The 72,089-nt window shown below is 37.2% G+C and overlaps 1 protein-coding gene across 2 annotated transcripts; it reads right to left on the reverse strand.

Annotated features, from left to right (window-relative positions):
* Window positions 1–18,221: 18,221 nt before the first annotated feature.
* LOC149790745 (tubulin polyglutamylase complex subunit 1-like) lies at window positions 18,222–52,726 on the reverse strand. 2 transcript variants are annotated; one of them, XM_089972796.1, is made up of 9 exons: window positions 52,597–52,726; window positions 50,530–50,620; window positions 48,503–48,633; window positions 45,610–45,636; window positions 40,790–40,853; window positions 34,354–34,469; window positions 28,834–28,969; window positions 23,525–23,582; window positions 18,222–22,003 (listed from the first exon to the last, which is right to left on the reverse strand). In XM_089972796.1, exons 1-9 carry the CDS (start codon window positions 52,661–52,663, stop codon window positions 21,902–21,904), a joined length of 792 nt encoding a protein of 263 aa, XP_089828922.1. In that variant the 5' UTR covers window positions 52,664–52,726; the 3' UTR covers window positions 18,222–21,901. The 2 variants fall into 2 exon arrangements, with proteins under 2 accessions (XP_089828922.1, XP_089828924.1); XM_089972798.1 differs by lacking the exon at window positions 45,610–45,636.
* Window positions 52,727–72,089: the final 19,363 nt, after the last annotated feature.

Here is a 72,089-nt window from a genome sequence, read left to right on the forward strand (position 1 = left end):
ACCAATGCAAACATGCTTATTGAACCAATGCAAACATGCTTATTGAGTCAATGCAAACATGCGTATTGAACCAATTCAAACATGCTTATTGAACCAATGTAAACATGCTTACTGAACCAATGCATACATGCTTATTGAACGAATGTAAACATGCTTATTGAACCAATGCAACCATTCTTATTGAACCAATTCAAACATGCGTATTGAACCAATTCAAACATGCTTATTGAACCAATTCAAACATGCTTATTGAACCAATGCAAACATGCTTATTGAGTCAATGCAAACATGCGTATTGAACCAATTCAAACATGCTTATTGAACCAATGTAAACATGCTTATTGAACCAATGCAAACATGCTTATTGAGTCAATGCAAACATGCTTATTGAACGAATGTAAACATGCTTATTGAACCAATGCAACCATTCTTATTGAACCAATTCAAACATGCGTATTGAACGAATGTAAACATGCTTATTGAACCAATGCAAACACGCTTATTGAGTCAATGCAAACATGCTTATTGAACCAATGTAACCATGCTTACTGTGCCAATGTAAACATGCTTATTGAACCAATGCAACCATTCTTATTGAACCAATTCAAACATGCTAATTGAACCAATGTAAAGATGCTTATTGAACCAATGCAAACACGCTTATTAAGTCAATGCAAACATGCTTATTGAACCAATTCAAGCATGCTTATTGAACCAATTCAAACATGCTTATTGAACCAATGTAAACATGCTTACTGAACCAATGCAAACATGCTTATTGAACCAATGTAAACATGCTTATTGAACCAATGCAAACACGCTTATTAAGTCAATGCAAACATGCTTATTGAACCAATTCAAGCATGCTTATTGAACCAATGTAAACATGCTTATTGAACCAATGCAAACATGCTTATTGAGTCAATGCAAACATGCGTATTGAACCAATTCAAACATGCTTATTGAACCAATGTAAACATGCTTATTGAACCAATGCAAACATGCTTATTGAGTCAATGCAAACATGCTTATTGAACGAATGTAAACATGCTTATTGAACCAATGCAACCATTCTTATTGAACCAATTCAAACATGCGTATTGAACGAATGTAAACATGCTTATTGAACCAATGCAAACACGCTTATTGAGTCAATGCAAACATGCTTATTGAACCAATGTAACCATGCTTACTGAGCCAATGTAAACATGCTTATTGAACCAATGCAACCATTCTTATTGAACCAATTCAAACATGCTTATTGAACCAATGTAAACATGCTTATTGAACCAATGCAAACACGCTTATTAAGTCAATGCAAACATGCTTATTGAACCAATTCAAGCATGCTTATTGAACCAATTCAAACATGCTTATTAAACCAATGTAAACATGCTTATTGAACCAATGCAAACATGCTTATTGAACCAATGTAAACATGCTTATTGAACCAATGCAAACACGCTTATTAAGTCAATGCAAACATGCTTATTGAACCAATTCAAGCATGCTTATTGAACCAATTCAAACATGCTTATTGAAGCAATTCAAACATGCTTATTGAACCAATGCAAACATGCTTATTGAGTCAATGCAAACATGCGTATTGAACCAATTCAAACATGATTATTGAACCAATTCAAACATGCTTATTGAACCAATGTAAACATGCTTATTGAACCAATGCAAACATGCTTATTGAACCAATGCAAACATGCTTATTGAGTCAATGCAAACATGCGTATTGAACCAATTCAAACATGCTTATTGAACCAATGTAAACATGCTTATTGAACCAATGCAAACATGCTTATTGAGTCAATGCAAACATGCTTATTGAACGAATGTAAACATGCTTATTGAACCAATGCAACCATTCTTATTGAACCAATTCAAACATGCGTATTGAACCAATTCAAACATGCTTATTGAACCAATTCAAACATGCTTATTGAACCAATGCAAACACGCTTATTGAGTCAATGCAAACATGCTTATTGAACCAATGTAACCATGCTTACTGAGCCAATGTAAACATGCTTATTGAACCAATGCAACCATTCTTATTGAACCAATTCAAACATGCTTATTGAACCAATGTAAACATGCTTATTGAACCAATGCAAACACGCTTATTAAGTCAATGCAAACATGCTTATTGAACCAATTCAAGCATGCTTATTGAACCAATTCAAACATGCTTATTAAACCAATGTAAACATGCTTATTGAACCAATGCAAACATGCTTATTGAACCAATGTAAACATGCTTATTGAACCAATGCAAACACGCTTATTAAGTCAATGCAAACATGCTTATTGAACCAATTCAAGCATGCTTATTGAACCAATTCAAACATGCTTATTGAACCAATGCAAACACGCTTATTGAGTCAATGCAAACATGCTTATTGAACCAATGTAACCATGCTTACTGAGCCAATGTAAACATGCTTATTGAACCAATGCAACCATTCTTATTGAACCAATTCAAACATGCTTATTGAACCAATGTAAACATGCTTATTGAACCAATGCAAACACGCTTATTGAGTCAATGCAAACATGCTTATTGAACGAATGTAAACATGCTTATTGAACCAATGAAAACATGCTTATTGAACCAATTCAAACATGCTTATTGAACCAATGCAAACATGCTTATTGAACCAATGCAAACATGCTTATTGAACCAATGTAAACATGCGTATTGAACCAATGTAAACACGCTTATTGAACCAATGTAAACATGCTTATTGAACCAATGCAAACATGCTTATTGAACCAATGAAAACATGCTTATTGAACCAATTCAGACATGCTTATTGAACCAATGCAAACATGCTTATTGAACCAATGCAAACATGCTTATTGAACCAATGTAAACATGCGTATTGAACCAATGTAAACACGCTTATTGAACCAATGTAAATATGCTTATTGAACCAATGCAAACATGCTTATTGAGTCAATGCAAACATGCTTATTGAACGAATGTAAACATGCTTATTGAACCAATGCAACCATTCTTATTGAACCAATTCAAACATGCGTATTGAACCAATTCAAACATGCTTATTGAACCAATTCAAACATGCTTATTGAACCAATGCAAACACGCTTATTGAATCAATGCAAACATGCTTATTGAGTCAATGCAAACATGCTTATTGAACGAATGTAAACATGCTTATTGAACCAATGGAAACATGCTTATTGAACCAATGTAAACATGCTTATTGAACCAATGCAAACATGCTTATTGAACCAATGTAAACATGCTTATTGAACCAATTCAAACATGCTTATTGAACCAATTCAAACATGCTTATTGAAGCAATGCAAAAAAGCTTATTTAACCAATACAAACACGCTTATTGAACCAATGCAAACATGCTTATTAAACCAGTGTAACCATGCTTACTGAGCCAATGCAAACATGCTTATTGAATCAATCCATACATGCGTATTGAACCAATTTAAACTTGCTTATTGAACCAATGCAAACATGCTTATTGAACTAATGCAAACATCCTTATTGAATCAATGCAAGCATGCTTATTGAACCAGTGCAAACACTCTTACTGGATCAATGCAAGCACGGTTATTGAACCAATGTAAATATGCTTATTGAACTGATGCGAAAAGGCTTGTTGAACCAATGCAAACATGCTTATTGAACCAATGCAAACATGCTTTTTGAGCCATCGTAACCATGCTTATTGAATCAATGCAGACATGCTTATTGAACCAATGTAACCATGCTTATTGAACCAATGCAAATATGCTAGTTGAATCAATGGAAACATGCTTTTTGAACCAATGCAAGCATTCTTGTTGAATCAATGGAAACATGCTTATTGAACCAATGCAAACATGCTTATTGAACCAATGCAAACATGCTTGTTGAATCAATGGAAACATGCTTATTGAACCAATGCAAACATGCTTATTGAACCAATGCAAACATGCTTATTGAACCAATGCAAATATGCTTATTGAATCAATGGAAACATGCTTATTGAACCAATGCAAACATGCTTATTGAACCAATGTAACCATTCTTATTGAACCAATGCAAATATGCTTATTGAACCAATGTAACCATGCTTTTTGAACCAATGCAAACATGCTTATTGAACCAATGCAAACATGCTTATTGAACCACTGCAAACATGCCTATTGAACCAATGCAAACATGCTAATTGAACCAAGGCAAACATGCGAATTTCTAGTTTGCAAATAAAAAATAGGCTATACTTGGCAAGTCAGGCTATTGAGACAATTAAAAAATGGGACGGTTACTTTACATTGAGCAGATAATACAACAGACTAAGAAATACCTATCTAAGCGAATGCAAACAAGCCAATGAATGACGCATCATTCATGAGCGATCGGTGTACCACACCGACCATGCAGCACACATTCCCCAAAATGGATGGAACGTAGTCTGTGGTATAGATGTTTGTGCGTAGCAGACACACCCACACGACGACCCAGCAATTAGCTCTCATCTAATACATAGCCACTCCGGATTCTCGTGACAGAAATGAAGGCATATAGACATTAATATAGATAGTTACAACTGCTCACTACATCATGTTAAGTGGATGCAATATGCCCGATTGGATATTAAAATGCAGCGAATTCCCGTTGTTTATTTGATATGCACTTTGTTATTGTTACTTGGACTAAGTTCAACGTTTGCATGATGTTTCACCGATTGAGTATCGATACTTACTTTAATATTATCGTTTGAATCAATTTCCTCTTGACTTTATTCATGTTCATTTCAAAGGCATAAAACCATCAGAAATTAAAGTCTTTGTTTCATTCTTTTCATTTATGTGGAAAAGATATTGAATCCAAGGTAACAACATTTGCATTATGTCATGAAATATGTAGTTTTCTATTTATGTTGTCAACCAGATTTTAAAAAAATATTTTTTTATGAAGGAGTCCGTCAGTTTTAATAATATCTTTTGCTTCATAAATCCTTCGCAGTTTATTTGAGTAGAACAACTTAGCTATTTCAAAAACTAAGTTTTTATAGTTACAGTTTTTGTTTTCAACGTGTATAATGTCCTGTTAGTTTGTTTCAATATTTCCTTCTCGTTTAATGTTTCAAATTTCTGTAAATAAATAAATAAATTTGTACATACATATTTTTTTTTTTTTTTTTTACTTGTTGTTTATTTTGCTGACTACTTTTGTATCTCCCTATCCTCGTTGATGACCGAAATACACTCCTCACAGTTGATTTCATTACTACGGATTGATTTGCTTTTCATGTCATTGATCCACTCTGTTACGTGTTTAGGCTCTAATAAACAGTAACAAAAGAAAGAGTGAAAACAACAAGCTTTGAAAAATTTAACAAATAATTTATTTCCTTGGAAAAACTCTGTAAAAATGAAGAGAAAAAAAGAACTTACGGTTTTAAGAATCAAATCCAAAAATAAACCATGAACAATCCACGAATTATATTTTACAAGTCCTAGTAATGAAAAGTCCTTATTCAAGTTCGAGTCCCGACGAAAAATGAAAAAATGGAAGGCGATGACGTATGCTATATCCTTTATAGTACGGATATGTCTACAGTTCTTTGTACAAGCAACATTCCGATGTTGGAATCTCCGAATAAAATTTCAAGAAATGTCTTTGTCCAAAAAAGTGTTATGAGCACTCAAATATTTCCAGGAAAAAGAATTAATCTTTTAGAATCCATATAATTGAAACAAAAATTAAAATTTAACTCCAAATTTGTCACAGACAAAACGAACACCTTACGTCCCAGTGTTTAGAAGCCCGACTGACTAAATTCTCTATAGACAAAGGTTATACAATTACTTGAGACGCAAAACATATTCCCGGATGAGGGTCAACTCTCCAGAATTTAAAAAACAGCGGAGACGTATTTACGTCTAAAGTCACGTAACCCCAGTCAGCCTCGATTTCATTATTATCATACACACATTAAGAATGGATTAAAAAAAGTTGTTTACTTGATTCTCAATCAAGATGTAGAACCAGGTCAGCATAAGATACAAAGTTCGGTGTTTACAACTAACAGTCAGATCAAACTAAGTTCTAGAAAATATCAAATTCCTAGTAAACAAAATTACATTACTTGGACATGTAATGAAATTAAAACAAAAAGATTTCAAAACTCACAGACAATTAAATGAAATCAAATATAAATTAAATCCAATATACATTACACACTCCTCATAGTTAATTTCATTATCACGGATTGCTTTCCTTACCATGTCACTAATATTGTTTAACTTGGTGATTTGCTTCTCATGTCATTGATATTGTTTAAGTTGGTGATATCAGATGTTAATTCTTCCTCGTGTTTTAAAACCTTGGTTTAAATAAGTGTTTCCTAATAACTTTTAAAGCAATACCTACCATTAGTTTACTATCGCCAGTAAAATGTAGAAACAAGTCAGCTTATAACTATTCCTGCTAAACCCAAGTCAGCTTTAGGAACAAGTTACTGAAATTGTTTCTATACTTGTCTTCACCAAATTCAAAACATATGCTATCTGTAGTGTTTAATCACGTTGATCAAAGTATTTTATATTTCGTTAATGGGTTGCGGTCTAAAAGTAAGAAGGTATATAGTGATGCACCATTTGGAACTTGTTAACTCTTTAATATATAGGAAAGTGACATTTCAGCCTTTTATAGTGGTAACCGGCTTTATCGACCCTGTCGTGATTGACGCAGGTTGCTGTCCACTAGACGTTTAAGCTGCACTGCTCTATAGATTGCTGTTCAAAACAGAAATTTAGTCTTTTGGGGAATTGGTACTCTTTTTCATTTTCTAGATGCTATTTCTCAGTCAGTTGCAGATATGCTCTCGAATAACCTACAATATTTAGAAACAATTTTATTTGGTAAAGGTCCATTAGCTCTCAGACAGTCAATTGTGAACAGGGTAATTGAAACTAGAATTATAACTTTAAAAAGACTTCAATATCCAAGATGGAGGACAAGCTGCAGACCTCAATAAGCATGATGTAGGGAAAAGTTAGAGCGGGGCTTAATGTGATATGGTGAATTGTGTTGGTTATTTTAGGTCGACAATTATTACCTAGCGTTTAGACAGAAAAGTTAAAGCATTGGCAACGTATGTTTGATTTTATGTTTGTGGTTACAGTGTTAACAATTCTGTCGGGAAAATCGTGTGCTACCAGAAAGTCTATTGTGAAAAAAGTGAAAATGGAATGGTTATGTCTACAATGCGTTCAGTGTCTGAGTTTGATGGAGGGTATTCACATTTAAAACCATGTTCTTTGCAACTATGACAGCAGATATCAATGGGGCATGATAAACAGAATTGATGATGCTTCCTTTTTCACTGGAAATGTTAATATTTATTTAGCGAAATTAATTCGAGGCTAGGCTATATGCATACGACATTACCCTGTATGAAAAATTTGTTTAATTTATTACTTCGAAACAAATTGAAGCATTTATTGTTTTGGGTTGTACAGTAGTGACATGTTTTTTCCTTATGTTTCTTTTTGTGTGTTGATTATTCATTGTTAACGTCACTATGTTTTACAACTGGATCTTGTTCTACAATAACGCAAAGAAACTACATTACTTTGGACCCAAATGAACAAGATGACCAAAGCAGCTAAACCATACCTATCAAATAATTTCGACTCTACATGGACCTTTTGGCTTTGTGACGTTACCTTTTTAGATTAATGCCGACCCTATATTCATCTTGCTTTTTGTCTTCGCTAATTTCCATTTTTGGTTCTTTGGAATTTAGTGAATTGGTTGAACATAATTTCAAGTTCTTTCACAAGCTTGCTTTGATTGGTTGTACATAATTTCAAGTTCATTCACAAGCTTGCTTTGATTGGTTGTACATAATTTCAAGTTCATTCACAAGCTTGCTTTGATTGGTTGTACTTAATTGGACGTTATAAAGGGTAAATAAATCAAATAGATTTCAAAACATGTTTAGAAATGTGGTGAATTTAAAAGAAAATTATCTGTGCTTTTAAATCGAGTGGCTACTGCAAATAGGTACATTGGAATACATAAAATGAAACTGAGAAAAGAAAACAAAGGGAACAACAAAGAGTACACGAGTAATTGGAGACGACGTGAGTAACACTATAATTGATACGTCAACAAGTAGTAATGATACAATTAAAGAAAACTTACGTGTAAAGTAGACGTTTTCAACACAAAGTATTGAATATGCTTTTTCTTCCATCAATAATTGATTTTTATCTTTGGACGAATGACTTTTACAAAACTTAATGTATAAGGAATATTTTGACATATGCACTTTTCTCACACGTGACTTTTTTATTTGTCTGATTGTGATCAACAAAGAACATGCTTTTTGTTGAACAAGCTTGACAGGTTTAACATGAGAAAATGACATCAAAGAAACAGGATGAAGAGTACAATTAAGGAACTTAATCATTCCGGATAACTACAAAATGCGTCAACAATAAAAGTAGCCATAATACATTTACTTTTCAAATAAAGCATCATAAAATGAGAAGAAAAAAGCGGAATCTTGGAAAATAAATAATTGTGTTTTCTCATTTTATGATGCCTTTTTGAACTGATATGTTTCAATGCTAAGGAATTAACATTCAGTGGAATTGAGAGATTCCGTTGAAGTATCAAACTCCATATAGTGGTTTATCATTATTTTTTAGTTCAATATCCGACTTGTCGATTGGCAGACATCTGCTAATTAGTGAATTCACGCTCTAAATTGGGTCATATGAAAAGTGTTTTGGAAATGTAAGTACCTCTAGCATTTATCAAAAAAGAAAAGTATGTCCAGTGGGCAGGCTCGTCTCCGACTGCAATACAAATCGTTTAATCGGATCCCCATAAGCTATATTCCAAATCGAGCTGCGGATCATATTAATTTGCATGGTATTTTTTATTTTATTTTAATGTATTGAAATCAGATGTAACTATTTTACGTACATATCACCCTTTTTGCATCTAGAAATGCATCTCGAAATAAACCTGAAATTTTTCGGCTCATTTAAAAAATTCTGGGATATGTATGTCTATCAAATGCACTAACTATATCCCACAAATATTTATGTCCAATTACAACGTCCAAAATTACGCCCATCATGCAATGTTTTCAGCTGGTTCCGAACTATAACCCATTCATCGTATCCTTTCCATTTCACTCGCACATACATTTTAACGTTCATTCTTTTGGTCTCCAAAATTTGTTCAGTTTTATGTATGTCATCTTGTTCATTAAACATTCCTTCAATATCATGCTTCTTTATGGTTTCCAGCTTGTAAACTTCCCTTTCACCTCGAATTACTATCATGATTTTAAAAAATTGCTTTATAAAGTTATTGCCCTTTGCAAATATTGTTTTGCTTTTATAAATGTATTAGTTGTTAAATACCCGACCCATACTATTAAACTATTTTATATGCGCTTGTTTCAACTGCAGTCATGACTAGTGATATTTGATGACTGGTATTGTACCCCTCAGTTAGCTTTGGTAAGATGTCAGACTGTTTTCTGATTTCATTTTGAATGAAATACTTGTACATTATAATCATCAGAGCTGTTAAACCTTTAGACTACATAAACTTTCGTTGCCTGATTGCTCTGAAAGGTATTCAGTGTTTTTATTTCCAGTAAATTCTTAACTTTCCTGCTGTAAATTCATTTCCTCCATGATGTCGTATCTTTGAAGATTTCTGGCATTGAATATTTCTCTGAAAGCATTGAGTATGTTAGCTCATTTTTCCGTTTTATTTTATCAGCCCGGAAGTAATTTGAAAAGACATATGTTCTGTAGATAACACTAAGAAGTATAACAGTACTGGAAGGTGTTTTGTAGATAACAATAAGAAGTATAATTACACCATTACTGGAAGGTGATTTGCAGATAACACTAGGAAGCATAACAGTATGCACTTGAAGGTGTTCTGTAGATAACAGCAAAGAATATAACAGCATTGTTACTGAAAGGTGTTCTGAAGATAACACTGAGATATATAGTGACACCATTACTGGAAGGTGTTTTCTGTTAAGGCATATAGTGACACCATTACTGGAAGGTGTTCTGTAGATAACACGAAGGAGTATAACATCCTTGTTACTGGAAGGTGTTCTGAAGATAACATTGAGACATATAGTGACACCATTACTGGAAGGTGTTCTGTAGATAACACCACGAAATACAACTGCATTATTACTTAAATGTGTTCTACAGATAACACGAAGGAGTATAACAGTTGTTATTGGAAGTTGTCCTCTAGATAACACCAATGAGTAGTACAGCATTGCTACTGCAATGTGTTCTTTTGATAAAACCAATAATTATAACAGCATCAATACTGGAAGGTGTTCTGGAGATGATATCAAGGAATATTAAAGCATCATTACTGAAAGGTGTTTAGTAGATAACACCAAGAGGCATTGGTACTGGAAGATGACATGTAGAGAACACAATAAGAATAATTTAAAATCTTTGAGTACAATTGTGAGAAAACCATTTCATTAACAGTGCAAACTAAATGGGATCATTATGCAACTTTTAGTTTAGCCCTACAAAACACTGTTATACTAACATCAGGATTTCCCGTTCTGTGAGGCTTATGAAATCCATCAGTGGTAATATGGAAACAAGGAAAGGAGTCATCTATACGTGTCTCAGAAGAACATGAAATATAAAATTCTTTGCTTAAACATTGAATTATGGACATTAAAATATTCAAAGTCAGCTTCGTGGAGTTTTAATCATGATTTCTCATCTACATAGGAGAATCCGGAAGAATTCCTCCAATGAAAACAAAAAGTAGCATAATAAGACAAAACTATGTGCATCAAAGTGAATAGCTAAGACTAGACAAGAAACGTATCAGATTATAAAGTAAATGACATCCTAATGCACTGAAAACAAAGGGAATAATTTTAATCTCCTTTCATAACGTATTTGTTGAAGTCAGTCAAGCATTTAAAACCCCTCGATTTGTCTAGATAAAATCATCAAACAGCAAGGAATGGATCATTACATATGAATGCTAAGAATGTTCTATATCATTCCGTTTTTATTGGTGTGCATCAAATACACAGAACAGTATTTTGGCTTGTTTGGATGAAGTGCACTTTAAGTTATTATGCCTGAAAGGCAAATGTCTAGAAATGACTAAAACAGTAGTGATAAAATTATGCAAAACCAAACATTACAGAACATAATTTAATATGAACTTTGAGCAAAACAAAAGGGAAAAATTATTTAGAAAATTCATTAATTTAATAGTTGATGAAATTTACATAATAAAAGTGGTTTAATTATTTCTAATGACAAATATAGCAAATAGTAAACAGAAAGTTCATATTTTTTAATAGTATTTACAACAAGGAATGTTGATTTTTTTCTTCAGAAGACATTGATTTACAAAAAAATATTGCAGTACGGTTATATGCCTTAAATTAAATGAATTGCAGATTAAATCTCTGAAATATCTGTGGAAAAAAAATTAAAAGATGTTTCTTGTATGAATTAGCTGAAATAAATGTGCTACCTTTGTAAACTGCCTGCTGAATTTCAACCTCTGAAAAAGTCACACATGTATCTTATAAGTTTGCAAAACAATATTTATCTACCGTGAACAATAGTTATCTACAAATAAGCAAATTTTATCTACATGTAATTAATTCCCAAAATTCATGTTAGTTATTATCTATTCTTTTCTTGTTAATATTGATTCTTAGATAATGATACGTAACTCCTTGTTCATCAAACATAAATTCCATTGGAATCTGGTGTGGACCTTTTCATCTTGTTTTAATACCCCTGCCCTACTATTGCGCAGTCACAGTGTTAATAATTTCTCTCCATCTGGTCAGTCTGTCCATCTACTTGTCCAAAATATTCCCTTTCCAGAAATTATCTAATTTGATTTATACTTTGAATATAATCATCTTAAAGAATATGATATGGTTGTGGTTATACAAAAAAAAAAAACATCCAAAACTACTTTTAACCACTGAATGCCTCTTTCAATATTGTGATTAAGTTATCCTCATAGATAGATCATTTTATGTTAAGCTTTTGTGTGACATCAATTCATGGTCATTATTTGATCAATTTTGACCCTATTCAGTATTGCTCTATATAATTATGCCATATGTACACTTGTATAATATGGACCCCACTACAAACAGCTGAGACCAAGATCTGCCGTGACATAAACCCACACCCGCTTGAGACCAAATCACATGACATACAGCTCTATTTGCATGACATACATACCAAATCACATGACATACAGCCCCATTTGCATGACATACAGACCAAATCACATGACATACAACCCACATTCACTACAGTACCCTTCATTCATTATAGCATATTTACTGTTATAAAGCAACTTATGTCCATTTATCACATTTCATTAAGTCGAAGAAAATAGTTATACTTCATTATAACATCGTCTCACTATAAGGCATTATACTGTATTGCTCAAATGGTTAATTTAGGAACATCCGGAAAACAGCGTTCCTATTCAAGTCATGAACTTTTGGGCCTGACTTTGCAGGACGTACTCCATTATACACTTATATAATGATACAAAATTTACAAACACTCATGAAATTAAATACAGTCACTTTAAACTTCCGTCAAAACTGTGGTGGAAATGCTGGTAAAAATTGAGTCTGGTTCCCAGACTTTTTTGACCGCAACCTTACAAATATTTCTTCTGAGCCTCATGACCCCATTTCCACATTTTGATAAATTCTGCCACCATAAAAAAATCCTTGAGACCATCTGCGGATTTCCAGAAGGTTCTCGTGACCCTGATTTGGGTCGCGACCTTGGCAACGGTTGATAACGTCATTAAAACAGCCCATCTAAACCCTGTTTGCAGTTGATGTACAACCACAAGATTCATAGCATCTCAACAGCTAATCCCCGAGTGGCTCGACAAATTAACAACATTTTGTAATTTTCATTTTTGTTCGGATATAGGACAAGGATGATGCTCAACGTTCTTCTGCAATAGCTGTTATCAAAAAATATGGTGACACATCACACAGTATATATCCAGGTATGGCTCATGGATACAAAGATAATGGCAGCCATAAGGAAAATAAGTCGAATTTAACTTTGCTTTATGTAAAGATGGCAAAGCATAGATTTACCGTAAATGGATGATAATTAGAGTTACCTTATTTACTTGCTTGTAAGTAGAGTCCAATTTCAAACTGCACTGACCCAGATCTGCCATTGCATAATGTACCATTAGATATGGGTTATGTAGTTTATTAGGAGCAATCAATAAAACATATACAGATCCTAATCTACCAGCATATCATCCAAATGCACATCAGGGTCTATGTTGTTTGCAGTGTGACTCGACTTATGGTGATGAAGCCCGACATAAAATGGTTGTTGAAGTGTATAAATGGGGCATATGAGGGGCTCATTGACAGCCAAAACGGAACTGGAATTCTTAGATGTGCCAACAATTAGTTTGTCTCAAGATAATTTCATTCATGATGTTAACACAATGTTGATACCACAATATGTTCATACAGAGTTTAGAGGTTACTGTAATGGTGTGGAATTTTGTAGATAGTTTCACAGTACATTGTATCGTGGTCAGCATGACATGTAACCATTAAAATTGACATATAGGTTAGACTCGCAATAAATTTCTGCCTACAAAGGATGGGATATGCTCTTCCTGGAGCATGATTGGATTTTAATTATGACCCACTCAGATAACGGTCTGATATATCAATGTAGGAATAACTGTAGGGAATGGCAGGGTTGAGACAAACCAGAGCAAACACTTTAAGAAATCTTGGACCATTTGAAACAGGTGTCATAAGATGACATTTTTTTCCAGCATGGTTATTAATAAAGGCGGTCTAGAGAGAGTTATTCTGACTTCGATGGGAGTGTTACAAAGGGATTCTGATTGGCTGAGCTAAACGGGGGGGGGGTCTTCCCAAACTAAATTCAAAGTTTTAAGAAATTCCCCTCTTGAAATTAATAAGTACAAGTTCTCATGGAAGCCAGAATTTAGCTAAACACAAATTAATAAGTAATTTCTTTCGTTAAATAAATCATCCAAGGAATGTGGGTCTGGAAGACTTTGAGAGACCTGGAACCAGAGAGAGATTTGGCTTCATAGAAAAGGAAGGAGTCTCTGAAAAGGTACAAATGTATTGTCTCTTTCATATATAATATACACTGATGCAAGCCTGTAATAATTTATTGAATTTATTAATTTTAAATTCATACTTCAATTTTCCTCGGGATCAGAAAATAATCATACATTCATTTGTGTTGAATGTAATAGAATAGAAATCGTGTAGTGTAGGAATTTCATTCATTACTCTGATACATATAGTAAGAATTTATTTGCCTTGAATGTTATAGGAATCATGTATCCTAAAGATTTCATGCATTTTTTCTGATACGAATTTGTGAGAAGTAAATTATTTATCTTAAATGATTTGTATTGTGTATCTTGAGAATTCCTTTATCGTTTTATGTCTGGAAATGAATGTCAATAAATCACTACTTAGTAAGAAAAGTAGTTAGGACAAGGATTGAAGTCCATTAATTTGTTTGTGTAATTAAGTTGAGAATTCTTTTCAAACCAGAATTGATGGTGTTAGCATAAGGCCTGTGTTGACTGACATAGTTCAGTAACTTAAACCCCACAGAAGGGAGTAAGGGTTTATCTAAGAGGTCTAATTATGTCATGGTTACATCTGGAATGTGAGTAGCCACTAGAAATGACCAATTCACATCAATATGTTGATTGCATATCAGATCAGGTTGCAAACTGACCATACCTTAGTTGAATTAATATAATAAAACAACATCTGATGTAAAAAGAGTCGGTATAATGTTTGATCTTAGGAGAAGGTAAAAACATGACACTCCGACCTATCACCAACAGTGATTCAGAAATGACTGGAAGCAACCAGGTGATGCTGACATGACAGCAATTTGAGTTTGGTCACTATATATACAGATATATATATATATATATATATATATATATATATATATATATATATATATATATATATATATATATATATATATAGACACACACACACACACATAAATATGATGAATATATATATATATATATATATATATATATATATATATATATATATATATATATATATATATATATATATATATATAAATATATGATGAAATTTGTTTTATCAATGTAACAGAACAGCTAATAGAATTTCACATAAATTTTGCAACTATTTCTGAGAGATGGTGAATTAATTCAGATCTCAGGTTCAACATCATTTTGTTTGTGTAATTGATTCAATTATTGTATTTTACATATGAACTCTCGTGTTGTTCTATTCTGTTATCTCTGCTTAGATATTTGTTATTCCATTATTTCATATTTTATTTTATTGTTAATCCAGCCAATAACACTGGTCGATCATCTTCTACATAACAATAACCAAAAACCATAAGGACTTGGGGTCTCACATCATCACTACACTGTGACAGATACACACACAGAATTTTCTATGATGCAGGCCACACTATATAGTATAGTGTGCTATGGGTGCTTAGATAATTACGAGTTTAATGGGGTTTTTTGTCTGTCTGTCTGTATGTGTAGTATTAACCATGTTATTTGGAATCTGACAGCCTTGGCATTATGGAATCTATTCAATCTGAGAAATGACATCTTATACCATGAAAAATGCAAGAAAAGAAGAAAACAACTTCTCGTTACAATTCAGAATTAACTTTTGTTTTTGACCTTTAAAACTGATAGTCCGAATTACCAGAAAGGACTAAAGTGAACTGAAACAGACCAACAAAACTTAACAACTTGAGTAACGAAAAAGAACAATTATGCTTAACATTTAGTACTGTTTATTTCAAACTCAAGTTTCAACTTGTGCAAAATTTAAGGAACTTCAATCTTAAGTACAGGCTACTCTCATAAGCGACATGGTAATAAATTATGCCATCAATTTTATATTGTCAAAAATTTTAATCAGTCTTTAATTTGTTCTCCAATGACCCAATAGCTGATTACTGTCAAAAGTCAAGAGAGTGAATAATGCCAGTAATTGGCTTGGATTTCGGGTTAGTGTATCTAGGCATCCAAGGGAAATTTTGAGCATTCATCATCATCTCTCAAAACGTGAGACACCGGTTGATGTGGACTGCATTTCTATAACAAAATTCTACTGCTACTAACCTGCTCTAAGCTTTTTAATACTGAAGGCCATTTTCAAGACCATCATATAATTTTGAAGACTCCTGTTCAGTTCTGAGTCCTTAAATAGAAGGCCCTTTTCAAGTCCAACATATCATTAGGAGAGTACTCTTCAGTTCTAAGTCTTTATAGAGAAAACGGCCCTTTTCAGGTCCAAAATATCATTAGAAGAGTACTCTTCAGTTCTAAGCCCTTATAGAGAAAATATTCCTGTTCAAGTCCAACATATCATTATCATTAGAAGAGCACTTTTCAGTTCTAAGTCCTTATGTAGAAAAAGGCCCATTTCAAGTACAACATATCATTAGAAGAGTACTATTCAGTTCTAAGTAGAGAAAAAGGCCCATTTCAAGTACAACATTAGAAGAGTACTATTCAGTTCTAAGTAGAGAAAAAGGCCCATTTCAACTCCAACATATCATTAGAAGAGTACTATTCAGTTCTAAGTAGAGAAAAAGGCCCATTTCAACTCCAACATAACATTAGAAGAGTACTATTCAGTTCTAAGTAGAGAAAAAGGCCCATTTCAAGTACAACATAACATTAGAAGAGTACTATTCAGTTCTAAGTAGAGAAAAAGGCCCATTTCAACTCCAACATAACATTAGAAGAGTACTATTCAGTTCTAAGTAGAGAAAAAGGCCCATTTCAAGTACAACATAACATTAGAAGAGTACTATTCAGTTCTAAGTAGAGAAAAAGGCCCATTTCAACTCCAACATATCATTAGAAGAGTACTATTCAGTTCTAAGTAGAGAAAAAGGCCCATTTCAACTCCAACATAACATTAGAAGAGTACTATTCAGTTCTAAGTAGAGAAAAAGGCCCATTTCAACTCCAAAATATCATTAGAAGAGTACTCTTCAGCTCTAAGTAGAAAAAAAGGCCCATTTCAAGTACAACATAACATTAGAAGAGTACTATTCAGTTCTAAGTAGAGAAAAAGGCCCATTTCAACTCCAAAATATCATTAGAAGAGTACTCTTCAGTTCTAAGTAGAGAAAAAGGCCCATTTCAAGTACAACATATCATTAGAAGAGTACTATTCAGTTCTAAGTAGAGAAAAAGGCCCATTTCAACTCCAAAATATCATTAGAAGAGTACTCTTCAGTTCTAAGTAGAGAAAAAGGCCCATTTCAAGTACAACATAACATTAGAAGAGTACTATTCAGTTCTAAGTACAGAAAAAGGCCCATTTCAACTCCAAAATATTATTAGAACAGTACTCTTCAGCTCTAAGTCCTTGTATAGATAAAGGTTCCCCACTAGGCCATAATTGGAAGAGTACTCATGTGCTTTAAGCCCTTAAATAGAAGGACCTTTTCAAGACAATCCCATAATAGAAAGAGTACCCTTCTACTCTAAAAGTCCTCATATAGGAAAAAGGCCATTGTCTATTCCATCATATAATTGTTTGGGTAATCTTCAGTTCTAAGTCCTTATATAGAAATAACTCCCTTGTCGAGGCCATCACAAAATTGGATGAGCACTCTTACTTAATTTCTCATATAGAAAAAGCTCCTTGTCTATGCCATTATATAACTGGATGAGTAATCTTCAGTTCTAAGGCCTTATATAGAAATTGTCCTTGACAAGGCACATTTGACAGCAAGTGCAAAGAAGTAGAAATCATATGTAAGTTAATAACTCACACTTTCATATTACTATTTGAAAAAACTAAAACTGGTTCTTCATGAAAACTTAAATAATGCCCTTTGCTGAATGGATTTTGTTTACCAGATGTGGACATAACAAAAGTGTCCATAAACTGTTTTGACAAGATGAAAGTCCAAGTTTTAAGTAGTATGTTTGGGTCTGTTTTATTGTTTCTCATTATTGTTCTTATTGCTTGGTGGTTCTTGTTTAGAAATTATTTACTTGTTCCATTCTCGTTTCCATTAAAGGTCACAGAATTAATGTTCAAAAAATATATTAAAATTACACAAAAAGATACATATGCCATATAGCATTTTTGGGAATCTTTTCTTTAATGATATTTTTATTAGATCAAATACATTTTAACTTTTAAAAAATATCACAAAGCATCAATACAACATCGAGATGAGTCATTTATTCATACCTACAAAAATAAGAAAAATATGCATGTATACTATGAATTCATAGACATTCACACTTCTACACATTTCCAATAGGAAAACACACTCTTTAGAAAGATATCATCATAGTCCCGAACAAGGTGCTGCATAGAGTCACCAGTGTCCACAATATCACACATAAACAGTGGAATGTTATACAAAATTTACAATCTCAAAGATGCCACAGCTTCAGCTGCATGAGTCAGCAGTGCAAAAAATTACTAATTTCTGGAATGTAAGTCACTGTGACCCAGTATTTGTGAGAGAAACATTCATCCCAAGATGAACCTTAATGCAACTTTGATAGAAATAGGTGAGGTGTTGGAATTGGAACCCTGCTAGGAATTTTAAGCAATACCCATCAAATGCTGCCAAATATGAAAATGTACGCGTCCACTTTTTTCTGAAGAGTTGTGACAGGTTGAGAATAAGTTGATATTTCCTAAACAGACAATAATCACATGATAGAATATTTGATTTTGGCATTCAATAACATTTCAACCTGTGAATCATTACGCTCTCCTAAGGGGCCCCGAGTGGCCGAGTGGTCTAAAGCGCTCTCCGTTACGGATCACTGCCATCTCACCTCTGTCTGCGTGAGTTCGAGTCTCGGATTCGGCTAATGTGGGTATGTGAGTAAGCTTGCCAGTAGCTTCTCATGGGTCGGTGGTTCTTTCTGGGGTTTTCCCGGGTTCTTTCTCAAACATTAATACTGGCCGCCATGTATAGCCTATTGTGTGCTGAAAAATGGCGTTAAATCCTACAGCAACAACAACACTCTCCTGAGTCGATCATAGTGAAAAGTCACACACCAGAGCATGACCCAACTTGGTTCTGACAGAATCTGAAATCATATTTTTTGGGGCAAGCATGCTGACCACTGGGCAACCAATCTTAATTATTTACAATATAGTCTCATGACCTTAGGACAAGTAGCATTTAATTTTATTTTTCAAGGTCAGGTAGGTCATTGTGACTTGAATATGGTGCTGGACACTCTTTCATTAAGAGAAATGCACTTGCAAGATAAGTTTCCCCAGATGTACAGAAATACAGCGATAATACCTATCATGCTATGTTCAAATGTTTGTGTAGCAAAAGAAAAGAGTTTGAGCCCCAATGTTCAAAGTCGTATGTGAGTGCTCGGACAAGCATATGCATACAGCAATGCCGCATATAAGTCAATATAAGTCAATATAAGTCAAATCAAACTGCAAGCAACAAAGATCCTGATCTACCATAGCATAATGCACATGCAGATCCTGTTTGTTCTACTGATTATTCCTAACACTGCACAGATCCAGATCTGCCAGTGCATTATGCACCAGCAGATCTGGATCTGTACAGTCTGCAGTTGGACTCATAAGTGAGTACATATGGTATGTGTTATCATTCTTCTTGCATCATCAATTAATTAGGTACATCAATTATATACCAAAAACAAGCACAAAACAAGAAAGAGATTTTAAATTGGAATAAAACCAGTACTCAAACAGAATGAAATTCTAAAGTTTTAGTACAACTTATATCACGAAGGTGCATGAAATCAAACCATCCAGAATCAATTTTGTCATGTAATAATAAGATTTACTTTCCAGATAGGGAGGTGAGATGGACTACTACACAGGACTGGTACACAAATGGACTGTCCGTGGTGAGTAACACACCTAAATGTTCACCAAGAAAATTTACAACATATCAAACATGAGACAAAAATTTGTAATGTGCGAGATATCAAGCAAATTAGAAATATTGTTCATAGAGAAATGAATATTACCATACAAGCACTAACTAACATCACTTTTAAAGTGAAACCATAGACCCCCACCTAACCTAGCATTCTAAAATATTAAACAAAGAAAATGACACTTCATCAAAATTTTTTTTTTAACCATAAATGAAACAGAGCAACTGTTACTAATTACTAAATTGATACGGCAATATGCAAACAAAAGTGGTATCTCAATAACATGAACATGGAATGAGTTAAAAACTGTAGAAGAATTTTCAAAAACAAAGAATTAATTCAGATCTTACTAAGAAAACTGAGATGGAGCTACATTTCTATCTCTTCTGAACCAAACACTATAATAATGTTCCAGCTATTTAGAAATTGCAGTTTCCTCCTATTTCAAATCCTAATTCTACCCTTCTGCAGATCACTGAAGGATTTGTGATTCCAAACTGAATTTCTTGTATCCTTTTTTAAAATCTATTTTTTCAAAATTTGGTAAATAGAATGTATTTTCTTCTGCTCACTATCACAAAGGATATATATTAAAATGATGTAAGCAGAAATACTGATTTTTCATGAACACAAAGTAGCCATTTCAAGAAGAAAAATATTTTTGTCCAAGGAGTCTCAGCATTAGTCTTCTTACTCTAAAGTACAATTTGAAACTTGGTGAGATTCAACCGTGGTGAGATTCATCCCTGTAGCTCAAATATGTGCATCTGTATAGGTTTAACAGCACATCAGCATAATACTGGCCATAAAGTGCTGAGTAAATTGTGGTATCCCCAAAATGACACAAAACAAAGACAAACATGATTAACATGAATGGCACATTATACACATGCCATGTTTTATTGTCTTCTATGCAGTTAATTGAAACTTTTGTGTAGAAATCACTTTTCTACTTTCAATCAGTGATCTTGGCCTTCAACTTTTGACCCCAAAATCAATAGGATTCTTTCTAACTCTAAGTGTATGCCATCCACAAAGCTCGGTCCAGGTCAGTTACATAGAACTAATATCATTGGGTGGAACCATTTTTCTTCTTTCAGGCATGGTGACTTTGGCCTCTGACCTTTACAAATCAAAACCAACAGGCTTCATTGTTACCACCAGTGCAAGTAATCCACACAATTTGGTTCTGATAGGTTACACAGAACAAATGTCATGGTGCATAAACCATTCTGATTATTTAAATTAGTAACCTCGACCTCTGACCCCCATATTGATTGGGTTCTTCCTCACCACAAAGACATGCTATCCACAACATTTGGTAACTTTAGATAGTGGAAAACTTAATTTATTGTGCAGAAATAAAATTGGTAACAGACAGATGTGAGCAGACTTCATAATCCAACACCCTGTGACCTCTTAGACAGGCATATAGTAAAAATAAAATACTTAATATCCAAAATGAAATTTGTAATATAAACCATGCTCTTTTAAACTTCAAAGACCTTTTCTGCTGGAACATCATCATGGCACACACCTCAGGGAAAACAGGTTGCCATCATTAGTTTCCTTGCATGACATGCAGAGGGGTGCAATGAGCCTATTATACATCTTACAGCCAAATTTAATTTGATAAATGAATGTGAAGTAATATATTACCACATAAAAAAAAGAAAAGTCAAACTGCAGCTAAAACAGATGAACATTTCCTGAAATCTGACTGACCACTGTCCACACTGTAAATTTTAGATTTCTTCCTGATATGTTTGGGTTGTGCACTGAAATTATCAAAACATTTTAAATTTCAAGGACGGATTTGCATGAACACCTTCAAGGCCTGGAACATCCCTATTTAATAACATTGACTTTAGAGAGGAATGTCTCACACATCTCAACCAAAAACTGATCACAGGTTTGTAATGAAGAGTTTTTGTGACTCCTGCCCATTGCCTGTAAAGGTAAATATGATATTACAGTTAAAACAATGTGCCATTCACTATTTCAGAAAAGATGGATTAGATACTGTTTTTTCTTAGTATTTAATATTGTGATTTTGTTAGATTCAATCACATTTAAATACTTTACTACACATAAATAAATAAATGCATACATATTATATTTACATCTTGTTTCTTTTAACAGCTCTTTAAAACCATTTGAATAAAATGTCAGATTTCAACTCAAAGGGAAGTAACTCATTTTTTTCACAGCTTTATACTTCTTGTCCATTGAAAGTGACCTACAGGTGAACCAATTCATTTGCAACATTTAAACAAGCATTTAATCTACCATATTTACAAAAACATATGATATTTTGCTTCTCTTCCAATAATTTTGTTAACTTTTTAAATTTCTATAAAACTGTAGGAAATCTGCAATATGAGATGGTGTTGGCAATCTTTTAAAAGTCAGGTTGGAAACAGTTGAGTGAAAAAAACCTACAAAAAATTCAGCAAGCAGATTTGCTGAAATAAAAATTTGCAAACATTTCAGAAAATTGTCCCATGCTTGAAATAAAAAAATTTAAGAAAGCAAGCATTGTGAAATCTTTTCAAAAAGTACAAAGTACCACAAAAGATCTATGTACAGATGGCATTAATATCGAGGTTGAAAATAAAAGTGAAATGATTCTTCACATACCACTCATGTTTATTATTGTCATGACATCATATAATAAAAACCATTCATCAGAATTTGGTGTAACACTTGTCAATGTCACTGAGCAATGCAATCACAGAATCTAAAACTCAAGCTTATTTCACCTAAAAATTTACAAAGCTTGTTGAATAATACAATATCCCACTTGCTGTGACCAGCTCATGATGTATATATTGAGCAGGGTGGTCCAACTCTGTCAACACCATCAGCCACATGAACCAAAAATGACAAGCTTGTGGGTCATACGCTTATATATTACAGTAATTATGACCCCCAGGCCTGTAGTTGGTCCAGTCATATGTAGAGGATTTTCAACAAGTGCTCATTTCAACGAGTGCTCATTTCAAATGAAATGTTTCAACTGAACGACATACTCTCTATCTGGCAAGCAAAAGATTCAAATTATTCAACAACCTGCATACATTGTGTTTGAAATGAGCAAAAATGAAAGCTTATACTTAACACATGAAAAACGAGTGATTTTATTAGATCAAACTGCAGAATAGTGTACTAAAATGACTGAAATATAAGCAAATGAAATAGGCATCATGTTTTTCCTGTGCATGTCTTTATGGCATCATCTTTTATGTCATAAGGTGGTATTAAATGTGTTATATATGTAACAATTATAAGGATATGCTAAGGCAAATAATGCAGCAACATTGTGATAATATATTATTCAACTTATTTTATAAATTTTATATGTAACGAGCACATGTGTAAGATCCTCTATTTATACATTCAACACTTTCTGAGCAGGTGTTCTGTACATAGAGGTGTCCATTAAGACATGTTGCCTTTAATTATACTTACTGTATCTAGTGCCATGTACAGTCCATCCACTCCAAGGTTGTAGCCACTCTCAAGAATCCTACAATAGATTTAAATTCAAGAAATAATAGCAGGGTTAAAAACGTATTCTGCCCAGAACCCAGGGACTACTAAAATGGTAGGCCTGGGCTATCACATGCTGAAATCAGGTAGCCCAATATAGTTTTTTTAATCAGGTATCTGCATTTTCCAAGGCTCAACTATCATCCAAGTATTGAAAATGCTGAAAGACTGGAGGCCTGAAATGATCCTTATTTACACTGGATTGAAGTAAATAACTGCTGAGATATTGCAATCCATGGTGACCACTCCAGTGACCTAGTGGTTAAAGTGTCTGCCCTGGATGCAGGAGGTCGCAGATTTGAACCCCAGCTGAGTCATACCAAAGAATAAAAATGTGCTAGCAGCTCCCTTGCTTGGCACACAGCATCAAGAGGTTAGTGTTAAGACTGGTCAGCTTGGTGTCAGAATAATATAAATGGGTAGGACATCATGTAGTTGTCTGTGGCATGATGTCCCAGTGCTAGACATCACTATAAACTGCCATGCTGCAGACATCATCGCGATATGACTGAAAATTTATTAAAGCTACATCAAAAATCCAAATCACACACACACACATTGCAATTCATTTTTTTGTTGCTATTATAAACCATGTGCTCTAAATAATCTTTATATTTTACTTAATTTTCATTTCCTTTTATGTCACAAGGGAATTTATATTAACATCTAAAACATTATTTGAGACATTACTGTGATTTCCTTTCAAAACATTTTCTACTTATAGTTTCATTGGAACAATATTCATGAGAGATAATGACTATCACATCTAATCAGTTGCCAAAATTTGAGTTACCTCCTGCAATGTAAAAATAACACGAAATGTCAGTGGTTCTATATTCTGTTACTAATTTTAGTACAACAATAAACTCTGTACCTATTAATAGTAATGCAGACTATATTTGGTAAATGACAATGGATGTTATGCCATAGGCATAGAGGGACTAAAATCTCTTAAAGGTAAGTTTCATGAAAAAGCACCTTCTCTGGGTTACTAAATTAATGATGGACTTCCAGGTTCATTTCTAGGTAGAAGCTGGGTTACCATATATCCGTCTGACTTTCTGAAGAGTTGGTGAATAAAAAATATAACCTTATCAAGAGCCTCAACTGGGCTTGATATCACTCACCAGGTTGGCATTGGTCTAGAAGTTAAATCTATTAGCAGTTACCAAATTTATATATGCCAGTGTTATTCACACCAAATTTGGTTAAAATAGATCAAGTAGATTTTGTGATTTAATGTTTCTGTTTTTAGTAATAGTGGACAAATATTATTGTGAATCACTGTCTTTAACAATCTTAGATGTACTGGCATTAGAATGCTGTCAATCTTGATAAAAATTGATTAAAAATGTTTGTGTTGTTTGAAAGTTTTGGTATTTGATCAAAAGTGGCCATTCTGGGTTCTGTGTCAACAACAATGGTACAAAATTTGAAGATCTAGATACAAAGCTGATTCCTGGTAAATTTGGTCCAATTGGTGATGTTTTGTTTCTTTTAAAGTGCTTCTCCATTCTTTTATTAAATGGTGTCCTTATTTGATTGGGGCTCACCACCATTTATTCATGTTTGGGTGCTAACTAAATTTATTAAAATTTGTCAAGAAATATTTGTGATAAATCAAAATTTCCTTTCCTTTTTTTTATAAAAGTAACTACATTTGATGGTTGATTTGCATCTTGCATATAAATATAAATTTAAGGCTTTGATGTAATGATGACAAATTTAATTTAAATCAGATTGATATTGTTTGTAAGATTTTTTTTTAAATTAATTTTTTTAATTAATAGCAGTTAATTTGATGGCAGATCGACACCATTTGTACAAACCTTAAAATCATGATGCCATGCTGCTCTGTCACAATTTAGATCAAAACTAGTCAAGTATATTTTCAGACACAGCTGAATAAAGTAATACACATTACCTGTAAATGGGGTAATCACTGCAGTTATTGAGTAGAGACCATCGGTGTTCTTTTAGTCAGAGTGACCTTCATTTTCAGTATTTGGCACCATAATCAGTAGTGTTTTTCCCTATCCCAAGTGCAAACCATACACCAAGTTTGGTAGCTATAAATGGCAAACAGCTCGAGTTTTTGTCTGGAAACTAAATTGGTACCAGACTGATTGACTAATGCAGGGGTCGGCAACTTATTTTACATAGTGTACCACTTTTTTCTGGAATAATTACAAAATGAACAAGTGCATGCCACCAGTAAGAGAGTAACACTGATAAAATCGATATTTTTGGCTGCCCTTTGCATGCCACACAAAACCTCTTGATAGGCTTATATAAAAAAAAGTCTGTTAAATTCAAAACTGACAACACTGATTCCTCTGAGTGAATAAAGCTCAGTGATCTAGTTTTAAATTGGTATGTGTGATCTGGATTTTTAACGTAGCTTTAACAATTTTTCAGTCATATCACTAAGATGTCTGCAGTGTGACAGTTTATAGTGATGTCTAGCACTGGGGCATCATGCCACAGACATGTAGCATGATGTCCCACCCAGTCACATTATCCTGACACCAGGCCAACCAGTCCTAACACTAACCTCTTAATGCTGAGCGCCAAGCGAAGCAGCTGTTAGTACCATTTTTGCAAGTCTTTGGTATGACTCAGCCGGGGATCAAACCCACGACCTCCTGCATCCGAGGTGGACGCTCTAACCACTAGGCCACCGGAGCGTTTTAAATTGGTAACCTGGTAACTAATTAAATACAATTATTTCAGTAACAAGATAAAACTTTTCTTTTATCTTTAACTATTTGCTGCTCTAGACTGTAACTTGACAAATTTTAGTTACCTGATGTGTACATACATACTACAAGGGTCATGTACTCAAGACTGTAATTGACTGATCTGAGTTACCTGTTGATTTATATAAGTACCACAATGCACAACTACTCTAGACTTTAAACTGACTACTTAGAGACACCTGTTTATATGTATATACATACCACAAAGCACAGGTAGTCCAGATGGTAAATTGACTACTTTGAGTTACCTGTTGACATTCATATACTCAAAGGTACATGTACCCTAGACTGTCAATTGACTAATCTGAGTTGTCTGTTGACAAGTATATATATATACCTCCAAACACAAGATAAAAGAAATTACATTGTTACATCATAAGGTCTCTTGGTACCATGAATCAACCAAAACATGTTAGCAAAAGTGACAGGCAAAACAAAGACAACGTGACATAGACAGTGTAGTAAAAACAATGAAGCATTGACCATGCAGCATAAAGAACGAAGCATACACAATGTAGCATAAATAATGAAGTATAGACAATGTAGAAAAGACAATGATGTATAGACAATGTTGAATAGACAATGAAGTATAGACAATGTAGAATAGACAATGTAGCATAGACAATGTAGTATAGTCAATGAAGTATAGACAATGTAGAATAGACAATGTAGAATAGATAATGAAGTATAGACAATGAAGAATAAACAATGAAACAGACAATGTAGAATATACCATGCAGAATAGACCTGTAGCATAGACAATGTAGCATAGTCAATGAAGTATAGACAATGTAGAATAGACAATGTAACATAGACAATGGAGAACAGACAATGAAGCACGGACAATGTAGCATAGTCAATGAAGTATAGACATTGAAGCACAGACAATGTAGCATAGACAATGGAAAATAGAAAATGAAGCATAGGCAATGAAGCACAGACAATGAAGAATACTGTAGAACAGACAATGGAGAATGGACAATGAAGCATAGACTATGTAGAACAGACAATGTAGAATGGACAATGAAGCACAGACAATGGAGAATAGACAATGTAGAATAGACAATATACAATAGACAATGTAGAATGGACAATGTAGAATAGACAATGAAGCTCAGACAATGTAGCACAGACAATGAAGCATACGCAATGGAGAATAGACAATGAAGCATGGACAATGTAGCAAAGACAAGTCCAAATAGAAAATATAGCACAGACAATGGAGAATGGACAATGAAGCATAGACAATGCAGAATTGACGATGTAGCATAGACAATGTGGCATAGACAATATAGCAACGACAATGAAGTACTGACAATGTCAAATAGATGATGAAGCATGGCCAATGTATAATAGATAATAAAGAAAAGACACTGTTGTAGAATCATTTTGTAGTTAGGACTGACAAAGCTGACAGTCACCATACAATGGCAATCAGATCAGAGAGACATAGAACTTTGCTGTGATGTTTCAAGTTATGCATAAACATCATTGCTAATTTGTCAGTGAACCTTTTTTCCTTTTCCTTTCAACAATGAAGAATGTGTGTGATGGCTGAAAGCCGTTATTGAATGCTGAGTGAAATGTTTTAAAAATTAGTTTCAGAAGTCATATAATATGTCTGGAGATGATGATGTGTTGAAAATTAGTACATCAACTCCACTGCAATTAGGTTACATTTCCACCTCTTCTTTCCACCATTTTCTACCTCTGGAAAATATTTCCAAACTTCAGATCACTTACAATTGTCAGCCATTTTGATTTTGCCAGAAATTTAAACCTATTTTTCAATTTAAAGATAATGTTTCATTTATTTGGAATACTGATCTTGTACATATTTACATGACAAACATGAAATTATGTCATTTACACCGGTCAAGCAGACAGCCCTAGTTATAAGGCATAGGTCTTATATACCTGACCCTTTCAGTCCAACGAATACAATAAAAAGACACAGGTCCTAAATACCAGACCCTTTAAATCCCATGCATACAATTAAAAAGGCATAGGTCCTAAATATCTGACCCTTTAAATCCCATGCATACAATGAAATGGCACAGATCCTATATACCTGACCCTTTAAGTCCCATGCATACAATAAAAATGCATATGCTCTGTATACTTGAGCCTTTAAGTTTCATGTATATAATGAAATTCTAAAAAGGTTAATACACAGATAATGTTTTAATCCCAAACACATAACGTGATACGGTTGAAAGGAACAAATATTAAGTGGTAGATACAACTATCCAACATTTATCACCTTTCATGTCTTCAAGTACCTTCATTCCTGTAGCAAGTTTTGTAGTTCTTACAGTCAATAAAGTAATCACGTCATAGTAACATTTTCTCATGTCTTGCAATTTATATTTCACAAATTTTACATTTCACCTGAATGGAAGTGTATCAGTAAAGTGCCAGGTTATTATGTGAAAAAATCTGGCATACTAAAGGTCATATGAATTTTACCTTTTGGCATCATTCCTGTTGCTGCCCAGTGCAGTGTTAAGCTGTTCCAATACTGCATCACACAGAGCTTTATTGGCCTTGCCAGTCCTCTGAAGGTCAAGGGAACCAAATAGCTGTTCTGACAACTTCACATAATCTGTGGGAAGAAAGAAAAATATTCATGTTAATAAAATATAACCATTTTCTGTGACAATTTTGCAAATTTGTAATTCTGTAGGTTTGTTTGTGTCAGTGATTACAAATGTTGTATGAATGATTTCCATTTTCACAATCTATACTACAGCAAGCAGTTTTAAGTACAAAGCAAAGGACCAAACTCTACAAGATTTTCTCTGAAGGGCACTAAAGAGAAGAACTCATATTGGAAAAATAAAGTTCAGAAAAGACAGGTTTTCAGAGGCTGTGACTCTTGTAAATTATAATGTGGAGTGAACAAACCAATCAAGATATGTAAGGCTCATCAAATTAAAACCCTATAATAACTTTGGATGAAATGCGATATTCCTTAGAAAAGATGTGCTATAGAGAGCAAAGCCTGGCGGATGGACAATCAGGGGCCATAACTCTTGCAAATGGGGCCATAACTCTTGCAAATGACAATGTGAGCATTCTAAATTAAATTCATTCAGGGTCTCATTAACACAAAATTGAATGACAAATTTAATTGAAATCAATCAACACATAGAAAAGTAATCATGTGGAAATCAAGATGAGGGTGCAACAGGACCGGCAATCACACTGGTAAATGATGTCATAGAATACTGGAAATCAAACTCACTCACCATCTGATCAATCTAAAGCCATGTGTCATGCTTTGTTGAAATCCAGCACATTTTTGTTATCTTGCAGACATCAAAGTCAGAATAATGAGAAATCACAGGGTTACAACCCTACTGATGAAACTAAACCCATATAAAACACATGCATGTGGATGAGACATTGTTATCTGCATCAAAATATGTTAAATGGTTCTTGAAGAAAGCTTGTTACATACAACCTTTAATGTGAAGATATAAGTTAATCATCAGGGGTCATAACTCTGTTAAAAAAGGAGTTGATGAGGCAAAACACATATAGGCAAAATTACAGGTCTTGTGACAATGTACACACCAAACCGCATAATATATCAACTGGTTGCTGACCTGTACTGTGTAAAGTTTCACAAGGTCTGTTGTAGTGGTGATATAATAATGGCAATATCTCTGTTAAACTTTGCCCTTAAAATAGGAAACCTTAAACTCACATCTACATGTAACAAGCTTGTCAGCTACCAAATGGCATCCAATTATAAATATAGGGTTGCTGAGCTATTCTGGTTATAAGCAACATACCATTAGAAGATAGAAAATCAATTGTCAAGTGCCATAACTCCATTCAAAAGGGAGTTAACAAAGCATATAAACTGCACATCCAGATCTTGAGCCAACGTCTCATCAAACTATTGAGAATGGTTCATGTGCTATGCTAGTTACAAGGATATGCTGTAGTGGATATGTAGCATTGACAGAAAGACTTATGAACTTTGTCAATCTTAAAGCTGAAAGGATGAAAACTTGAAAAAGCAAATCTACATGTAATTTGCAATTCACCTACCAAGTGGCTGCCAATCATGTGTATTGGTTACTGAGCAATGCTGGGTATAAGAAGTGTGAATGGATGGATAGACAGATGGATAAATGGATGAAAAAGGTGATTACTAAAAGGCTACTAACAACTATGCACATGCATGTAACACCATGATATTTGATTCCGTGAATCGATTCCTATAAAAAATATATATAGGTTACTGCATTTTTATGGGAAAATATGAAAGAATTTTTCTGAGTAATACTGCATGACCTTGGGAGTACAGTATTATTTAGAAAAAATTGAGTTCGTATTTTCCCATACATATGCAGTAACCTTTTCATGATATACTCATTCTGTTTTTCTACCTAAGTATTAATTGAAAAAAAAAGAAGAAACAAAGTAACTGAATTTATGCTTTTTTTTCAAAATAAATACACAACCAACATTTACAAAAATAAACAGTAACAATATATATGCACAAACAGCGCCATCCAGTGACCTCTAAACTTCCTCAAGCACTCAACATCAGTTCTGACAGAAAAATATGAAAATTAATATTTGTCTGCTGTTAATGTTACATCAGCTCATGAAAATAATATCATGCCAAGACAACATGCCAAGACAAAGTGCCATGTCCTGAGAAACACATTGGTTGCTGACCCAGCCTGATCCCAGTAGGACTTAAACTCACATCCACCTGGTGACATGTCCAACATACTAAGAATTAAGCCACCACACCAACTAAATGAAAATCAAGCATGAAATATGGCTTCTTAATATTACAATGCAAAATAAATATTAAACTTAAAAGATAAAGTATGGGAAATATATTACGAAATGATGATAATATCAGGTTGCTGTAATATTATTGCATCTTCCTAATTTGTCAACAATATATCACACTACAAAATACAAATGGCCAATGAAACGGTGAAGACTATTAAAAAATGACATTACTTATTTCAAAGTAAGAGGAATCTAATAAACTAACAATATTTACTCAGCACTATATTCATTATAACTGTATAGACAGTGCTGCACTGTGATGTGTAGCTGGTACATCCAGTTGATGTCATGATAGTCCTGTCAGTTTTATTGAAATTGACCTGGTATTTTCAGTTGATGTCACGTTAGCCCTGTCAGGTTTATTGAAATTGACCTGGTACATCCAGGTGATGTCATGTTAGCCCTGTCAGTTTTATTGAAATTGACCTGGTACATCCAGTTGATGTCACATTAGTCCTGTCAGGTTTATTGAAATGGACCTGGTACTTCCAGCTGATGTCATGTTAGCCCTGTCAGGTTTATTGAAATCGACCTGGTACATCCAGTTGATGTCACATTAGTCCTGTCAGGTTTATTGAAATGGACCTGGTACTTCCAGCTGATGTCATGTTAGCCCTGTCAGGTTTATTGAAATTGACCTGGTACATCCAGTTGATGTCATGTTAGTCCTGTCAGGTTTATTGAAATTGACATGGTACTTCCAGCTGATGTCATGTTAGTCCTGTCAGGTTTATTGAAATTGACCTGGTACTTCTAGCTTATGTCATGTTAGCCCTGTTAGGTTTATTGAAATTGACCTGGTACTTCCAGCTGATGTCATGTTAGCCCTGTCAGTTTTATTGAAATTGACATGGTACTTCCAGCTGATGTCATGTTAGTCCTGTTAGGTTTATTGAAATTGACCTGGTACTTCCAGCTGATGTCATGTTAGCCCTGTCAGTTTTATTGAAATTGACCTGGTACATCCAGGTGATGTCACGTTAGCCCTGTCAGTTTTATTGAAATTGACCTGGTACTTCAAGCTGATGTCATGTTAGTCCTGTAAGGTTTATTGAAATTGACCTGGTACTTCTAGCTTATGTCACGTTAGCCCTGTCAGGTTTATTGAAATTGACCTGGTACATCCAGTTGATGTCAAGTTAGTCCTGTCAGTTTTATTGAAATTGACCTGGTAACTCCAGCTGATGTCATGTTAGCCTTGTCGGGTTTATTGAAATTGACCTGGTACTTCTAGCCTATGTCATGTTAGCCCTGTCAGGTTTATTGAAATTGACCTGGTAACTCCAGCTGATGTCATGTTAGTCCTGTCAGGTTTACTGAAATTGACCTGGTACTTCCAGCTGAAGTCCTGTCAGTCCTGTCAGGTTTATTGAAATTGAAGGAGAAAGAATGTAATAGAGAGAGCATGTGGGTATACTAGTATCACAAGCATAATAGTATCAAAAGTGCAAGTAAAAAAAAGCTAGCAACATTTTTGGTCACAAATTATGGGGCTGAGTGGCTGAGTAGTCTAAAGCACTCACCCTTGCAAATTGCTGCCATCTCACCTGTCTGCGTGGGTTCGGGTCTCAGATTCGGCCAATGTGGGTATGTGAGAAAGCTTGCCAGTAGCTTCTCATGGGTCTGTGGTTCTTTCCATGGTTTTCCCAGGTTCTTCCTCCACCATTTATACTGGCCACCATGTATAGCCTATCTTGTGCTGAAAAATGGCATTAAAACCAACAACAACAACAACAACAGTCACAAATTATGTGATAGCATGGTTTTATCAGAAGTTGTAGTTGTTGTAGGGTTTAACGCCATTTTTCAGCACAAGATAGGCTATACATAGCGGCCAGTATAATTGGTGGAGGAAGAACCCGGGAAAACCCCGGGAAGAACCATCAACCCACGAGAAGCTACTGGCAGGCTTTCTCATGTACCAACGTTAGCTGAGCCTGAGACTTGAACTCATTCAGACAGAGGTGAGATGGCAGTGATCCGTAATGGTGAGCGCATCAGACCACTCAGCCACTCGGGGCCCTTTTATCAGAAGAAAAATAAAATGTTATCCACAAATTTTATCTCATTCATGAGGCCTACAATTACTACAAGTAAACTCTGTCATGTGATGGTAATGATGTATGACAATACAGCATAACCATGTCAAATGACACATTCTATCCTAGATCAATCTTTTGAGTTTGAGAAATGTGATTCAACAATGTATATACTAGCTTATAAGTTGAGTCAAACTGCAAATCACTAAGATCCTGATCTGCCATAGCATAACGTGCCTGCAGGTCAGGGTCAATAATGTTTGTTCTACTGAATGCTCCCAAAACAAGAAAAATTTGATCTTGACAGAATTTTGTATAAATTATTTATGAAGAACAATGTTTATATGATATAAAATAAAAAAGTGAAAATCATATGAAGTCATCCTTACGCATATATATTTGTATCAAAAAATGTCTTAATAAATATGGAGTGCAAAATTCAAGCAAATACACAAAACATGGAAGCAGTCTGAGAAATGTAAACTCAGATACAATGTGGAAATCCCAGCCATTAGAACCATGCAAGATGTGCCAATGAACCATCGCAACATGAGAAGGGTCTTTGATACAGTTCACTTGGAGTACCTGCATAAAGCCAATGTGGTATGGTCATGTGATGATTAACTTTTGGCCTATAGCTATGTGTATGTTAGCCCATAAATTCATTATCTGATTGACCACTACCTTGAAAATTGATACAACTTAATAAGGATTAACAACTTAATGAGGATTAACAGCTCACTGAGGATTAACATCTTAATGAGGATTAACAACTTAATGAGGATTAACAACTTAATGAGGATTAACAACTTAATGTGGATTAACAGCTCACTGAGGATTAATACAAAGATTATAAAATGGAGGGTCAGATTTACCCTTTCTGCAGAACCCAACAAGTCTTTATATTCATGGCAATTGGGCGTACCAATATTAAAGTCTAAATGATCATAAATCTGGAAATTTTAAATTTTAATTGTTCTTTTAAGGCATGCAAGAAATTCATTTTCTTTAAATCAAAATAATTTTTAAGTGCCTGCTGAGTACAGATTACTAGGTTTCAATGGAATGAATAGTAGTGACTCTCAAGGCTTATGAAAAGAACACAACAGATATGAATATATGTCACCTTGAAGAACACAGCATGTGAATACCCCTGACCTGAACACATCAAAAGGAATGGCCTCATGGGAATGACATTCGAACTTCTGCATCAGTTTCTGCGTTACTACTGATGGAATATCCCTTCAAACAGAAAAGTATTTCATTCATTAATTTACCATCCATTCATACACCTGTCTACTCATCCTTCCATCTATCTAACCATCTCTCTCTCCATCTCTAACTTCCTCTTGTTCTCTTTATCTGAATATGTGGATTACATCATGTATAAATATTCATTGGTCACATTATCACTAAAACACATTTTTGCCAGTATCCATTATCTTATAAAACTTCACAGCTCTTGACATGACTTTATACACAAACTTAACATGGCTTTATATACAAACCTAACATGGCTTTATATACAAACTTGCTAAAGAAAATTCCTTTTGTCACATAATTAATACCGTCTGTCTAATACAAGGGTGTGCAACTTAAACATTTACACAGACCAGAATCAATCTTGCTTGGAACTAAGCCAGTCAAACTACAAAAGTTTTGTGTCTATAAAAAAAAAAGAAGAAAAAAAAACAAGTGCAAAGTAAGGACATGAGCCACAGGCTGCAAAGCATGTGTCACCAGGCCATATGTGACCCATCAGTCATATGCTGTTCATGCCTGATCTAATGTATACATGAAATTTCATTGAAAAGCAAAATAATTATATTCATCATGCATGCACACACATGTATACTAAAACTATAATATTAAGAGGTTATTATACATGAATCTGTACAAGATGGATTTTCACTGTTCTAGTGTTCAAAATTCCAATATTGGATGAAAGATGAAGAGAGCTTTGCCTAATACAGATTTAGAACACAACTTGGGTGAGTACAATAAAGATTCACAATGTACAGATAGATGTACAATGATCTTGTTTTTACACACCTACCCCTAATTCTAACAGAGCACTCTTTATTTTTCATTGCATCCTTGATCGTCAGCAATCTACCCGAGTCAAAGTTTTGTGTAATTTATCACAACTGCACACAATTAGAGACAAAAAAAATGGATCATGTATATGTCCTTGGTACAGTTATAGTTTTGAACAATCGGTACACCACAATGTACACACCATGTACACACAATTTCAGTAGAATATGCCATATGGTTCTCCCCGTCACCAATCTGTTTCCACTCTCACCAATTTTGGTTTGGGCTTGAACTATGCCACTTACAAGCAACATGCAAGGATATGAAGTTCATTTTCAAGGGCCATAACTCTATCCAAAATAGAACTGATGCGACAAAACCCATAAAGACACGTTAAGGCCTATGAGACAATGTACAAACCAAGTTACGTCAGAATGGGTTGAATGGTTTCTATGCTGTGCTGCATATAAGGCTTTGCTTTATTGGAGATTAAGTGCTGATAGAAAAAAGGTAAAAATTCTTCCAAAATTGGACACGAAAAGATGAAACATTTAAAAGGCATGTCAACATACAAAAGGAAACGAACTGACCAAATGGCATCCAATTATGTTTAAGGTCTGAAGAGCTAAGCTAGTATCAAAAATATAAATGGATGGGTGGATGCACAGACAAAAAATATATGGAAAAGGCAATTTTTACTATAGAACTCATGAATCTTATTAATAAAAATACACAAGAGTACAGGATTTAGATTTGGATTATTTTTAACATAGCTTTAACAATTTTTCAATCATATCGCTATGATGATTGAAGTGTGGCAGTTTATAGTGATGACAAGCACTGAGGCATCGTGCTGCAGACATATAGCATCATGTCCAACCCTGTCACATTATTCTGACACCAGGCCGACCAGTCCTAACACTAACCTCTTAATGATTAGCAACAAGTGAGGCAGCTGCTGGCACACATTTTTTATCAGTCTTTGGTATCAATCAACTAGGGATCGAACCCATGACCTCCTGCATCAGAGGTGGATGCTCTAACCACTTTGGCCAATGGAGCAGTCCACAAGAGCATAGCAAACAGCACATGATACACCCATCTTGTATGCATTTCCTTATCAATGACCTTGACCTTGAGCTATGGAACTGATTAATGAATGTAAACGTGAGAAAGATCAAAAAGTGATAGCCTGGAGCCAGGCCAAATGACTTACTTTAGCCATTGTGTGACCCCGACTGTGAGGAAAAAGGGATGACTATGAACGAGACATTGTCAGATCAAGTTATATAACAGACTAAATTTTAATTAAAATGTATTCAAAAGTTTAACCAACACATGGATAAAGGTCACTGATTTATATTTTTCCTTGCACTGACTTGGACCATGAGATGTGGCTATTTGTGACACAGTGTCTAGCCAGGATATATATATATATATATATATATATATGGCAAATTTACAATATCTTCAATTATAAAAAACTTACACTTGGAATATCCAGACATGGGATAGAAGTCACACAGAATTATATTTTCTTTGCAGTGACCATGTCCATATGACTATACAATGACCATGTCCTTACAACTATAGAATGACCATGCCCATATGACTATAGAATGATCATGTCCTTACGACTATAGAATGACCATGCCCATATGACTATAGAATGACCATGTCCTTACGACTATAGAATGACCATGTCCATATGACTATAGAATGACCATGTCCATATGACTATACAATGACCATGTCCATACGACTATAGAATGACCATGTCCATACGACTATACAATGACCATGTCCATACGACTATAGAATGACTATGTCCATAAGACTATACAATGACCATGTCCATACGACTATAGAATACGACTACAGAATGACCATGTCCATACGACTACACAATGACCATGTCCATACGACTACACAATGACCATGTCCATACGACTATAGAATAACCATGTCCATGCGACTATACAATGACCATGTCCATACGACTATAGAATGACCATGTCCATGCGACTCTACAATGACCATGTCCATACGACTATAGAATGACCATGTCCATGCGACTCTACAATGACCATGTCCATATGACTATAGAATGACCATGTCCATGCGACTCTACAATGACCATGTCCATATGACTATAGAATGACCATGTCCTTATGACTGTAGAATGACCATGTCCATATGACTATAGAATGACCATGTCCATGTGACTATAGAATGACCATGTCCATATGACTATAGAATGACCATGTCCTTACAACTATAGAATGACCATGTCCATAGGACTATAGAATGACCATGTCCAGAGGACTATAGAATGACCATGTCCATAGGACTATAGAATGACCATGTCCATAGGACTATAGAATGACCATGTCCTTACGACTATAGAATGACCATGTCCATAGGACTATAGAATGACCATGTCCTTACGACTATAGAATGACCATGTCCATAGGACTATAGAATGATAATGTCCATAGGACTATAGAATGACCATGTCCATATGACTATAGAATGACCATGTCCATATGACTATAGAATGACCATGTCCATATGACTATAGAATGACCATGTCCTTACGACTATATAATGACCATGTCCTTACGACTATATAATGACCATGTCCATATGACTATAGAATGACCATGTCCTTACGACTATATAATGACCATGTCCATATGACTATAGAATGACCATGTCCATATGACAATAGAATGACCATGTCCATATGACTACAGAATGACCATGTCCTTACGACTATATAATGACCATGTCCATATGACTATAGAATGATAATGTCCATATGACTATAGAATGACCATGTCCTTACGACTATAGAATGACCATGTCCTTATGACTATAGAATGATAATGTCCATATGACTATAGAATGATAATGTTCTTATGACTATAGAATGACCATGTCCTTACGACTATAGAATGACCATGTCCTTACGACTATATAATGACCATGTCCATATGACTATAGAATGATAATGTCCATATGACTACAGAATGACCATGTCCTTACGACTACATAATGACCATGTCCATATGACTATAGAATGATAATGTCCATATGACTATAGAACGACCATGTCCTTACGACTGTAGAATGACCATGTCCTTACGACTATATAATGACCATGTCCATATGACTATAGAATGATAATGTCCATAGGACTATAGAATGACCATGTCCTTATGACTATAGAATGACCATGTCCATATGACTATAGAATGACCATGTCCTTATGACTATAGAATGATAATGTCCATATGACTATAGAATGATAATGTTCTTATGACTATAGAATGACCATGTCCATGACTATAGAATGACCATGTCCTTATGACTATAGAATGACCATGTCCATATGACTATAGAATGACCATGTCCTTTGACTATAGAATGATAATGTCCATATGACTATAGAATGCAAAAGACATTTCATCTTCATTTGTCATTCATCATTCTATATTTGTATTCTCTTTTTCATTCATACTGTATTGAATTCACATCAGTGTTGATTGTTTTTATTTCATCCTTGACAAGAAATTGTTACGGGTGAAAAATTTTATACTGATTTAAAAACGCTGATCCTGGATTATCGGGGCCCCAAGTGGCTGAGTGGTCTAAAGCGCTCTCCATTATGGATCATTGCCATCTCACCTCTGTCTGCGTGGGTTCGAGTCTCGGATTCAGCCAACGTGGGTATGTGAGAAAGCTTGCCAGTAGCTTCTCGTGGGTCAGTGGTTCTTTCCGGGGTTTTCCCGGGTTCTTCCTCCACCATTAATACTGGCCACCATGTATAGCCTATCATGTGCTGAAAAATGGCATTAAACCCTACAACAACAACAAAAAATGATCCTGGATTATCATGCAGAAAGGCACATAAATTTAGCAGCAAGCTGACAATAACTGATTTTATTCATGAAATGTACATAGGTTTTGTTGTTTCATTTTTTCATTGATTTTTCTATGTTCTGCATTTAGCCTATCAATTTTTATCCCAAATGCATTTATTATTTCATTTGCATTCAATCTGATTTCAGCTTTCCTTTCTCTGGTAAAAGTACCAGTTTTCAGTTCCCTGGAAAAAGTACCTGTTTCAAGGTTTGTATGTTCACAATCAATTTCTTGCCCACCTATAAAAGTTGATTTTGTTACGTTTCCTCCGACTTAAATTTACCTTGCCTATCAAGATTACGTAGCTTTTATCACTCACGAAAACTTTTTGTACCAATAACATAGACTTCAAGATTCCGATGATCTGATTTCACTCAAGCCATGGTTGACTGTAACATAGTTTACAAATTGGTACATATTTTCACTTAAATACACTGAATAACCAGAAACAGTTAGCTTCATAAATAAGGGAATGCCTCTGTGATACAGAATATGAGGGAGAAAGAAAAAAATCTGAATGCATTTCTGAGACTTCAAATGAACAACAAGATGATGGCTAAAATGCAAATGTGAATGGAATGCTAATGAAATGGAAATTAAATGCAAATAAACATTTTTGAATAGTCTTTTAACCACCTTTATCTCTTTTTAAAAAAACTATAACATTATCCATTAATTAAGTGAATACATTTTATCAATAATTTTCAAGGACAATCTTCTGCCATCACCAGCTATGAAAACAGGAGAGGAAGCAAACACTAAAATTTAGTGTTTCTTTTAAACCATCAAATCTGAGTTGCATTCCTTTATATAAATTACTCAGATAAAATAGATATATTTTTGCAACATATGAGTTGGCAGACTAAAATCACACCAAGCAAAATACTTATAGAATTTCATACCACAAACTTGGTGGGACAGAAATCCTAAAGACTTTTCATTTCCAGTATGCCTGGGTGACAAAGCAGGGTGGGTGGAATAGAAAGAACTCCTGAAATACTTCATACGTAATGAAGAAAACAAAGGAAAATGCGTAAAAGTTGTAGGTTGGGGGAATAGAGAATGCCACAGCCCTGAAAACCCCTTCCACTTAGCAAATGTCCCACGGCTACAAAGAATGCTAAAGTTTACTCTTTGGATAACCAAGAAAATAACTTGACTTAAAACAGATACAAAAATACAGACTAATGAAATTGAACACACTTGAACGTTTCAAAAGCCTACCAGTTCCTTTTTATTTTCTACCTTAGGTACTATTCCAGTGGTCTAGTGGTACGAGTGTCTGTTTCAGATGCAGGAGTTTGTGGGTTCAAACCCCAGCTGAATCATACCAAAGACTTATAAACATGACACTAACAGCTGCCTTGCTAGGCACTCAGCATTAAGAGGTTAGTGTTAGGACTGGTTGCCCTAGTGTCAGGATAATGTGACTGGGTGGGACAAAATGCTACATGTCTGTGACATGATTTCCCAGTGCTAGACATCACTATAAACTGCCACACTGCAGACATAGTAGCGATATGACTGCAAAATATCCAAATCACACACACACACCTGAGGTGTAACACTAATAAACTTTTAATACCTCTGTTGCTTACCTACACAAAGCCTTAAGTAACTGTGTAAACATTGTGCCATTGACCCCTGACAATTTCTTGCTGGCTGAAAAAAATGAAAATGTGACACATGTTAGAAATGTTGCCTAGATACTTACTTCCAACTGATGACAATATTTTTCTTTAAGTCTGAAATATTTTTCGTAAAGATTTAAGATATCCACGTCTACAAATAATTACCTGACTTTTCTAATAAGATACTTAAAACTTAAATATTTTCACTAGAATTTTTTTTAATTAAATGGCACGTACATCTTGGATGTACGTCAATGTTACAAACATTTTCCTTAACTATGCTATTCCAAGCATTAAAAAGAACCTTAGTTACATGAACCTGTGATCTATGAACTCAAGTATCACTGACTGACATGTATACCTGAGGTATATGAACTCAAGTCTCACTGACAGACATGTATACCTGAGGTATATGAACTCAAGTATCACTGATTGACATGTATATCTGAGGTATATGAACTCAAGTCTCACTGATGGACATGTATACCTGAGGTATATGAACTCAAGTATCACTGATTGACATGTATACCTGAGGTATATGAACTCAAGTCTCACTGACGGGCATGTATACCTATGATAATTTCATAGTACCAGCCAAAAGAGACTGGAATAATATTAACTTTTGACTGTCTGAGGAGGACTCAGCTGTAGATGGCACACTGTCCTGTCTGGGTGGTGACAATAGGAAAATGACTTTTCCCTCAGAAATGGCAAGTATATAATCATCATGTCTTTAATCTGCTGAAAGACTAGACAAAACTATGGCATAGATGAAACCTAACCCTGTACTCGCCATTTGCATTACTAGTTACATGACTTTACAAATCTCAAATGATGACATCAGAAGTCCAATAGTCATGTCATATCAACAACAAACTCCTTTTTAATGTTGTTGTACAGAAATTCAATTATATTAAATGAAAGTCTGATACTTTTGTAAAAACCAGCAATCTGGCCAGTCTGATTTATCGAGCAGAGAGCACATGTCAATGTGGTAGTCACGTGATACAACAAAACTCCAGAAGTTGTTCTAAAAATATATAAATATGGAAAATTTTGTGTTCTTTCATTTTTGTATTTTTATTACAACCAGTATACGACTTTCATTTAATTTTTTTAAATATTTTGTTCTCTACAACATTTGAATATATGGGTTGTTAGATTTGTGTAAATTGCGAATACCAGGTCACATTTCATCAACGCAGTAGTTTTATCTTGTCCTTCAGCAGATTAAAGACATTACGATTATAATCAGGGTTAGTAGCATATTTCTTTCAAAATATTCAAGGTTTTTCGAGGTTTAAAATCATGATTTTCAAGGTGCATTCTTACATTAATTTTAAAGGATACATCAATGAAACTATATAAACAACTTAATACTTACTATTACTTCTTACGAGGAACATTTCTTGCAACTTTATTATAAAAATACAACATGAAGTCAAGAGTATGATCATTGATATTATTCCCATTACTAAACATCCTGGGGCCCCGAGTGGCCGAGTGCTCTAAAGCGCTCTCCATTATGGATCACAGCCATCTCACCTCCGTCTGCGTGGGGTCAAGTCTTGGATTCAGCCAATGTTGGTATGTGAGAAAGCTTGCCAGTAGCTTCTCGTGGGTCTGTGGTTCTTTTCGGGGTTTTCCAGGGTTCTTCCTCCACCATTAATACTGGCCGCCATGTAAAGCCTATCGCATGATGCAAAATGGTGTCAAACCCCACAACAACAACAACTTAACATCCTACATCTGGACAGTAGAATAATGTACAGTCACTGAACAATGTTCATTTTACTCTGTCTACGATACACTATTTACAAAGTCCAAAATATTTTACAGTGAATTTTTCAGTTCTTGTAGCTTGTCATCAATCTGTTTTTCAAGAGTTCCAAGCTCAGTGATTTTGTCCTTAACACTTTTCCTCAAACTATTTGATGCTGTGATAAAGGAAATTTTCCTACGAGTCTCTGCTTTCAATGCATAGTCATCATCAGCAGCTGTCATTATCTGAATGTCTTTTCACATACCTGCTTTTCTTCTTCACCCACCCCCACAAAACAAACAAAAAGTAATAAAGAAATTTGTTTTATTTATCACTTCTATAAAAACAGCGTATGGATATTTTAAACTATTTCATATTATATTATTATTTCTGTCAGCTTAGTTGTATTCTATATTTTTAGATTTATCGTGTTCATTGCAATTATTTTCTGTCCTATTTCCACTTAATCCAAAAACAGAACCAGATGGAACTAATTTCATAATTAAGACTTTACACAGTTTCTGCTGAAGGCTTCTTGTTTTGCCGTATTAGCTGTAATGGGTTGGTTTTTCTCAGCTGCATGTGACCGAAAAGCACTCTCTCTCACTGCATTCAAATCAATATCCTTCTGGCATAATTTGCATTTTGCAAAGCTCTCATAATCCAAACTTGATATTTTTCTTTGTGTAGCCACCAAAGTTGGAATCGGCAAGGAGACATTTCAAAGTGTAAAATGATTCGAATTTAAACCGTGGCTACATCCGGGCTTCGTACAATCGGATGTTCAAAATGTATGACTGCACTGTGGCCAGATGTGGAAATTTCCTTTCCGGCACAAAGTTAGCGAGAGATTGTTTTTTGTTTTGGGGTTTTTTAAAGTTTTTTCCCTTGTCCTTTTTATTTAAATATGTAAAACGAAAATTATTTATTAATTTCTTTCGGTTTCAAGAAAATCAAGGATTTTCAAGGTATCCAGAGAATATTTTGAATTTTTAAGGTTTTCAAGGCCTTGAGGGACAAATTCATTTTTCAAGGCTTTTCAAGGTCCGCTATGGACCTGTATAATAGTCACAATTTCTGAGAAAATAAGTGTATGTGTGTGTGTGTGAGAAAGAGAGAGAAATTTGTATTTTTAACATAGCTTTAACAATTGTTCAGTCATATCGCTATGATGTCTGCAGTGTGACAGTTTATAGTGACATCTAGCACTTGGGGCATCATGTCACAGACATGAAGCATGATGTCCCACCCAGTCACATTATCCTGACACCAGGTCGACCAGTCCTAACACTAACCTCTTATTGCTGAGCAACATTTCTGTAAGTCTTTGGTATGAGCAACATTTTTGTAAGTCTTTGGTATGACTCGGCCAGGGTTTGAACCCATGACCTCCTGCATCTGAAGCAGATCCTCTAACCACTAGGACACCGGAGCAATTGAGAAAATAAGTAATTTTCATATCGATTTCATGCATGTATCACCTGATCTAACGTTTCAAGTTTGCTAGGCCATCCATTAAGTGGCTATGTATTGCCACCACCATGGTGGCCTCTTGTGATGCTAGCATGGTTTTCATACCTTCCATGTAAAGAAAGATACAGATATCGAGCAGACTTTGAAAATAAATTTTTTTATATGTTTACTGCAAGCACCCAAATGATCCATACTGCACCCTCCGAATATTCTAGTTAAAACTCAATAAATTTAATTCATGATCAGTTTAGTTATGACTCAATTATGTGATTGTTTCAGGCATCAAGTGCTGGTGGAAAATGCCAGGGTTTTTCCAGACTTTCATCAATATTTGAGAAATTCAAGGACTTTTCACAGTCAGGAAAAATAAATCATTTCTCACGACTTTTCCCTGATTTCTCGGTAGTGTGGGAACCCTGGCATATAGCTGCCCCCTCTCATAGAAAAGGTGCCCTCAGAAAAGATTATATTGTGCATGATATGCCCTGATAGGTAACCTGTAAATGCCCACTCTCATAGAAAAGGTGCCCTCAGAAAAGATTATATTGTGCATGATATGCCCTGATAGGTAACCTGTAAATGCCCACTCTCACAGAAAAGGTGCCCTCAGAAAAGATTATATTGTGCATGATATGCCCTGATATTAGGTAATATGTAACTGCCCCCTCTCACAGAAAAGGTGCCCTCAGAAAAGATTATATTGTGCATGATATGCCCCGATAGGTAACCTGTAAATGCCCACTCTCATAGAAAAGGTGCCCTCAGAAAAGATTATATTGTGCATGATATGCCCTGATATTAGGTAATAGGTAAATGCCCACTCTCACAGAAAAGGGTGCATGAAATTTTAATTAGTCCAAAGGATAGAGTAAACACTACAATCCTGAAAACAGGTATTTATCTCTGAAAATCGAAACAAAAAGGAAATAACAGCATAAACATGGAATTGTTGACCCAGTGCCACAGTAAATAGCCAACCTTGTAAAGGTGGCAAAAAGATATCAAAGCTGAAAGCTCAAACTGATTGACTGATTGATTGATTGGTTGACTGATTGGTGTTTAATGGCACAGCAAATGATAATACTGTTTTGAGGCAAACGGTAAAAGTGTCTTGCTCAGAACCATACTACAGTGGCTGATCCAGTCTGGTCTGTGCAAGATTCAAACCTGCACCTTTCCAACCACAAGTCCAGTACACTAACCTCTATAAATCTACATAGCTCTCAATGAATGCAGACAGTTATTTTTTATCTTCTTTTTCATTTTAATTTAATAAATCAATCAAATGCTCTATTTTTATGTTTTTAAGAACTTGAAATGGCCCTGTTGGAACAGATGCAAATATAAGGATCCCTACTAAAATGTGGGTCACTCATTTTATGGTTCCCACAGGACGACTGTAAAAGATAAATACTGATATTCCTCCCCAAGCTGTAAAAACACAATGAAAGGTTAAGTCATCTTAAAAGTGGTCATTTTTAGAAAGCAGGCACAGTGGCACTGGGTCAAGAATTTTATAAATTAAATATGTATTTTTAAAAAAATATATTACCATCATCCCCCAACAGAGGCTCTGTCACTGTCAAAAAGCAAACTTTCAGTCAAAAAAATGACCCATTAATAACTCAATTAAGTTCAAGAATGTAAGCATCAAATAAACTTATAGTATCAAAATTAGTAAATGTAAAGCGAGTGTACCAGTTCATTTGGTAAAAGAGGTATATTCCTTTCCTTTATTTAAATTAGAAAATATGACAGTGAATTCATATACCGTACACATATTCACTAATAAAATGAGTCCAACTGCAAACTGCACAAACCCAGACCTGCCGTCGCATAATGCGCCAGAAGATCTGCGTCTGTTCAGTTTGTTAGGAGCAAGTCAGTAGAACAAACAACAAAGACCATGATCTGCAGGTGCATTATACTATGAGAGATCAAGATCTTTGATATTTGCAGTTAGACACAACTATTAAGTGAATGTAGATGGTATATGTTCAGAGTTTAACACTGTGTTGTTTAAGACTGCTAAGTGTTTGTCCATATACTAAAGACTGATAGAGTTTTGAATTTTAAAAAAAATTCCCCTTGTTAAAAGAGGTGCTAAGTAAGGGAAGTAACCCATCACTTGCAGAATCGAAACTCTGCTAAGCTCCCCTTATTGTTACCAAAAGTACTCCAGAAAATCAATCATTATATGACTGGAAATAGGCTTACACACCTGTCCAATCTTATAGTTTGTTCCTGAAAGGTGTATACTTTATTAGAAAAGTGTATCAACCAAATAACTTTTTGGAACAATTTGGGGAAATGTGTGATAGATGTCCGACAGGGTGAATTAGCAACTGGCCATTTGAACTTGAGACTCAGACATGACCATCAAAATTTACTTTTTGGAAGCCTTGAGTATTGGGTATTCTTCCCATCTTAAAACTGGTAAAAATGTGTAAGAACCACCAGCACTGGTACACCCACTCCAGACCTTCAAGCAAGAAACTCAAAATTAGTTTTAAAGTCCAACCATTATAGATATCAAAGAAATTAGAATCACACTTTCATGTTGAGTCCAATGGCAAACTGCATTTGCCCAAATCTGCTGGAACATAGTGTGCAGGGAGATCTGGGTATATGCAGTTTGTTATAGCAAACAACACAGACCCTGATCTGCCTGTGTATTATGCAATGGCAGATATGAGTCTAACTGTTTTGGCAGTTGAACTTGACTTACACATAAATATAAATACCAAAGAAGTTTATTAACTGCATCAACATAAAAACCAATCAAAATTTCAAATGAACCTGCTTATAAGTTAGGTCCAACTAAATACAAGGATCCTGATCTGCATTTGCATAATGCATCAGAATCTCTGGGTCTATGTTCTTTGTTCTACTGATTACTTCCAATAAACTGCATAGACCCAAATCTGCTGGTGCATTTTGCAATGGCAGATCTGCAAATATATATGGAACAAAAAACCATCAAAGAATTAATTATAGTTCATATACGACCACAAAATTTAAAAGAGTATATTAAAAAAGTTAATTTTCAACTAGAGTGAAAGGTAAGCAACTGTGTTTTCAAAGTCTTGTCAACGAAATTGATGTAAATAAGATCTCCAATAAAAAGCCACAGAATTTTCACTCCAACAACAGCTGGTTAAGACAGGTTTGATCATACTTGGTTAAAATGGATGATGTAAAATTACGAATCAAATCTGAATGGCGCACAGAATCAAAAAGTCAAAACTACTTTGTTATAGCCTGATGCTCTAACTTCTTTTATTATCTACTGAAAGAGCATGCTAAAAGCTAAAAGTGTATGACTATAGAAATATACAAACCCAATCAAGACAGCTATCATGTTGCCCAAATTGTTGGCTTGAACTTAAGAATTATTCTAAAGAAACCCTTATCTTGCCTACAAAAATCTATATAATGCCTACAGGACTCCCTCTTTATAAGTCTATATAATGCACACAGCACTCCTCATTATAAGACTGTATAGTACACAGTACTCCTCATTATAAGACTATATAGTACACAGTACTCCTCATTATAAGACTACATGTATACTGCATACAGTACTCTCATGATAAAACTATCCACAAGAGCCATTGAGTATACCAATTTATAATGAGTATATGTATAAAATATCTGAGCCAGGCTGGCTTAGTGGATATTGTGCAAGACTCAGAACTGAAAGGATGTGGATTCAAATGTTACAATGGTGTGTCCTTGGGCAGAACAAATTTATGTATTTGCTTCTGCACTAAATAACTTATTTGTGTACCTGTGCTTTAAAGCACCAAACCAACTACAAACATATTTCACTAATACAAAATGATCCGAGACCCTTGTCCATATTTACATTATAAAACAAAATATTATAATGAATGGTCTTATAACAAGGGAGTACTGTACAACTTTTAGAAACTTTATCATAAAATCTTTACACTGTTCATTTGTTGCAACTGTAAACAGTTTTATTTTTGTCTCCCTATATGAAAGAACCATAGCAAGAATCAAAATACACCCACCACCAGCTTAATTATGGACTTCCTCACAATATAAAAAATTTGTTGGATGGGAATCATAGACTCCACAGTGGCCTACCCTTTCTCCCCCTCAGTTGCAGTTGTTGCTATGCCACTACTATAAGCACATGCTAATGCCATCATGACAAATATGCTGCCAAGAAAACGTCACAACTTCAAAGGCAGATCCAGGAGTTCTTTCTTAACATGTTCAGTTTTGTGACATGTAATGTTTGTTGTTGCTTAAAATGCCCAACTTTCTCTATGTTTCACTGAAAGTAGTACCACCATATGTGTGTGTCTACTAGAGTCTTGAACTGAAACTACTGGACCTGCCTTTTGGATCCAATGTTGAGACTTCTTTCCAAATGTGAATGTTACCTTCTGCTAAGCAACTTACACGGTTCTTACCTTTATTTTTTTTCAAAAGATCATATGCCATGCGTACATTTGTTTGGAACAGTGGCCGACTATGATGTGTCATTTTCATTATCTGCTCGGCTCTTTGAATAAGGCTTGTATTCTCCTCAACCGAGTCAAAACTATAAAGAAAAAAGAAAGACCTCCCAGTAAAGTGAACACATCTCATACCTCCAATCTTTGAATAAACACATTCTTATACAGTGATCAGTACGCTTCAAATAAATAAAACAAAAACGTAAATAGACATATGTCCCAATATTAATTTAGAGCTGGACATTTTTGTAAACAAGCCAAGATAAAAATTTAATAAACTAGTTGTTTTAATAACCTGGTATGGAACCAACTGCAAATGTAATAAACCCAATGGGGTATATTGTGAATAATACACATACTTATGAAATTGCCTAGGGTGTGTTTGATTATGTGACCCTATTTGAACAAGTGTTCTCAAGACTCAGGGTCCTAAATAGTTCCCATAGTAAACCTTTGCAAACACAAATATATAAAAAAATTCAATAACTTTAAATTTCTGTTTGCTCTTGATTAATAATATATCTCTCAGTATAGATGCATCCTTGATGACAGCTTCTGTGCCATATGAGGTACAGCATTTTCCAGATCTATGTGTGTTTGAAACATGTGCTTTCAATTCCGCAGCACAAACTGCTAATTTCAGTAATGAGTATTCCAAACTCAAGTCTGTTAAAGGACTGAAATTCCATCAATAAGACAATGTCTCTATTTTTGCTCAGTTACAACTAGGATAAGCTCTCAAAAGATTCTATTTACTAAAATCTGACTTTCATTATCAACCAATCTTGGCCAGCCAAACCCATATACACTCTATATTTCCTCCACCTGCTTCCAGACTAGTACACATTATCCCTCCCATTAGTATCATGTTTCCCTCACAGTGACCAACACTCATTTAGGGTGTCTGATTATATGGCTCACAGTAACCAAGCCTTATTTAGGGCCTGTTTGTTTATAGCTAGCATGGATGTCAGAGTATGTCATATACATAATGAAACACCCCTTGCTAGATCACTAATTCAATATGACTGCACATCCATTTTGCAAACAATTTCTATGAGATGGACAGAAATAACAGTACAGTAAGTGTCCATCAGCTGAACACCTTGCAGAATGATTTCAAAAGAATTTAATATTTATTTTCATAATAGCAGTGTTCTCCAGGAATTGATAATTTCTACCAGTCTGACTAAAGCCTCATGTAAAGTTGGATCCTCACCACAAATTCTTGATGTATCCCAATACAGTCTGCCCAAACAATCATTTACTACTAAGTATTTTTCCATCATAAGGAAGAACACTACTTACACTGCCCAGTTACTGTCCTCTACTGTGCCACCTGTATCTGCAAAGCAGCAGCCAGTATATTTGTTGGAGAAAGAACCTTGTTGTCATGGAGTTCAATGACATTTTTCAGCACGCAATAGGCTATACTTGGCTGCCAGTATAACTGGTGGAGGAAGAAACCAGGAAAACCCCAGGAAGAACCACTGACCCATGGGAAGATACTGGCAAACTTTCTCATGTACCCACACTGGCCAAAAGCAAGACTCAAACCCATGCAGACAGAGGTGAGATGACAGTCATCTGTAACTATGAGTGCTTTAGACCACTCAGCCATCTGTGACCAAGGAGGAAGAACTTGGGAAGTCCCCAAAATGATCAACTGACCAATATGAAGTTACGGGCAAGCTTTCTCACATACCCACATTAGCTGAGCCGAGACTCAAACGCATGCAGACTGGTGACATGGTTGGTTTGGTTTGGTTTTTGTAGGTTAACTTTCAACAGAAAATGGTTCATTGGCATTACATATGGCATTAACACTGTTGAATTTATCTTAAATTACACTGCATAAAATTTCCTTATTCATTAGCTCATATTATAAAAGGAAAACTAAATCTTTAACAGTTCTTTCGATTTCTTTGATCATCAAATATAGTGCAAAATTCAGAAACAATTTAACTCTTTGTTAAACTCACTAGTCTGCTAAAAATGCTACAGGATCTTCTGGCCTATTGGCAATTATCTTTTCCAACACATCCTTATAGAGTGCAGCAACACCTGACCGTTCTGGAAATAAACAAGAACTAAAGAGTGTTTATAAAACGAGTGTCATTGCATTCCCGTTCTTTCCCACCCAAAATTACATATATATATATATATATATATATATATATATATATATATATATATATATATATATATATATATATATATTGTACAAGATGAAAACCATTACTTTATGCACACAATAAAACAAGCAAGTATATGTGCCTACAGGCATCCTGCAAATGAAATAACGTCATTTTATTTTTTTACCTTAAAAATTCATCTCAACTTCAGTAAGTTTGATCTTAAACAAGAAGATATCTGCAGTTTTCAAGAGGTTTCAATAGAAGCAAGTAGCTGCATTTTTAGAAAAAAAGAATTGCTACTTAAAATTCCTTTAGTTTTTTTTCTAAAAGTTGTTTAATTCGTGATGTATCCTCTTTCATCCAATTAAGGTAAGTGTGTTCCAAGCCTAGAAGTTTCTTGCTGACTCATTATCATTTAAGCGTCAACCCGTTTTATTTTGTTGTAGCAAGGATTGTATATCACTGTCAGGTTTCTTCTCAGACATCTACACATCTTCAACAGAGTGTGCTTGCATTAATATGCGCCACTACATGATGCCATGTCAACTCACCGCTTAGGTCTTACATGTAGGACTACGGATGGACCGAAGTCAATAAGACCCGATCCCGCTATACTTTCTTAAGAGATTTCTAAAAATTTAATAACGCCAACATAGTGATTTTAGATCAGTATGATAATAATAATAATAATAATAATGAGGACTTTGTTTAGCGCCTAATCTTTAGAAGCTCTAAGCGTTTTACAACTTTAGACAACACCAATAAGATAAGAAACACAATAATATTATTATAAAAAACAAACAACATGAAATTAGAAAAACATTTATAAAAAAATAAAAAAAAACCATGCTGAGAATATTTCGGGTAGGAAACATTATTAGATCTTTAAGTTTGTTCTTGCTGTCAAAATAAGTGAGTTTTGAGAGCCCTCTTGAATGGGATCACTGTGTCTTTGTGTCTAAGTTCAGTGGGCAATTCATTCCACATTGCTGGGCCCTGGTATGCAAAAGAACGCTGTCCATATGACTTTGTTTTCATACTTGGAATAATGAGTATACGATTGTCAGAAGAGGAGCGCAAGTATCTTGCTGGTGTGTACACATGGGTGAGGTCAGATATGTATGTTGGACTAGAGTCCGACAGTGAAATGTAGCACAGAGAACAAATTTTGTGTTTGATTCTGGATCGAATGGATAGCCAGTGTAGGGTACAGAGCAGCGGGGAGGTGTGCTCTGATCATGGTACTCTAAGTATGATCCGAGCAGCTGTGTTTTGAACTTTTTGAAGTTTCTGGAGTAGATATTGAGATGAACCAGACAGAATTGAGTTACAATAGTCCAGTCTCGAAAGTATTAATGAACACACAAGTGTTTTAGTGGCATCAACTGAAAGATATTTGAGAATGGAGCTGATGCGTATCAGCTCAAGATATGCAGCCTTGCATATGTTCATGACATGTTGATGCAATGTGAGAGTACTGTCCAGAGTAACACCTAGGTTTCGTACTGATTGTGTGAATTTAATGTTGGCGTTGCTGATATTTATTGTTTTAGGTAAAGGATGTGAATAAGAAAGTCTTTGTGTTGTGATCAGAATGGCCTCAGTTTTATCATCATTCATCTGCAGCTTGTTACAAGTCATCTATGATTTCACATGATGGATGAACCAATAGCACCTTTTACATGCACCTAAAAAACACTTTACCAAAACTAAAAATGAGTGTGACTGTTATTACAAAGATAAAAGACTCAATATGTAACAGTTGATCGAGACCTCGAAAAGACACAACTCTCCCAAAATAGCATTCAAATTTGCTTCCTTGGTAACTATGGTGATTTTGAGATTTCTAACGCAGTATGCAGTTGGGGGGGGGGATCACTATTTAAGTAATGAGAATGTTTGTCGCTTTACCTAAAAACTGCCTCTCAGTCTCCTTTTGAATGTCATCAGCTGCGCTTGGCTTCCTTTTTTCCGCCATATTAGTAATGCTGTGCGACAACTTGGAATAACGCCACAATCCCGAATGGTTCAATTCTTTTCTAGAAAAATAACACGACCATGCAAAGCGATATAAATATCCTGAATCCCCGGGTTAGTTCTAAGAATATGGTGACGAGGAGGAATGTTAAAAGTATATATAACTAAATAAATTAGTCGGAATTAAGTAAAATGTGTATTTAATATATTTAATGAAAAATGTGTAGATGTTTTAATTTTTATGTGCCGGTTTGCAGTAGGAATGCTGGCCGATTCGGACTTTCCTCTGACCCTTGTCACCCCATTTTTGATATTTGGATAATCATGTTGGGATGTAGGGTCAGAGTCCATTCCCTATCAAAAAGTTGGAATTCGCCGACACCATTTGGTGTCAGAATGTGGTAGCCGCATACTAGCCAGCCCAGCAAACTTGAACGACCTTTCATAAAATCGATAGGAATATGGTTTATTTTTTCAAAAATCGTGCGCATAGCATTCGTTCTGTCTTTAATCCGCTGACAGACGAGACGAAATTACGTCGTTGCTGAAATCTGACCTGGATCTGGAGGTATGCATCACGAGTCACATGACTACAAATCTCGCAACCAACATATCAATGACATCAAGATGGCCCATCGATCTAAATTTTTCCTGCACCTTTATCCAGTTTTGATTTCATCACATTATCAAGAGCTTCCTTCAAGCTACCCACTCTCACATACGGAAGTTGAATGAAGCCTCGTAACTTTTTGACTTCCTCTGCGGTCATGCCCTCGACCAGATCCCTGACTACTTTCAGGCTGGTCATTTGACATGTCACAAAGTCTTTGGTAACTGGATACCATTCATGTTGTATCCATTCCACCACATAGGCGCCATCCACCATCCAATACAAACTGTCCTTTCACTGGTTAAACAACTATATGGTCATCTTTTATTTTGTGTAGAATGGCGCGAATGATGATGATAAGATTTGATTAGGGTCGCTTGCGCAAATAGTGCGTGCGCGACGAGTTAAATTCCGCAATAGCGGACTAATTAATTGTTCGAAGGGGGACGGAAAAAAAAGCTTCATCACCCAACGCTTTAATGCACACAAAGTGTGCTAGATAGTTGTGTCCGATTTTGGGATAATGTAATCCCACGGGACAAAGAACGAGCGGGAATAGGAGCACCCACGCTCATAGTTTTTAGTCTGTATCAATTGCTTCGTTTATTGGGGAATTACACCCCCACATATAGCGCTACCCCAGTACCATGATGACACGTTCATCGGGGTAGTAGGTGTAATGACGAAAGCTTTGACATTGTATTTGTCAAGCGCGGACGTAAAGGAAAACATACCTTACACTCACTTAACATATTAGCTACTAGCCATACACACGAGAAGGAGAAAAAACAAACCCAAAATATGCTATCTAAATCCCCAATATCAATATCCTTTAAATATAATCAGAATTAAATAGAATGACAAACTATCATATGTAAACTAACGTTGTTAATTTTATTGACGTCATTCCCATAACGTCAGTAGTGAATGGGGTGAGATTAGCGACAATGGGAATTAGCATTAAAAACACCCCTGGGTAAGATTAGCGACAATGGAAATTTAACATTAACCACCCTGGGTAAGATTAGCGACAATGGAAATTTAACATGGGCAAAAAACCCTGGGTAAGATTAGCGACAATGGAATTTAACATTGGAGAAAGGAAAAAAAAGGAAATATCCATTCTAGGGACAAAGGCATTCGAACAATGGAAATTTTACATGGGAGATATTGCTGGGTCACTGTAGGGACAATGGGAATTGAACATGGAGAATAGAGTTTGGGCTTGTTTAGGGACAAGGGGAATTGAACATGGGGAATAGAGTTTGGGCCTGTATAGGGACAAACGGAATTGAACATGGGATTATTTTTTATTTTTTTTTTTAAATTTAAAAAAGGGGTAGGCAATGGAAAGTCAATCTCTTTTCGAGAAATGTGGGTGGCCCTGAAAAGGGCCTTTGGTTTCATCATCATCTTCTTTTATTTCCTCCACTTCTGTAGCCATCTTCTAACTTTTGCCATTATTCCTGTCTTCTTCTTTATTTCTGATTCCGGTATCCAGTCCGGGTGACCCATGGCCCTGAACTTCTGTTGGATTTTCATCCAGTTAGCGTTTAGTTTCTCTAGTTCTTCCTTTTTCTTTCTATTTTCTTCTTCTTTTCTTTCCTTTGACCACTTTTCTTTGATCTTCTTGACCTCTTCGGTCAGCACATTCTTCATTACTTCTTCCGCTTTCTTAAGCTTGTCTAAGCCCCACTTCACACAAGACCAATCTGTCCATTCTACAATGTCTTATAAAAAACACCTTACACTCGTCACATAAACTATGGCTTCTTTCAACTTGCCCACTTTCACATACGGTGGGTTAATGAAACCTCTGATTCTCTTCTCCTCATCCTCTATCATTTCTTTCACAATATCGATGGCTAAGTGGAGGCTGGTTACATGTCTTGAGACGAAGTCTTTTGTCACTGCATGCCTCCATTCCTGTTCAAGCCTTTCTGCTACATTCAATCCATCCACCATCCAATACCAACTTCCCATAAGGTTGTTATACAAAGCTGAAGCTGCTGGCATCTTCTTGTTTGCTTATTCCGTGGAATGGGCTCCAATGGCAAACACTGTTAGTTTTATAGTGAAAGCGCGGACGTGATGGAAAACATCCCCCCTAAAGCCCAAAAGTTATATTACCTAGATCATCACTTAAAACGTGCGGACGTGAAGGAAAAACTTCCCCTACTTTTCTCATTTCATATGATCTACTATCCACATACGTGAAGCAGCAATAAACAAACCCCTAATCTACTATTCACACACGCAAAGCATTAAAATGAAACCCAAATCTACTATCCACACCAACGTACGTGAGCTCTTACAAACTCTCTCTCTCTCTCTCACACACACACACACACACACATAAAAAAACACACACTTACACAAATAAAAAGAGTCAGTGTTTATATTCACACTACTCTACACACACACACACACACACACACACACACATACACACGCACGCACACACACACATTGGCAAATTGATTACTATTTCTTTTCTAAAGGTTTGGGTAGCCCTGAAAAGGGCTGTTTGTTTTTGAACTCCAGATGCACCTATCTAATGCTGGCACCTTCCTGGCCTGGCACCACACACACATCTTCTACTCCAATCTTTCCAGTTGACTCGTTTGACTGGGAGGGCCTCGAGTGGCCGAGTGGTCTAAAGCGCTCTCCGTTACGGATCACTGCCATCTCACCTCTGTCTGCGTGGGTTCGAGTCCGAGGCTCGGCTAGCGTGGGTACGTGGGAAAGCCTGCCAGTAGCTTCTCGTGGGTCGGTGGTTCTTCCCTGGGTTTTTCAGGGTTCTTCCTCCACCATTAATACTGGCCGCCATGTATAGCCTATAGTGTGCTGAAAAATGGCGTTAAACACTACAACAACAACTCGTTTGACTGGGAGCGCAGAGGGAGGATGATTGGCTTCATCACCCCAATCCTCTGTCTCTGGTATCTTGTAAGCCATCCTCTCTCCTATTTTCTTTTCCTCCTCTTCCCTCTGCCTTCTCTCCTCCTCTTCCTTCTTTATTCTTTCCTCTTCTACTATGGCCTCCGCGGCCAGTTCATTTAACAGGCGCCTGACATATTCCAGATGTATCTGGAGTTCAAGAAGTTTGCTTATTCTGGTATTCATTGTCTTGTTAACGAATGAACAGGGTAGCTAGACTGCCCAGCGAGTTTCAATTTATAGTAAAAGCGCGGACGTGATGGAAAACATCCCCCTAAAAACATAAAATTGATCTTACCTAGATCATGACCAAACAACGCGCGGACCTAAAAGAAACACTCACTCACTTTTTTATACTGCCCATCACTATTCTAAAAAAATTTATTAAACAAATAATATACTATTCACATACGCAAAGCAATCCAATCAAACCCCAAATCTACTCTCCCCACACCTCAAACAGCAAAACACATGATCTTAATCTACTATCCACACCAACGTACGTGAGCACTTACAAACACACAATCCTATACACAAACACATACCCTCACACTATAAAAAAGAGTCAGTGTTTATATTCAAACTACTCTACCTACACACATTGGCAAATCGATTGTTATTTCTTTTCTAGAGTATTGGGTAGCCCTGAAAAGGGCTGTTTTTTTTTTGTTTGCTATGGCAATCTTTTAGTTTCTAAGAATGCGACGTCCTCTGAGGATAGACTTTCTGACGATAGGTCTGCTTCTTCGGAACGAGAAGAAGAACTCTTTGGTGTCGATACGACAATCGACAAAGCCTCTCTCAGGTTCAGGTTCCTGCTGCTGTTGCTGCTGCTGTTGTTGTTGTTGTTGCTGTTGCTGCTGTCTCTGAAGTCTGTACTTCTCTGTCCATTCTTCTTTCTCCCTGTTCGCTTCTTCTCTGAAGAGCTCTTCTATCAGGTCTTCAGTGACTTTTAGCATTCTCACATTCTCTATCTCTTCTGGCTTCGGTATCAGACTGTGTCTGACCCTATGCAAATTCACGTAGGCTTCGTTGAGCTTAGCTAGTTTGGAGCACATCTTCGTAGGAGGATGAGTCGACAATGGATGGTTAGACTGGAAACTCCCCCCGGTTCTTAAAGTCAAAGCGCGGACGTGAAGGAAAACATCCCTCCACGGTTTTCGAGCCGCAACGTTCAATGAGTGTCATGAGAGGGATAGTAAGAAGTCAAAGAGCATGAATCAACATTCTTATAGCCAAACAAAAGACAAAGGCATTTTTTTTCAAAACACAACATTTTTTATTCAAAATCACTTAACATTAACCAACAACTCTAACATTTTTTAACAATAATCCAACAATATAACATCAAACATTTTTTTCAAATGACAAACATTTTTTTTTTCAATTTACACTCTACTTTAAACAGGGTTGGCAACGTTGTGAATGAAATTGTGATTTCCACTGTTGCAAGTCATTGAGTCATGGATGGACACTACGTTTCCTAGCTGAAGACAACAAAATAAGCATACTAGTCACAAAATCAACGATTTACTTTCTCATCGTTTCTAGAAAAATCACGATCAAAATAAGTCACTAAATGTTCTTTTGCTGATAATAAGTGATCAATTTCGATCTCGACTTTCTCTTTGAATTTGTCAAAGAGGGCTTTGATGTAATGGATGTCTCGAGTCGTTAATGGAGGACAGAAATGTTCACGCAAGTCTTTATACAACCAACGTAACACGTCTTTTTTAAACAGACTCCAAGCTTCGTCCAGATATTCGTTGAATTTTTCTTCTTGACTGATGTTTTGACATCCATAGTAATCATGCTTCATCCATATCGTAATTGTGTCTGCCAGGTATGTAGCACAGTAGGAGACCAATTGCTTTTCTTGTTCTGGACATCTCGACTTGATCACGATGTCCTTTTCGTCTTTGTGTTGGGATTCTCCTTCCACGGTCTCCTCACATTCGATCTTCAAAGCTTCTCCACTAGGTAAAGAGGGAGAACAGTCTTCCATAGCTTCTAATAGTCTAGAATGACTTCTCTCAAACTGTTGATTTCTATCGTATTATCGAATTCTGCATACAGGATGACATTCATTGTCTTGTCCAGTGGTTCTGTAAACTGAAGTTCCACACGAATCTGGCCAGATTTTATAGGGTGGAAATGTCCCTCGTCGCTGCCCTGGTCTGGAGTGAAATCGAAAGCCCATAAAACATAGCCTCCTGCGTAATCTTCGTACGTAATGCCGTGACTGGTGTTGGTTCCTAACTGTCCGGTGGCTTCGTACAAGGACAAGTACGATCTCAAGTAATTCATTTTATTGGGAGAAAAGTTAGGTTCGAAAGGTCTGGTACACAAGGTCTTGCCATCGCGACTGACTTCGATTTTCTTCACGTTGAAGTGTTGAAAGTTGAAAGGATTTTCTTTGAAGGTTCCGTTGAAGGCTGAATTCAGGACCATACCAAGGATTAAACGCTTGGGTAACTGTCCTTGAAACAGATGATCTTCGATCATGGAATGATGGTTAGCGGGAATAGTGAACGTTTTCACTTCCACACGTCGTATGGGATACTTGGCGGTCGTTCTGCTCAACGTTTGACTGATGTCATTTCCCACTTTGGGTAACACTTCCACGCGTCGTACGTAGAGTTTGACGTCCTCGATTTGGCTTTTAGGATTGCCAGCAGCAGTATCAGCCAACAAATGGAAAGCGGTACTGCTGAGATTCAGTCTCAAGCGAACATTTACACCGTTCAGCAAATATTTCTCTTGCAACCACATGTCCAAATGCAAACGATCCATCAGTTCTAAACTGTTCTTATTTAAGATTTTTTTTTGTCTTTCCTCAAAGCCGTCATTGCTTCCATCTATTTTGTCGAATTTGCCCGCTTCGTCAGGTTCCCACACATGCATTGAGATGAGTATTCTTGGCATCTATTCCGTACGTCAAGAGATTTTCCAGGTAGGCACGATAAGGGTAAGTATCCATGCTGCTGCTGACCAGTTTGTTATTCAAGTACAAGTCCACTGAGCTGAACAAGGAATGCATGAAATTGTTGACGGGAGCTATATTCTCAGTGTCTTCTACTGCACCATCATCCTTATCTAGAACTTTGACTTTCAAGTACAAGTAACTGCTATTCAGATCGATGTAATCTTCGGGCTGTCCCTTGATTTCAAACTCGATGGGAGCGGAATCGGTCAGTGAGGAGACGGGATGAAATTCCACCCATTGGGATTCTTGCATGGTTATCATGGTGGGCGGTATGGCAAACAGATCCAGTTCCGACTTGGAACAGGCGCATGACTCTCGGTGCATCATTTTTTGTTGTTGCTGTGTCTCAATAATCGAAAACGTCTAAGTCTCGAACGGTTCTTCTTTTCTTTGCCTTTCTAGTTTTAGAAGTGTGAAGTCTGGTGAAAGGGTGTTTTCTTCGTCGTCTCTTTCTGCCTTGTCCTTGCTGAATGCCTGACTCGGTAGCGTGCAGGGCATTTATAGGTGTGTCTCGTTGGCCCAAAAGGTCTTTACCCGTTTGCAGCAAGACATTTTTGCCTGCCCTCATGAAAGCTTCTTTAGGGTTTTGTTTGTCGATGATGACATTTTGGAGAAATTCTTTGCCTTGCGTCAGTGCCGCATCTTTCAAGGCGTGCAATCCGCGTGTCACCATCGGTTTCAACACCGGGGCCACCGAACGAAAGGCCGATTTTAACATATCTCCTAAACCGTGTCCTCGCTGTCGAGCAACCCCTCGGTACACTGCATACATGACTTACGAATCGTAAGAGAACCGTTTTCGAAAATGGAGTTTCACCGTGACTTTTCCTTTGGTGAATGGAATATTTTGTCCCAAATCTCCTTTTATAGCAACGTTGACCGTGTCCAAATACGACTTGCTGACAGGCAAATAGTGAGGATGTACAAATTCGCGGTGAACGTGGTAAGTGTTTCCACCTTCTTCGTCAGTGGCCGTGGCAGAATTTACTTTGAAAGGAATGACACGCAGTAACGGCAATAGAGGTGTGTCCCACCACGTTGTACTCCACCACATCGGAGTACACGAAGATCAAATTCAGTCCCTGGTTCAGTTCTACCGGGAAACGAAAATACCTCGCAAAATGCCCGTTGTTGTCAATTTTTGCTATGTGAATCTTTTTGGTCTGCTTATCCGTGACCAAATTGAGGTCTCCACCCAAAATGTCATACAATTCTGGGCAAAATTTAATACGTATACTTCTATCCTCACTTTCAAATTTCATGAGTAGACGGTGAGACTGTTTGTGGTACTCCATGGTGACACGTTTATTTAGTTTGGTCAGAACTTTGTCATATGCTGCATAGAATTTGTCAGCGATGGCCTCCACCAGATGTTGACCACTAAAATAATAGCCTGAGTTAATTTTAAAGTGATAAATGTAAAAAAGAGGAGAAGTGTCACTGCTGTGGAGTATTGGGGTCTTGGGAAGTGATTTATGTTGAGAAGTGGTCGTCATGGTTTGCTGCACTGCTGGGTCCAGAATTTCGACGTCAAAAGTGTTTTGAGTTTCAGTGATGTTTTTGATTTGTGTTGGGTGAATCATTTCTACCAAAGCCACTTCCCAATGGGCTTCGTGATCTAATGGGATGGCCTGAGGCAATTTGGCCGTGTAACAGCACAACGTGTTGTGGGGAAACACCTCCATGGAACTGTCACAGGGTAAGTCTAAGTAAAATTGGTTTTGGTGACTCATAATTCCAGAGTTCTGTGGCTGTCCGAGGGGTTACTGGACGTCAGAGGCGTGTCTCCGCCCAAAATGGGGTTCTGGTTGTGGTTGGAGTGGTGACTGGCACTGGCACTGGACACAAGGTTTCCGTGGTTTCCGTTCGAGGAGAATTTCAGGGAGGGATTGGGAAGCAGGTAACCGATGCAACTGCTCAATAAAATGGTCCACAATTGTTTGTCTCCTTGTTGCAAACTCAAATTAGCAATGGCTGCCCCGATGACACAATACACCACGAAGATTTGGCAGAAAAAGACGATTTGCGTTTTAGGCACACGTTCTCCACACCACACCCACAAAGGTTGTTTTTGTAAATCTTGCAGAGAAGAACTAGGTGAAGGAGTGGTCGACGTAGCTGCGTCTGTGTGAAAGGGCATGATGGTCACTTCTTTTTATAGTCGATGACTTGCGAAGCGTCGATCCAAGAATCAAAACTGGGTGGATATCCTTTCCAACGTACTTTGACTTCTTTGACAAGTCGCTTGCCTACTTTACGGGTTCTGCGTTCGAGAATGCTTTCGATGTCGTACACGTCGTCTTCTTTTTTGGTGACACGTTGTAACTCGGGCAAATGAAACGTTCCTTTGAGCACTTCTCCGTTCATGTCTTCCAATTTATAGACGGCAGGATGACGGCCATGCACTCGTCCAGTGACACGAAACAATTCGGTTGTCCAGTTAGGTAAGTAACCTTTGTCGAAAGTGCGTTTGGTTTTGGCAATGCGCACCCAATCTCCTACGGCCAACTCTCCACTTTTCTTGGGGACAGCCCTCGTCGGGGACGTACCAAACAGGCGCTCAAACACCAGCACTTCGTTGTCGGGAGTCACTTCTTGCGGGGCACGTCCAATGCTTCGATGGTAAGATTGGTTGTACGCTTGCACCAGGTGCGGTAAGATGTCGATGTACTTCAGAGTGTAGTGATGCGTAAAATATTTCCACATGCGTTCTTTCAAAGTACGTTGAAAACGTTCCACGATGCTGGCTTTGGTTTCGGGATTCTCGGTGGTAAAAACATGAATGTCACGTTTCTTTAATTCTTTTTGGAAAGCTTGGTTCAGAAATTCGGTGCCTTTGTCCGTTTGCCATCGAAGAGGGTGACGACCGCTTTGTTTCAACACCCGTTGCAGGGCTCGCACTAACTCGCTGCTCGATTTGGAAGTCAAGGGCACAACCCAGGCAAATTTGGAAAAGACGTCGATGACACAAAACAAATATTTGTAGCCACGATTGTAGCTGGCCAAATGAGAGACATCGGCTCAATTGGCTTGCCATTGATGATCGATGCCTTCCACTCGGGTGCGACTTCTGGCAAACTTGCGTCGAATGGGTTTGTGTAAAGTGTAGGTAGCTTGTTCTTGTAACCATCGTTGCACTTGAGGTAAACGGAGACTTTTCAGTCGCATCTTGGCAGCACGATGCAATTTTTGAACTCCTGCGTAACCTGCAGGATGCGAGGGATCGTAGTAAATGCTGGCTAAGACTTTTTCCATTTTTTTTTTGTGTTTGTGTGTTAATAAGACACCCACTCTTGGAGGATGCTACTCTTTTTCTCTTGGGGTATTTTCTTGGATTGCAATGCTTTGCGTGTGCGACCGGCAATAGGTGTCGAAGAGGAGGATGTCTGAGCGGGTGATATCGGTTCTTCTTTCACTTCTGTCTTCATTTCTGTCTTCACTTTCTTTTTCTCTTGTGATGAAGAAGGGGTGGCCATCATCTTTTTAATCCATCCAATTCTGGAGGTAGGTGGTGTTGTTAACTTGCGTACTTTTTCTGGTGAAGTTTGAAACCCTTCTTCTTCTTCTTCTCCTTTTTCTGTCTTGGTCACGGGTAGTGGTGGTACTGGTATTGGTACTGATACTGGTGATGGTGCTGGACTTTTCATCAAGGTCTTAAAATCTTTCAGAGTGGGTAGAGCTGTTTCGTCTAAAGCTTTCTGGTGAAAGAGTTGCAGTCGTTGCAAGAGTTGACCGTACTTTTGCGATTTTTCTGTTTCGGACAAATCTTGGCGATCCATCAAGGACTGCAATTCGTGTTATAACTGGGACATCTCGCTCAAATTGGGATTGGGAGGTAAATGCGGGGTGCGTTGTTCTTGCCAACGATGGTATTCCATCCATCGTTTGTAAGGCACTAAAGCTAGTTTTCGTCCTTCCATGGGGTTGTCAGGGGTCGATTCTGAGATCTTGGGACTTCCGAGGGCCTTTTTATCTTGCTCCCACCAGTCCTCCCAACATGGTTCCCAAGACTCCTTTCAGTAAGAGACCTAACAAGAGGGGTAAAATGCCTCCACGTTGGACCAACATCTTCTTCTTTTGACGAATGGGAATTTTCTTTTGAACCATTTGGCGAAGAACGTGACGATGTTTACCTAAGCATTGTTTCTGGTGTTTGGACAAAGGGATCGTGCCTTTCAAGACGTTCAAACAGCATTCGCACACGGTATGGATGACCTCTTTGGAGGCCGATTGAATGAGTTTTTTTCGTAGGGGTGGACAAGCTTTGGACAGGACAGATAACATGTCCCCATGTTTGACTAAACGAGGAGGTAGTCCTTTCCTTTTCTTTCCTTGGGGTTGTTTAGAAGAGGGATGTTTTCTGGAGGGTGACATCTTTGAGTCTTCAGGAGCACCAAAAACACTGATACCCTACTTGGTCACACACCTTTTTTATACTGGAACGCGTCGCCACTGATTGTCTTTACGTCGTATCAACTTGAGGACAGGCATGACACGTCGTGGAGGGGTACGCAACGGACTAAATCGAGCCAGTTCTTGCTTGGACAAATCCAGTAAACTTTGTAACATGCCCTTTCTTTCTTGGACTTTGATTTTGGGAGAAGGTACTTTGTGAGCAGCAGCCACTACCACTAAATTGGAGGGTCCTGCCACTGGGGAAGTTCTTCTTGCGTCCTGGCCGAAGTGCCTCTCTTGCGAGTAGTTTTCTTCTGTGGACTTTTCTTTTTCTGTGGACTTTTTCTCTGTTTCTTTTTCTGGGGGCTTCTTTTCTTTTTCCGGGGTGGTGTCTGGTAAGAGGAGGGTCCCGCCACTGGAGAAGTTCTCCTTGGGGACCTGGTCTTTTTCTTCTTCTTCTTGGAGCTTCGTTTGACTTTTTTCTTGGGGAGAAGTTTGGGGGCATTAGGATCCCATCTTAAGAGAGAGCGAATGATGACCCCTCCTAGAGTACCGCTCCCTCCAGGTTTCAAAATGATTTGTTTTTTGGTTTGAGTGTCGATGCGGGGATCGGCCAGTTGGGTCAAAGCGACTTTGTTTCGATCAAAAAAGCGTTTGGTTTGATGAGGAATCTGAATGATCCCTTGGAGTAATTGACGTGCTGTCACCGTGAACCATCGTAAGACTTCTTTGAGAGTAGCTTCTAAGACACGAGCTCGTATTTGTGGATTTTTTTCTCGACTGATACCATACAAGGCACGAATCAATTTGACGGGAAGATGCGACTGAAGGGACGTCATGTTGACGTTGTGTGAGACAGACGAAAAAGGGTCTGAGGTTTTTATAGATTTTTTTATGTGGAGTGAAATTAAGTCGAGGTCGGAGACGTGTACAGGACAGGCCCTCCGTCTTGGCACCAGTGGTGAAACAAGTGGGTACGAAATCGCAAATCATCGGGGGTCGTAGGTTTCAAATCGACGAGTAAATAGGCGTGTGGCGTTTGAGTGGCATCGTCGTACGCCTGAGTCAGCCAAGGCGTTCCTAACTGTTTGGCTAAGACTTGCACTTGCGATTTATCTCGAGGGCTTTTAAACAAGACAACGTAATGCGCATTGAGACTGATGGTGCGATGGGCTTTACTTTGTTGAAACAAATTTTGGGTGATGTAAACGACACTGGCATTACGGTGATGCCCTTTGCGCGTGAATCACAGTTTAATTTCTTCTTCGTCTTCTCCTGACATGTCGTCAAAAATGACCAAATGGGTTTGACGGGAGTCAGAGACGATGCCGTCGTCTTCTTTAGGAATGCCTTCCACAAACACGATGGAATCGCCTTGACTTTCTCGCAAGAGGCTGTACGCCGATTGCCACTCTTTGTAACACCACACGATCCGCTGAGGTGGTCGATCGATCAAATGATGTTTATGTTCGATCAAACGTTTGACGAATTCGGTTTTGCCTGAACCTCTAGGTCCAGCAATGATCATGTTAAAGGGATGGCGAAGATACAAAGCCTCCCAAATGGCACGATCTAAGTTTTCGTCGATGACTTTGACAGTGGAGGAAGAGGGAGCAGAGACAGCAGAGGTAGCCATATTGTGAGGAATGTCACTTGTGACACGAAAACAAACAAGACAAGAGTTTATATACTTTTTTTCAGAACACGTTTATTGAATGTTTTAAACATAAATACGAAAGACAAAAATACATAAAAGCCAAAGGCTTAAGTACAAGGATAAAAGGCACATGATAACCATTAACGTGGAATAAAAACAAGTGTCTGTACAACATGTTTTGGGTAAAGTTCTGACCAGTTCTATAGCGGGTAAGGTCACACAAGTGTCCTCCCGAAAGGGTCTTTCAGGCCTGTCCACGACAGTCAACGACATGGTAAGTTACTTCAATGTCTCGGTCCCACTAAGGGTAAGTAATGACAATTCGGTGATCATCGAGCATGTTCTACGTGGGCCGAATCTTGCGGTTCCTAGTGGTGAAGTGACACACCGCAACTGAAGCACTTGACTTTATCTCCTTCGCTCAAGTAGAAAAATCCGGCTCTGGCTAATTCTTCGGGGGTTGATCCTCCCAGATACTTAGGCCATTTTCCTTTGAACGATTGAAGACGATTTTCAAAGTCGCAGTATTCCGACAAACGCACAGGAAACGAATATTCGTCTTTCACAGGTTCGTTTCGATGAGGGTTGTGTGACATGGACAGGAGTTTGCTCAGAGCTGGATGACATCCGTAGGGGGGTAGACGTGAAGGTGAACATTCCCCTTTAAAACGAAACCCAGTAAAATATCCAAGAGGACGAGCGGCATCGCTTTCGCACCCCTCAGGTTTGACACGCACAGCATCCCTTTCCATGATAGGGGTAGTGAGAACAAAGTTCCCACGATGCTTTACGGCATCACCATGGTCACAACGTACAGCATCGTACCCATCGCAAGGCTCACAATCGCATTCCACTTCCGAAGCCCCACACTTGAATTGTGCCTGTCTAAACTTGTTTTGTGTTTCTCTGAAAGTATTCATCTTGTTCGCTCGATCTTGGTAGTCCCAATGAACTATCGATCTTGACCATAGCCCCTTTTTATACTAGTCGCAATGCAGTCTCAAGCTTGTACATCGTTCCTTTTTTATGTTTTTTATGTCTTGTTTTGGAAGGTACCGTCTCTAAGGTACCGTCATCATTGTACCGTAATGTCATCGGTGGAAAGGCCATAGAAAGGTAAGGGCAGTGCGGAGACCATCGAGTATGTTCCAGAATAGCTGAATCTTTATAGATACATAGATCCATTCGTAACTTCAGGCCACAAGCGAAACACTGTACTTCATATCCCAATCCTGACTCAGGTCCCAAGTAGACAAATCCTGTTCTAGCTAAAACATGCGAAGAAGGTAATCCTTCCCTATCCGTAGGCCATGCATGAAACGTGTCCAATCGACGGGTACAATCACAGTAGTCAGGTAAGAAGACTGGAAAATGGTAGGGTTTGAACTTGGATTTCTCATCGGGTTTCTCACTCGATTCTTGCTGTGGCGAAGTCATCCTTCTAGTGGGTGGCTATCCGCTTACAACCAAAGTTTTATACCAACATGTCCATGCTGCAAAGTGAAATGATTGGGCAGTCGCACTCGCTTCTGGTACACGATTTGATAGACTTTTTCCAAGGGTCGACTGACGATGTGGTGAGTGGGTAAACGTACAATCTTGTTCGGTTGATAGGTGGTCACTTTAATGTGTTGATCTTTTCCAGACTGCAAGGCTTCTTTTAGTACCCCAAAGTTCACCACACGACTGGTACGATAATTCAGAGTCAATCCTTTCACTTTACACTTCGTGTGCACTTCTCCTTGTGGGTCCCGGTATTCGTAGCCGTAATTTTTTGGACCGCCACTGACGAAACTTAGAATCTTCTCGTCGGGATGCACGTCTGTCCAGGCTCCTAAACGGTCTCCTTCGATGTCAGGGTGCTGTTGACTCGGGTGATGGATGTAAATGCAACTGTCCGTGTCAAAGTACAGGACGCGTTCCCCTAACAGTTCTAAAGCTTCGTACAATTTTAAGCGAGCATGAGCTGTCACGTAAGCCGCAATGATGACATTTCCAAAAGGGTCGTCTTGTACAAAGTCCAAATCTTCTTCGTAATTGACCAAGATCAAATTCTCTCGAACGACGTCCACGTGTTTCATGTATTTGGTTTTGTCGTGAATCATCTGGAAGTAGCGGGAAGGTTCTCTCAAATATTCCGTCTTGGGTAAACACGGTCGTTGTGCCATTTTGCCCCACAATCAATTTAACATCACTTTGGCAAACGATCGCCTGCCTTCGTTTTTCTCGATGTGGTCTAAAGAGATGCCTTCTTGTTCATAGTATCTCTCTTTGAATTGTATTTGGTCTTCGGGAGTGTGACACCAGGACGAATAGCCGCTGGCTTCTTGCTTCAGTTTCAAAAAGGCATCCACGTAGTCGGCGAAAATGCCTTTCTGCGTGGGGTCACCCTTGTGGTATTGTTGTGTCTTGGGAAAGTGGCAAATTTCGTACACTTCTAACAGTTGGTATCCCATGTCCAGAGCTTTGAACAATTCTACGCTGACCCAGGTTCCCGTCAAGGCCCGTTCTTCCTGGGTGTGCTGACAAGGTTGGTCTTGGTTGCACGTTTCGGCACAAGTACGGCACAAAGGAAACATCAGTTTGCCTTGGCAATGGTGAGGTAACACGGGATGGTATAGGTTTGTGGGAGGCAAAACTTTACACTTGATCAAGCCTTCGTATTGTCGAATGTTTTTCAGGTCGATGTGTTCCGTGAACAATTGTGGGTGCCCTGCAGGAAAGCGACAATATTTGCACACGTAGGGATACAGCGAACACACGTCCAAGTATTTGATTTCTTTTCCTTTCTCTTCGTCGGCTTGGTACAGCAAACATGTGGCATTGGTCCTTCCTCCGTACAAACTATCCCTCGGGTTCAGGGGGGTCCATCAGCTTGTAACTTTCCACGACACGTTTAAACTCGGGATCGGTTTTCATACGGTGATCGTACTCGTGTTCCCACATTTCTACCACTTGGTATCCTTGCTGTTCTAACTTTAGGCGTCGCTGACAAGTGTCCTGGTACAGGTCTTCCATGGTTCGTTGTAAAAACTGATTTTTAGTGCCACGGTCAGGGTAACAGACGGGACATCCGTGAAATAAGCAACCGTTAAACTCGTACACGATCTTGGGGTTTTCTAAGTCCCAGCCATCGACCGAATGCGTTCCGATGGTCTTTTCGCCTCCTCCGTTGCGGGCATGCTGAATCCATTTGTCTTCCTTGTCGCACAAGTAATGTAACCAGCGTAGGGCTTTGACCGAGTATTGACTTTTGACATAGTGGGTCGTTTGAGGACTGATGACAGCCACGGTGTTTTCAGGCATGAATCGTTGTCGATACACTAAGGAACACGCTTTGGCAATGGTGCAAGCTTCTTTCAAAGGATCGACCCCTCCGTGTTCCATGAACAGTTCTCGAAATTTTCCACAGCAACGCCATAAAATGTCCACGTCGGAACAACAATACTTTAGCATTTCTTCCTGAAAGTCGAAGGGGTCGGAGGCATGAGCCTGGTACCAAGCGTAGAAAGCTTCTCGTTGTTCGGTACGCATGTTGTCGGGGTCGTAATAGTGAGCCTCAGGTAAATGGGGTAGAACGGCGTATTGATTGGTTCCGTATTGAAAAAGTGTGGAAAGTACCCTTTAGCCATTTCTGTCATTCCAAACGTTTTAGGCATTCGACTCAAAGGCATGGCTAAGTAACTCATCGATTCTTTAAACTGCACTTGTCCCACTTGCATGAAAATGATTTTGGCTCCGTTCAAAGTCACTTTAGGACGCTCGGTACCATGTTCCGTATAGTATCTGAGAAGAAACTGTCCATCGTATCCGGAGAAATTGTGAGCCATCACCGTGGCATGGCGATGACAATCTCCGTAACGTTCGATGTCCTCTTGGCTCCACGTCTTGTCGATGGGGTCTAAGACCCATTGGGCAAAATCGGCTAGCGTGTTCGGTCCTCGAAAGATTTTTTCACGTCCTCCAGGAATTTTGCTGCAGTGAGGGCAATGACTGAAGATAGGTTCTTGAATGCACTTCTCGCACGCTCGATGAGCCACGCAAAAATTAGGAATGTGAATGCCGGTCTCTTGCATGCATTCGAAATCACAAAAGATGAAATTGCCTTTCTTCTTGTGACCGTCCTCTTTCTCTGGTGGGGATTGGTATTTTTGCACGTAGCATTCGTGTTCCAAGTCCACGATGTGGTGACAAATGTGACATTTTTTCTTTCCTGAACATACGTGTGCCTTGGTACTATTGGTACGTAGGCCGTGTCCACACGTAGGGCACAATCTCAGGAGTTGACAAGCACATTTCTGCTGTGAACCTTGCGTCTTCAGATGTTGTTGGTAACAGGCAGGGCTAACAAACGTGCGCAGACAAGCAGGACAATGTACTCTTTCTTGCCCTTCGCTCAGACAGGGTGGAGAGGCCAAACATCCTGAGCATTTCCATCCGCAATGTTTGTGTTGCTCTCGATTGTTATAGCCATAGTCACATTTCTCACAGTAATAACTGTATCCCAGGAATCCGGTGATAGTGGTAATGGTATCGAAATGGTCATCGTGATAATAGACATGAATGTATTTTCCGTCCTTAAAGTTTTGGCCTCGAAACAACAGAGGTCCGCGCATTTCTTGAGGGTGCACTTTCAAGGTGTATCGTGGAGCTAGGGCATCTTGCAATTTTTGCATCTCAGGAATGCCACAGGGTGTGTCTTTGGACAGTCCGGCTTGTTGTAACAGTAGTTCTGCTTCGTTTCGTTGTTTGGCTCGGTCGGATCGTTGAATAGTTTTCCAGGCTCTTTTCCATTCTACCGTGTCGTTCTTGTTGGCATAGGTTCGTCCCACCACGATGGCTCGGGCTAAACACATCTGGTCTTGAGAGTTTTAAAATTGGAATAGACACTTTTTGGTGCTGCGAAGGTCGTTCACCAATAACACCTTACTGCGTTGTCCGGTCCCTTGAGGAGGAGAGACTTGGGCCATTTTCAGTGTGGCTTTTCCATCGGTGATGTCAAACTGGTCATTAGATTATTGTACGTGTTGAATCTTGTCCATGACTTTGGAAGGGGTTAGTTCTGCGGGTCTGCTAAACTCGATCCAAACAGGGGATTTCAAGCTGTCGTGATCTATGGATAGTGTCAAGCGATCGTCTTCTTTGGGTTGACATTGTCGCTTGAGTGCGGTGAGCAAAGAATCCCACATCTCGGTGATAAACCCTTCTGCTTTCTCCAATGGTACGTCGGACTTGAAATCTTTAAACTTCACTGTGTAGGTGTAAGCCGTGGTTCTAAATTTTCTAGAGGAGCGCTTTTCCGTCTCTCGAATGGAATAGTACTTTTCAGGGTTGACTAAGGGTGGTGAACTTTGTTTAGAGGGTTCAGATTCTGGTTCACTCATGTCCTCTTCAAAATCACTGGCATGAATTTGTGCCAAGACTTCAGCTCTGGTACGAGGCGATAGATCACGTTTCTGCCTCTTACTTTCTTCTTCTTCTTTCTTCTCGAATGAATAGGATCGTTTCATCATGAGTGCAAAACGTCAAATGACTCAAGTTTAAACACCATAGACTAATTTATAGTCATGGCAAACCAGCGTATATAAAAGGGTGTGTGTGTCTTGTCCTTTCACTATTCATTTCACTCTCAAACCGAGGACAACGATGGAAGAGACTAGCCAAATCGAACGTTTCATCAGAGCTTTGCGAGGGGTCATTAGAAAATTCTCTTCAGACCAGCCGACGGACTACTCTCCTTCCTTTCGAGATAAAAGTCAAGATACTTGCTATATCTGTCAGAAGAAAGGGCATTGGTCTTCAGAGTGTCCAGACCGTCAAAAAAGAAAAAAAAAACAGGGGCTAGAAAAGACATAAGTCAAGATACCTGTTATTATTGTCAAGAAAAAGGACATTGGTCTCCAGATTGCCCAAAAAAGAAACAAGAGGAGTCAGAATAAAAGAGGGATTCTTCAAAAGAAGAGAGAGATTCTTCAAAGGAAGAAAGCAGCCAGGTGAAGAAAAAGAAACAGGAGAAGAAAAGAAGAAGGGAAGAAAGTGAGGAGGAAGAGGAGGAAAAGACTGTGACAATGAAGAAATTGAAAAAAAAGAGAGAGTAAAAAAAAGAAACAGAAGAAGTGAATGTAATTTATAAAGTGTTCTGTTGTGAATTGTGAATTGGATTGTAACTATGGAGAAAAGAATACATTAATTATATAAGGTAAGTGTCTTTGAGTTTTGATTTTAAAATAAGAAGCTACACTCACGCACTCATACACAGACACGTACTACAAGGGTAAAATGGTTTTTTTGTTGATTTTTGAGTTATTGGCAAATTGAAAGGCTATCTCTTTTCGAGAGAAGTGGGTGACCCTGAAAAGGGCCTTTTTTTGGTGTAGGGGTGAGTTTAAGCAATCAACTTTAACTGCCTTAAGCCTTTGCCACGACCGAGGCCTACTTCTGATGATGATGATTGGGTTGAAATACTAAAGGTGGTACGGTAGGCTTAGTCACAGAGTTGGCGTGTTTAGCTCGGGAAGGTCGTATTCTCTTCGGTCGTGATAAAGAAGTCTGATACATTTGTTTCAGACTTCTTAACTCCGCTAAAATGTCCAACAGTACCGTGACCGTTTGATTTTCACCCTCTTGTTTCTTTGCTGCTACTTCTTCTTGTTGTTGTTTTTTTCTTACCTCTTCTTGTTGCTGTTGCTGTTGCTGTAGGAGAAAAGCTTGTTCCGCTTCCTTTTGTCGTTGCATAAATTTCTCCAATTCTTCTTTCTGTCTCTGTCTAAAATTCTCCACTTGCGGTAATGAAGAATGAGACGAAGGTTCCGGAACAAATTCTTGCGAGGTAAGAAAAT

The sequence above is a fragment of the Sinohyriopsis cumingii genome, chromosome 10, assembly GCF_028554795.1.
Source record: "Sinohyriopsis cumingii isolate HCF-2022 chromosome 10, ASM2855479v2, whole genome shotgun sequence".
Classification (NCBI taxonomy): Eukaryota; Metazoa; Mollusca; class Bivalvia; order Unionida; family Unionidae; genus Sinohyriopsis; species Sinohyriopsis cumingii.

Excerpts from the sequence above, each read along its gene's own strand:
- LOC149790745 (XM_089972796.1), bottom strand. The coding sequence starts at position 52,663 with ATGGCGGAAAAAAGGAAGCCAAGCGCAGCTGATGACATTCAAAAGGAG. Across the intron at positions 45,637-48,502 it reads TCTTTTGAAAAAAAATAAAG|TGACAGAGCCTCTGTTGGGG; the intron begins GTAAGAACCGTG and ends GCTTTTTGACAG. Across the intron at positions 22,004-23,524 it reads TGTACATGGCACTAGATACA|GCAATGGGCAGGAGTCACAA; the intron begins GTAAGTATAATT and ends TTACCTTTACAG.